Below are 56,114 nucleotides of genomic sequence, written 5' to 3'. Positions count from 1 at the left end.
GATAACTGACATTGAAATAATGTCATACTTTATTATTTTGATTGAAAACCAGGACTGTTCAAAACTTCAGAGATTAAAACTGCTCCAACTGCAGCCAATGGAAATATTGTCTTTGACTTCAATAGAAACTCAAGAGAATGTCTTGAGTTAATCTGTAAAAACTTTGAAACCATATTACTAGTTGCTGCCAATCATTAGCTTTGCTCTTTGTCCTCCAAATGAACAGTTAAATCTTTTCATGCACAGTACATTTCATTGTCATTTATTTATTTGCTGTCTAACTTCATAGTTTCTCTACAGATTTTTTGAGAGGAAGATGAAAAGCTGATCTGTTTCTAGAAACTATGATGGGGAAAAAAACAACCAAGCACAACAAACAAACAAGAAACAAGAAATAAGAAATCAAAGCCTACCTATGTCTTAGGGACATGGCAAGGGTTATCTCTCAGAGGGAGCTCAGAGGCAAGCCTACAAACACACAGCCTTGCTGCTGCTGTCTGACTTGCTCATCTGTCACATTGCAGTCACAGCTTTATCCACTGATACCCACTTTGTGAAAGACAAATCCACAATGACAAATAAAAATGACACATATACGCAGGATGATGCTGAAGGTGAACTGTGTGTGAACAGAACTTTGTTATTCAGCAGTAGTGGCACTTTACCGCAAGATGGATTAATGAGCCTGCCACTCTCATAAAGATCTTGCTTTCTTTTCAGCCTCTTCCTTTCCTTAGATCCAGACCCAGTCACACAACCCTACCCTGCCCTCCGTATTAGCTTTGGTACCCCTCAGTACATTCATGCTTTGAGTCAACTCCATATGCTGTCACAAATGCTTCACCTTTTTTCTAGTTTAATATCCTTCTTGATTCCAGTAAATTGAATCAGCTTGGTACAGGGTCAGAAAACACAAGCCGGTGCATGTGCGGGGAGGAGGTGTAAGGCAGAAGGAGAGCAGGGAGGCACAGAGCCTCTTCCTTTATGTGGAAATGAGCTGCTAGGCCATCTCAAGCTCAAACGTGTAACTTCACCTGTGGCAGCTTTGCTGTAGACACTTTAATTCTTTGTGGACTTGTCTTAACAGCCATCTGCAGCCTGACAGTAATTATACAGCCTGGCTCAGAGGACTGAGCAATAAAGTGGTATCTGGTGAATATGAACTCCAAGATAAAACTAGCTTGGCAACCAGATATTAAATGTGTTTAGAGGCCTCAAATGTAAAGTAGCATGTACTGAGGTGTTTCCGAAGTACTTAGTTATCCCTTAATAGCTGTGTATGTCTTTCTAGTTGTAGCGTCTTTGTCATCAAGAACTTTACCCTCACCTCCACACAGTCTACTTGCTCATTTAGGACCATGTCCTGCTTTCTACATACAATACAGAGAAACAAGTGTGGTAACACTATCAAAGACCCCATAGTCCATGGTCAATGGCTACTGCTTCTAACAGTAGTGTTTATGGAATGTATGGGAGCAGTGTGATAAGACAGCAGCTATCAAAGTTATTCCCTTACAGGACAGGGTTTCTCACAGGGAGAAAGCAGAGCTCATATTCTACCCATTCCTCATGACCTGCAGTTCTATCCAGGAATGCAAAGAAAAATGGGATATAAAATAATTTGACTACTTGAATCACTCAATGGAAAGCAAGCATTTCCTTTTTTTGACACAGTATTTGCAAGCTGGCGTTTTAGCTTCATGAATATTTGCTGAGCTAGCTAAAAGTATGTTTTACTTTTCAGATACATGGAACATGCTTGGGCTTATTAATAAATTTTATTTTCTTTTACATATAGTAATAAACAGGTTTCTGCTTGTGATTTTGAACAACTATTTCATGATTTAGTTAAAGCCTTTACCTTGGTGGAGTGCCACAAAATTGTACATCTCTTATGAAAAGGAAGATTAGAGCAGACTGGTGGAACTGGAGTCACGAGAAATTTGAAAAGAACAAAGCTTTCTCATCAAATGTTTCACATGACCAAAAATTGTACATATGCTTACACTAAAAGGGAGGTTATAAAGTACCATAATCCTGTATCAGAGCCCAAGAAAATAATGAGCATTTCAATTAATTATTTTGAGCATGGAGTCTTTAGGCTGTATCTGCTGTTCTGCCTTCCAGCTCTGCGCTATAGGACAGACAAGAAGAACCTGTGCCGAGTGAACCCTGCAGCCTCCTCTGCCTCTTTGCACCATGCATGGATCAGTGCAGGGCACAAATCCTGTCAGCAATGCTGCCTTGGCAGTGTTACTCTACGACCCTAGCTTTGGAAAGAATCAGGTGGCAGCAGCTAACCCATAGGCAAATCCCAAGAATCCTGGTGTCAGCACCACGAAGCAGGGGGAGCACTGTGGGTTTGGCAGGCAGACAGTCGCCTTTTAACACAACTGTGCAAAGTACAGCTCTTGTGATAAAATATTACAGTAGATTACAGGTAATATGGGCCAAGGGTTGCATTTCCTCTAGTCTTATCTTGGTGCCTGATGCAGTCTTTGGCAGAAGTGGGAATTTGGACAAAGATTAAAGAAATGCAACTGGGTTACCACATAGAGGCTGTATTACTGTTACTGGCAGTATTAGCAAGGGTTAGAAATGCAAGGCATATAATCATTTACAGGTATAGGAGAGAAACCAGGCAGTTCTTTTCTATAAACCTCGAACACCAGAACAATGGTGCCTTGGGGGATTTGGTAATGTGAATCACAGTTCAGGTTCCAACTCTTACCTCACCTGCTCAGCTTTAACCATTACTTCATACTTTAAGTAAAAACCTTCCTTAAGGCCCCCTAAAAAGCATATAAAAGAGCCTGAGCTGAAACAGGGAGCATAAACCACTGAAACAAGTACTTTGCACTAAGCAAAGTTACAAACTCAGACTCAATTGTATAGAGGTGCAGCACTGTTCTAAACACTTTTTGCCTAACTTTTACTATTTTATGTTCAAGGTCTTAGTATCAGCTGTTGAATGACCAGGAGAGTATGACTTGTCAACCCTCGCAAAGGAACCAGTCTGAGGAGGGGTGAGGATGCAGCACACACTTCATCCACTTGCTCCTCTGACTTTCTGCACAGGGAAATCAGCAAGTCACCAGCCCTCTCTGAGTTCCAGGTCCAAGGCCTTGCCAGGGACTATAGGACTTTGAGCAATAGGTCACTCAGTAGTTCTGACCTTTTACTGTTAGCTATGCAGATGCAAGCAGACAGGACAGAATAGAACAGGAGTCTGCCAAACCACTGCCCATTTCACTGCCTGGGAGTCTGCTGGAAAAGAGGCACAATGGCAGTGCAAAGAGTGGAGGGAAGAGGGCATCCCATAGGTTGCCTCTCCTCACAGGCAGGCTTGTCACGCTCCACTGTCGGTGTCCCTGGCAAGCTGTCACTACTTTTTCTTATGCAGTTATTTCATGGTATACCTCATGGGAAACTGAGGCTCTTACTTGAAGATAACTGGATTGAACCCTAGAGCTGCGGGTTTATAGTAGAAGTAAGCAATCATTTGAAGTCCATTCCAACCCAAACAATGCTATGATGCTATGATTCTATGATTCTAGGTACTTAACACACCATCGATCCCAACCAAAACAGCTTGACATCTCTGCTCTCAGCTTGTCTACCTGTACCATAGACCACTCTCCAGTTCCTCAGAGGTGCTAAAAAATAACAACAACATATTAAAAAGTGCTATAAATCTAACTACTAGGCCACCTTTTAAAACTGTATCAATTAGTCCACTTAGAGAAATTCCACAGGAGGCATTTGACTTGTCTTGGAAATGGAACCTCCAAAACATCTCTGGAAGAGGAACTCTGAGAGGTACTTATCTGGTTGAAACACCTGGGAACTAGGTGTAGTGATAATAGTTACCTACCTACCTACCTATAGCAAATGCTGAGTTTCTGTTTCAGTGTTCTTCTTTTTCAAAGTTTCTCTTTGCTGTTTTGACTTGGCACTCATCTGCCCTCGTTTCCCTTTAGAAAATCACCAAACAACAAATCTAATCAAATGGACAAGGAGAATGCATTTCCAATAATTTTCAAGATTTCAGTAGAGCTCTATACTCCATATAAATTAGATTATATGCCATATGAAGTAGATGAGATGAAAATATTTCACAATTAAAGATTTGGAGATAAACATACAACTGAGAATGGCAAAATTGATCTCTGGAGACTATTCAGTGTGGGGGTTAATTTCACCACTCCCAATACTTAATTTATCCTGTTTTTTCACTATATTCCTGGAAAAAGAGATGCCTTTTTTTTTTGGGGGGGTGGAGGAGGGTGTAATATTTTGTCTGCAAATATTAGTCTCCACTAGCTATCAAAATCCAGAGGAACTAAGGTATGGAAGTCAATCGAAGTTTGAGATTGTTTATCCATAGTTTTATATTGGCCATTGCTAAGTAGAGCTATTATATAAAAGCTTTTAAGTGTGCCATGTGAAGAATGGGTCAGTCTTTAAAGAAAATTATGTCCTGTCTACTAGAAAAATACCAAAGAGAATTTGCTGACTACCTTGGCAAATACCTCTTTCTAACTAAGTGCATTTCTTTAAGTCGTTGTCTGGGACTTAGTACTTTGGACAAAAATCAATAGAAGAAAACTTTTATGTAATCCTTTTGTGACCATCTCTGCTTCAAATTGACAAGAAGAGTAATTTTTTGAGACTCTGGACTTACTTCAGATTTTGGAAAGTTTTCACTAGTTTAAAAACTCTTATCAAATCCTACTCTGTTATCTCATTTTCTTTCTCCAGGTTAGGTTGTTTACTGCTGCTGTTTTATTTAAGGTTCAAACACCTATATGTAACCATTTAAAATCCAAGAGTATTATTCCCATGTGGTTCGTTGTTACATGCCAAAAGCCTACTGAATGAGCAACCTTGTCAATATTGACTACTCCCACTAGTAATCAACTGACCGTAAGTTACACCTCAGTAACAATAGAGAGACAGAGCTACACCTCTAGTAACAATACAGCAACAGAGCTGCAACACACAAAATGCTGCCAGGCAAAAAATACACAAAGCAGGGGAAAACTAGATCCTGTCTTAGGAAATTTGTAATATTTCCAGCTTTGCAGATGTAATACTGCTCCCAGGATGGGAGAAGCTTGTGGCTCTAGATTGCTGCCTGGCAGAGGAACATGCCTCCAAGTGGGGCCATGGCACCAGTCCACCTGCCTGGCCCACTCCAAGGCAGCAGCACAGCATGGTGCTACAGCCCCTCTGCCCCTTGGTGTCCTGGGGTATACGCTGCACAGCAGTTCACTGCGTCTGCTTTTATTTCCCATTCTAGAAAACACTTAAGGCTGAAAATGGGTATTAAGACAGAGGTAAGAGCTGCTACAAGCACAACTTACTTAAGAATTCTGGTTGGAGTTTATTTTTAGGTACTAAACTCTCTGTAAAAAAATATGCTACAGTTTGTGTATGGCAAGAAAGACGAGGCAGTTGCTAAAGAGCAAATTTTTATTTTGCCTACTTTTCAAATAACTTTTGAATGCTCCAACTTAATATTCAACTAATATTCATGGGCTGTTGTTAGGAGACATTTATAATGAAGTTAAGCCTTTTTGGTGTATCCTCTTTCAGTGCAAGAAAAGTGCACAGAATGATCTTCCTGCCAGCAGTAGAAAGCCATGTAACCAAGGAAGTCAGTTGCTTTTTTAAGCTGCACACCTGTCCTAATTCAGTCATTTGGAATGCTTAGCTGTCACCAAAGTCTTTAGAAGGACTTTGCACACAGACTCTATTTCAGGTTGTGCCTCTATTGTTTCTCCCATCTTATACTTTAAAACGAATTTTACTGCTTCTATTACTCATAACGAATGATGTGTTAAAGAAAACAACTGGCATGAAGAGAGGATGAGAAGGTAGTCAGTCCTCTGCTTTGTTATTGAGTACCTGACATTCTCTGATTTTATATTGCACAGTTGTTACCTACTAAGACAAAAATCAATGAGCTCACCCTGTGGAACAGAACATAAAGATAATTCTACAGTTAGACTCTCCAGCTTAAAAGATGCTGGAAGAAGATAAACTGGGAAATAATTTGGAAGTTCTTATTCTCTTTGGAAGTTGTATCTTGTGGGTATCACCAAAGAAGATCCTCTGTAGGAGAGAGCAATGAGGACACTGTGACAGATAAATTGGTAGGAGGGGGCATCTCCAAGAGAGCAGGTAGTGGCAGAAGAAAAGATGAACAGGATGCAAGACGTGCCAGTTACCACCACTACACTGCTTTGAGATCTAGCAGCTCAGCAGTTTGCACACAGAATAACTCATATGCTACAACCTCTGCTATTACCACCAGCAGCATTCCTGATGTGGTTAGATATGCCAGAGTTGATCAAGGCACTGTAATTGTGTGCTGTGCATAGCCTCAGTGAATGAATATGTGGGCTACTAAGAAACTAGAAATCGAATCTCTCAGCAAAAGGAATATGCTGGTATAGACCAAAGTGATGAAAAAACTGCAACGATTTTCACTTTTGACATGAACATGTGAAACTTTACAGACTGAAACGCACAGTTCATTCTCATTGAAGTAAGTAAATAACTTCAACCCTCAAAACCAATTGTATGAATGAGAAATCCCACAAACACCCCAAAATGCACCAGACTCATGACAGAACTCAACCCTACTACAGCCATCATCAAGAAGTTTTAAAGCAATACTGAGAAGTCACAACAGTGCCCTCAATACATGAATTGAGAAGTTAGCCTGGAGAGAAATCAACATTTTAACTTTGACTGGAATAAGTTTCTGTTAGTCATTTCCCTCACTGCAGAGCAATAACACCTTCACTTGAAGATCCTTCAGAAGATGCATCACTTCAATATTTTCAGAGTTGTGATTCCTGTCTCCCCCAAACCTGACTATTTAATTGAAGCCACTAGTCAGCAAGACTTTCTGCATCAAGAAATAATTACCTGAGCATCGATCTCTCTGGTGCCTCAGGAAACGCCTGGGCCTCCTCACTCAAAGGAAGCCATTATTGCATATGCTACTCACCGGAGTTAATCTTACTGGACACAGGTGCACATTGTAAATTATAGAACTGAAAGCATAAATTTCATTTAAGAAAAGAACAATGATTTTTTTTTTAACCAAGATACCATTCCAGAACCTTGAAAGTAGATTGTTCCATTTGAAGTCTTTTTATTCTATTCAAAGAATAACACAATATTCGGCAGTGTCAGCTCAGCAGTCACTGTGAACAACACTGCTTCAAAAATTTTCACAGATGATTCACGAAGAAATAACAACCTTTCCTTCTTCCCTGTAATAAGAGCTTCATCACAAGACATCTACCTTTTACTTATTATTTCATATGACAGCCAGTAAAAGAAAGGATTCTGTACAAGTGGCCTCACCCGTGAGTCTACATATCTTTCATCTCTCCCAGCAGATATCTTCTCAAAGTGCCAAACTACACTTATTTAGATCTAGTGGCAGCTATTTGAATAGCTTTGGTGATATACAAAAGATAAAGTGAGTTACCCTCTGTGGACGATGGCAGGAACATGTGAACCTTTAGAGCAGCTCTTACCTATTGCAGGTGCTATGTCATAAATTCTCCTCTCACCAACTTACTGTCTCAAACTTAAAAGTATATTGGCCTTTTCCCTCGACTATTCTAACCCTAAAGCATTTCCAGACGCCTATCAATCTTTGCATAAATTCTAGCAGCTGATGGCTTTCTAATGGTTTTCAAAGCAAGATGTGTAAGATTGCCTAAGATTTTGTAACTTCAGTACATTTTTATTTCTTAAAATTTTTTATTTCTTAAAATATTTTTGTTTCCTAGCACAAACATTTCTGGTGACATGCTGCATCCATACTGTTGTAAACAAATAGCTAAATCTCACCTGGAAACTTTTTTTCCATCTCAGTAAAAAATAAATAATGCTTCCTGTAGACAACTTGATGGAGAAAATTTCTGTTCCTTTTCATACTAGGCAAGGCTTCTCCATTAAGTTTCTGTTTTAAAAGAGCAAGAAGGAGAACAAAAATTAAAAGCTGGTATTTGGTTAAGTGGACATACAATTTAATCAGAGCAATTATTCTAATAATTTCAACTGAACACAAAGTTTTAAAAAAGAAAGAAAAAGGAAAGAAAAAAGAACACCAAAAAAGCCCAACAACTAACCAAAAAATCCACCCCAAAACAAAAACAAATAAACAAACCAAACCAACCAACCAAACACCTAAACCAATAGATTGAAAATGTACTACAATCACACTCCCTGGTTACACTTCCCAAGTAAACACTACTTTGTCTGCAATTAGTGGATACTGCTTCAGGAATGGGGAACAGTCTCTTCCTGCAACTGAAAAGCAGCTACTCAAGAGACAAGGAAATAATAAAGTGGCCTTATGGTAAAACAGATCTTGTTGAGCAGAGGGAGAGTTTTAAGAGGACTTTGGGCTGAGTCTATTCTTACAAAAGTTCCATGCTGCTAGTTTTAGGCAGAGGATGTTTTTCAGGAAGAGGTATTTCTTCTCCACAAAATGCTCTTCTAGCAAACTTTTTTTCTTTTTTTTTTTTTTTTTCCCAAGCTGAATCCAGATTTTCCTTTGGACTGTCCAGAGAAACTAGTCAAGTGTTGGGGCTGGGGTTATTGGTGTGGAGCTAAACTAACAACATTGTCCAAAGAACTGCCTACATTGTTAGAGATTTTTTTTTTCATATTATGTGTACAGGAGGTAATTGTACAATATACTAAGTGTACTGGAATTAATTGTACAACATTATGCATGTAGGCAGATACTATACAATGATGGTTTCTTGTCAAGTCATATTTTATGTGATGTGCAAGTGAACGTTTCTGCATGCAATGCTGTTAGCCTTAGAATGGCTTATACACCACCTTCCTGCCAGTCCCCTGTGAAGGAAAAGAGGCCATAGATAGCCTCACACTGCCAGAGCACATGCACTAGAACTGAGGGGAAAAATGCTTCAGCTGAAGACAGAAAGCACTTCATAAACAGAGCTGACTTATCACACTGTTATGCTAAAGTTTACAATGTAAGAAAAAAGAGTTTTTGATTTTATCAGTTTTACTGGTGGAAACGCAAAATATCTTGGATTTCTGTTATAAACAATGTACTATCTCTACAGTTGATAAAACCAAGCACATTGGACTGAAAATAGAGCACATAATGGCACTGAATAACACAAAAATCAGCTGAGCTTAAATGTGGAGGAAGACAACCCCTGCAAACGCACTCTTGAATTTCAGGTCAAAGAGTAGCATTAGTGGTCAGCTAATGCTGAGTACAGACTGCATGACAGCAGCCTGCGTTATAATAAACCTCATCTTAGTTTGGAAATTTTGTGCATCTTGCTGGAGATGTCTACAATTCATTACACACAGCAGCACACTTGAAGCAGCTGGGATCATACCAAAAATCCCATTCTTTCAAAAACATCTCTCAACAACACAGTGCTCTCAACTACAAGGCAAGTGAACTGCGAGCATGGATCCTAAGTAACTCAGACAGGTCTGCCCAGATTTGTAATCCAACAATGTTAAGTTTGCTCTGATATAACGTTTGGTCCAAAATCAGGCCCAACTGCCCCAAGAGAAGGAAAGGGGCTAACATAGCTGATAGGAAAACGTTTAGATGCTACTTAGCCATATTTGTAATTGCTGGAAGTCCTGAGGTGCTCCAGCTCTAACTGAAAGGTGTGGAAAACCTGAAGTTGGGTAGCAGCATGGTGGCAGCGATGTTGACTCTTGACCTTTCGGTGCAACCATCCTCAAATATGCAGGGCAGCGCACATAGTCTGTCTTCTAAGATCTGAAATAAAGTCCAGCTTCGCTCCTGCATGAGGGGTACACCTCATCAGACTTTTGTTGCTAAGTGTGAGATTTTTTGACCTTCTCATTTCTCACAAAGGAAAAAGGCTCTGGGATTTTTTTAACTAAAAGATTGTTTTCTTCTCTCTCAAACTAACCCAACAGGCCTTCTCCAGATCTACAACAGTACCAACAACAGCATTACTTTCAATTAGATTAGCCATTACAATTTCAGTCAAAACCATGAATTAAAAAAAAAAAAGTCATGAGCCTCTAAAATCAGTATAATAGAAATTAAATGTTTGTAATTTTAATTATAATGATCACTTCTTGTTTGGACAATGCTGCCTTTTCTGGACCAGGGGAATTACCAGGGCCGGACTTGGGACCGAAGAGGCCGTTTCTCCTCCGCCGCTTTGCCTCCTCCTGGCTGCTATACAGGGCCGTGTTTCGGCAAAGTAACGGGACAGCTGCGCTCGCTCACACACGCGCTGGCGGAGCCGCGGTCTCTCTGGCGTTGGCTTTTCCAGAGCCGCTTCTTACCCCGCCAGCTCTCGGGAGCGCTGAAGTGAAGCCGCCACTACCTCCCCCCTGCCGGCGGCCGACTAAGCTTACCCGCTTCCCGCCGAGGCCGAGGGCCGCCCCGCCGCTAGGCAGCGCCTCAGCCCGCTCGCGGTGGGAGCGGGGCGGAGCCGGCCAGCGGAAAGTGCTGAGTCACGGCCTGACGCGTTACCGACGTCAGTGGGGCACCGGGCTCGGCTCCGCTGCTGCCGCCACGGCACTGATCAGCAGAGCGGAATAAAGCAGGATAGAGCAGAGCGCACGGCACAGTACGGCACCCTGTGCCGCGCAGGCTCCGCGTTCCTCTTCTTCCCATCGCCGCTGCTTTCCTCTCCGTCGCGGGCCGGCATGGGGCTGCTGTCACAGGGCTCGCCGCTGAGCTGGGAGGAGACGCGACGGTACGCGGAGCACGTGCGGAAGCACGGCATCTTGCAGTTCCTCCACATCTACCGCGCCCTGCGCGACCGTCATAAGGACGTCCTCAAATGGGGTGATGAGGTGAGACCCTAGCGCTGAGCGGACCGACACGGCCTTCCGCGGCCTCCGCGGCCCGAGCGCAGGTGCCGCGGCGATGGCAGGTTGGGCGCCGCTCCGTTCTGGTGCAGCACGGGCCCAGCCCGCCGTGGTGCGTGGAGCGGCTAGGTCCGCTCCACCGCCGTTCATCGGCGAGAGGGGAAAGTTCAGGCTGCCCGGCAGGGCTTTGTTTGCCACAGACACGCTTTCACTCTCTCGCTGCCTCCGGTTGCGCAGCACGGTTTACCCGGTATTACCGTGTGATTTTCAAGCCCTAAAACAACTTTCAGTGCTTCCATCAGGCATCTGTAAATCCGCCTGAACAGCCTGTCCGGAGATGTGTTCCCTGGAGCGGTGATGCCTGGTATCCTTTCCCTTAGCGTGTTTATTTTCTCTGTAAGGGTGTCTGATCACAGCACGTGTATGTCAGAACCGCAAGGTAGTGGCAACTCAGCCTCAGAATCCGTTTTGGGGACGGAAATGAGGGAAGCAGGGACTGCATATCGGCGGGTGGGCTTAGCAGTGTCAGTCTTCTCACCATGCACCAGGTTCCACCATGGTCCTGGCTTGCCCCTGTGGAAAATGGACCCACCACATCGTGGTTCACCTCAGAGTCTTCCAGGCATCCACTGTAAGTTAGCCCACCTTCTGAACAAGGGTGAGGATGATCACTCAGGTCCTGACTTGAATTTTGTTACAGGTGCTTTATGCCTGAGGACTGTAACTTTATTTGCAGGTCTTACACATTGCCATGCAAACCCATACTGGTTTGTGTCCAGCCTGACAGCACTCAGTGAGGTGCAGAGGCTCCTTCCTGTATTGATCAGTAGGATTTTGCAGGGGTCCTAGCTTTCCGTGGAGACAGGGAGCAACTTCACATATGCTGCACTAGAAGCCATCCTTGATCATAGTGCTGGTGTGGTCCAGTGTTTGTTACTTGGAGGTGTCTGGTGTGTGACCGCAGGGAAGTTAGAAGACCAGTGTGGGAACTTGGTCATCACGTCTCTGTCTCATGCTCCTTTTGTTTCTGAAAGGCACTTGTGAGAAAACTTTTTCTGGGTGATGATAGTAGCTGTTTACAGATGCTCTTTGCCAGATGAAAATGCTGTTTCAGTTGCACCTTGAGAAACCTCATCTCTTAAAGTCATCTTTTAAGGAATTACTGTCATACTTCACCGTGATGAGCAAGGCAAGCAAGAGGAGTTGGGGGCTTGGCAACTAAAATCTGTCGAGTGAACAGAATGGTGCTGCCAGCATGTCTGATTTACACCACAGAGTTTTGCAGCCAAAATGATAGGCACTCAGGAAATGTAAATACATCTATGCCTGTCTGGTGTCTTTGTGTTCCTACATCTCTTGTATGAATGAAGTATTCTGACAGAAGGGCCTTGCAAACACTCTTAAGTTCAGAAATACAGACAAAGCAGTCTCCCTATTCCTCTGAGACTTAGCTTGAGGGGTTTATCATTAATCTTTAAGATGGGGTACTCATTTTTCAATGGGCATTACGTTTTAGTTATGCTTGCCTTGTCAAGGCAAGGGTTAGGGTTAGGGTGAGATTTCACAAGGCATCTAAGGTTGATCCGCTAGAGAGCTGATTCCCTTGCTCTAGGCTCGTATTTCTTCTGCCTTCCTTGTTACTGGCTGTGCAAATTCAGGATGTTAGCACACCAGAAAACTCTTCTCCCATTCAGTTTTTTAGGATGGTTCATTTTCTCAGCAGAGCTTCTGTTGTTCCCCTGCAAGATCAACAAGTTCTGCTTAATGTGAGGAAAGTAACAGAAACGTGTGGAGGGAAGGGGCAAGCAGAACCTGCCTCTGCAGCACCTGCAGCTACTCACTTGGGAAACTTAGCTGTATGGTGGGACTGCACCCCAGGAGCCTCATTCTTCCTTTGACATGGGGACTGTACTGAAGAAAGTATTTCATAGAATGAATTATGTTGGAAAAGACTGCTGAGATCATTGAGTCCAACCGTCAGCCTAAGACCACCATGGCCATTAAACCATGTCCCAAAGTGCCGTGTTCACAGGTTTCTTAGACACATCCAAGAGACACTGATTCTACCACCTCCCTGGGCAAGCTATTCTAATGCCTGACCACTATATCTGTAAAGAAAGTTTTCCTGATTTCCAATTTGAACGTCCCCTAGCACAGTTTCAGGCCTTTTCCTCTCATCCTATCACCTGATACTAGGGAGAAGAGACTCACTCCTACCTTATTGCAACTTCCTTTGGTAAGTGGTGGTGCGTTATGTTTAAGGAGAGTCACAGTCTTCTGTCATGCCCAGTGTGGCAAGAGACAGAATTTAAAAGCAGTATGATTACAACCACAATAGTGAAAGGAGGTAAAAGCTGGTTTTAAAATGCATGTGAACATTCAAAGGTCAGGTAACCTGGTTCATCATCTGCCTTTGATTTTAGCAAATGGTAATAAACTCAAGTATGGCAGCTTATTTTTATTCTACTGCATTATGCAATTTTACTTTTTTTTGGTCAACATAGCACAGCATTTAGGGGTGTGTTAATGTACCAGATACTTGTTGCCATTCTGCTCTTGTAGAGCAGAAAACATACCCACTTCCATAACTTATTTCATCTGTGCTGTAGGTAGACCAGTGGAAAAAAACAGTAAAACTGGGGGGGGGGTTAATTTTTTTTCTTTCAAATATCTAGTTATTAGAAAGAGGTGCCACATGTACATGTAGCTTAGATGAATCAACAAACTAATTGGACAATTTTCATGAAAAGATATTTGTGCACTTTGACCTTCATGTATAAAGTCATAGCCAGAGGGAATTTTATTGTTTTTAAAACCTCTAGAAGATACAAATCAAGAATGAGGATGACAACCCTTGCATGATGGTAGAGGTGAAATCAGAATAAATAAAATTACTTTTGAGTTTGAGAGACCGTGTTTGATGAAAGACTTTTTTTTAACTTCATTTTTGAGATATGGTTATGCGTTTTGTCTTTCACAGCAGGCACAAATACTTTAAAGATTATCCCCATCTAGCTGATACCACTGTGAAAAATAAATCTTTTGTTTGCTTCTGAGTATAGAACTATCTTTTGCTTTGGATCTGTTTTCAACGGGACTCCACTTTGCAGTGTTTACTGTAAGACTCAAGAGTGCTTCGGAGGTCCTTTGAGGTGCTTGTAACCACCTAGGGACCCCATTCCCTGCTCTCCCAGGGAATGAAACTGAGGGCAATTGCTGTATGCTTTCTGTTTCTTGTGTGCCAGACAAGAGTGGTTAGACTAAGTGCTAACAGATCAAGATGGTGGCATTTGTTTTGAAGGGAGCGAGATGACATCATAACTTGCATTGCAGGCTAGTGTTCCATAGTGCTTCCATCCTCCCCTGTGTAAAGAGCTGGAAAGATCAAAACACTGGTTCTGCTGCTTCTTGTGAAGTCATCTGTCTTCTTGTTTGAAAGGTTAGTAGAATCAAGGGGTTTCCCAAACAACTTGTCTCTTTTGAGAATGATGGTTGTTTACTCTGTCTTCCACAACTGTGAAATCTTTGCAATGGTAAAAAAAAAAAAAAACAAAAGGGGGTGGGGGTGGGCAGCTCCTACAAATGTGAGATTTTAAAAAAATCTTTGAACCTGCGTTCACAGGTAAAGGCCCTTGTGTCTTTGTCATCCTTTTGTCTTGTTTGAAGCTGACAGTTGGCCTCCCTGTTTATGTTTGGTTTCTCTGGACTGTGAAAAATACTGAACTCGATCTCATTATCCCTTATCAAACTGCTCCCTATTATCCTTGTCTTAATGCCTACAAAAGTTGGACAACAATTAGATTTGTTGGCAAGACCCAGTCATGCTAACTAGTATGATCACATGGTCTCCTTGTGTTCTCCTCTTCCTCTCCCATCCAGAAAGGTAAGCTTATCTTTGGGTTTAGAGAGTAGTGCTCATTAAGTTTATTTTGCAGCAGATGTAAGATCCTGGAAGTCTTCAGTACTGTGTGTTAAAACTGCAGTACAGTTAGCAGGTGCTATGTGAAGTAATTACTTTTTGCAGCTTGGCAGATGTTAGTGGTACCAAAAGAGTTTAAAGGGTTTTTGAGAGTAAGGCAAAGCCTATTCTGCTGCTTCCCAGCTTTTGTCCCAAAAAGCTCTTTTCTGTGTCAGTGCATTATCAGCTATCCTGTGCTGTTCAGTGCCTCAACTGCTGATTGCATTCCTCTAGCTGACGGATGTTGCTTAAATTTCACTTTGCAGATTAATGTGGACACTGGGATCAGACAAGTGGAATGGCTGGCCCTTGGCTAGGCTCACTGCCATGGCTTTGTGCTGAGTGTGCACATGAGTGTTCGAGTCACAGCACTTCACACATAGCTGCATGGATGTATGTATTCACTTGTGTGTGTAATGATTGTCTTCTGCAGTCTGCTTTGCTGCTAACTGAGACAGGTTGGTTGTTCTCCAGGCTGAACACCTATCTGGACTGGGAAAAAATAAGAGTTGGGGAAAAGGAAAATTGACAGAGAGAAAGAAACCCTAAAGAGTAATGAGGAGCAGCTACAGCATATGAAAATGTTGAGAAAGGCATGCTGAAGGGAGATCTACTTGGAAGGAGGGGTGTAGAAAGCATGGGCAAAATATGACAGTTTTACTCAGCTTTGCTGAGTGAATTTGGACATAATGACCCTTTTGTTATGTATCAGTCTTACTCTTGTCAGTATCAGGACATAGCACACAAAAAGCATCTTCAGCTTTTAGAAAGTTGTTTTCTTCATGGAAACTTGTGAATGAAACTTGGCCTTAATTTAAAGTAGGTTTGAAAATTAGTTGCATGAGGCAGTGTGAAAACTGTGCCACTGCACTGTTTGCTAGTTGAAGTTTTCCTGATGTGATTCTGGGAGCTTGGGTGTTTTTATGTTTTGGGTTTTTTTTCTGCCTGTAATGTATCTTGCTCTTCCTTAATGTTCTTTTGGTCTTTCTCCTATACTTTTGATTCATTCTCCTCCCTGCCCACTAGTTTTTTTAATTATACTTCATAAATAAGTTAAGTGATAACTAAAATGAACATTTGATGTTCAGTACTTTGTGTAAGAAGTGAAGCAGCCTTTCTCAGATGCTGCAAGAAGAGAGGCCAGAGGTTTTCTACCGGAAGGGTTACTGCTGATTAGAAGATGCATGACTCTTTAAAGCTTTCTCCTTTTTCCTAATGAAAGGCTGGGCTGTGAAAAGAGCTGCTTTTCATTTTGAACTTTTCTTCCCAATGACCTAGCTATTGCATTAATGTCTTGCTGCAGTTTACAGCCTGAATGTTTTGGGGTTTGTTTTTTTGTTGGGGTTTTGTTGTTGTTGTTTTCAGGGGAGTAGCAATGTGTAAATTATTATGATCAGTAATAGTATGTTAGTCTGCAGGTCTTCAGACTGGTGAAGTGACTGCTGCAACTTTAGGAAATGCATTTGGGCTCAGATGCACACAGTTCAAGACTCCTTTTTGTCTATCACTCATTTAAAACTAAGAACAAAGTCTAGAGTGGTTTTTTTAACAATGGTATATCAAGCTCATCAGATGACATTGTTGTTTTACTGATGGCCAAAATGAGGGTTACTGAGAGATGTGTGTGCATGGAAACATTCAGATAGACATAAGGATTGTGACTGATCAAAGCATCAGCAGATTTGGAGAGCATCATGGTGTACAGGATAGGTGGTGTTCTTTTTTCATTTTGCAAGAAGTCTGGCTAACCTAATGGAACAGAAAAGCAGCAGATGTCCTTTTAAGATAATTACTTTACAAAGCCTAGATGTCCTGTGGATCAAGATGCCATATGATACCTTTGAAGCCAAGACAGACACTTGGGAAACAAGAACAGATACTTGATTATGGTTTCTTTAAACTCCATTTGCTGCAAGATCTATGCGTCTCTGTCCAAAGCACTTAGATAATTGTCGAGTGACTCCCAAGGTTTCTTTAATGTTCATCAGAAACTTTGTAACTAGCATTTTATTGTGATTCTGTTTTATCTACAAAATATACAAAAATCAGTTCTTTTATTTTCTTGGTTGTAAATAATAGATTTTCTTTTTTTAAAAAAATTAGCAAAGTCATGATACAGACTTGTCATCAAATTTATGATGATCTCACTTTGTACAGATTGCTGCAATACACCAGAAATTGCTTTGTTTTAAATCTTTTTTTCTGGGAATCTTGTGTTTATAATAAAGCTAATATAGGCTGGAATTCTTAGAAAATGTGGTTTGGGGTTTTGTTTGTTTCTCTTGTTTCTTTTTTTTTTTTTTTCATTTGAGCTCATATCATTTTAAGACAATCACTTTGAGTCTCCCCCTCCCCCAGCAAAATTCCACAAACAGAATGCATTCTTGAATTTCTTTCATGCAGGAATTCCTCATGATGGCCTCCTGCCAAATGCCATATGTGGGATGCCTCTGAATGGAAGTTGTCTTAATCGATGCACTCACTCCCTTGCTATGGAGGGGGAAGCAGCACTCGTGAATGATTTGGTTATTTTTCACGTCTGCTTATTCAGCCTTTCTCACTGAGCTTAAGCTGGCTAAATAAAGGGGCAATGGCATTATTTGTTTACCAATATATTTAGTGCTTCCTTTAATATGTTTTATAGCTGCATCTGCTCTTGGTCATAGCAGTGTTTCTGTAACAGGGTCTGAAGGTATGTTGTTAATGCATCAACTCACCTGCTGGACAGCCTTGAGTGTCTACATGCAACTGCAGAAACAAGCACACTATAACTTTTAAATTTTGAATAAAATGGGTACCCTCAAAGAGTTGCCACATTTATTCTTTTCCTGGATGCTTTGATTGGCAGTTGGAACTACTTTTTCTGCCTGGCTTGAGGCTTTCCTTGACATGAAGGATTAAACTGAACTACGGCTAAACCATCTAGCTCTCAAAACATGCATGATGTGTTAACCTCACCTGATAACTGATTATTTTGCTTGAGCTCCCTCCCATTCAGTTCTTCCATGAGCAGGTGGTAAGATAGATGTAGGCTGTAGTACAGCACCACTGACCTACCTGTCAGCTTTGCCTCTGGATGTGTTGTGCATGTGACAGTGTGGGATTCTCTGGGGTTTGTAGTGAGCTGCTTTTTCAAAAGCTACTTTTTGGAAAAGCTGATTCATGGAAACCAGCTTGGAGGGGGATTTGTTTGTTTTGGGAATGTTTTGTTGCTTTTTTTTTTTTCCCTAAACAAGCTGCAATTTGTCATAAACGGTGACCAGCTCCCATTGATTTCCTCCTTTCCAATATCAGATCTTAATAAGAGGAGCTTCAATTTTCTGCTGTTTGTGTATTTCTAATAAATATTCTCTTCACAGTGAACTTCCTTCTGTGGATGTCAGCTGAATTTCTATGATCTTGTCATGGGATTGCCTGCTGTAATTCCTCTTTTGCTAGGACCTTCCTCTTGTTGTGCATGTGCCTTATAACAGTATGAGAAAGGGTGAGTCAGAAGGCTGAGTGCAGGAGAGTTTTTGTTGGTGGTGTTTGTTTTTTCATCTTTCTTTTTGATTCAAGAGGCAACTTAGAAGCTTGTATCATCTTGTTTCACAGTTGAATAAATGGTATTCTACTGTTCCATAAAAACATTTAGCCTATGTGGAATAGAAAATAGAGCTGTGCCAAAAATGCATTGTTATTTTCTGGTTTAGATCTAAAAAATCGTAAGTCAGTATGTTAAAGTTGTCTTTGCAGAAATCTGAAATTAACATTATAGTAGTCTTTTCTTCAATTGTATTAACCTCATGTACAGCAGTTAAAGAAGAGACACTTTGTTCTGTAATGTGCCACATCTTGTTCTTTAGAAGGATGCAAAGGGTTATAACCTCTAGATTTTAGTTTTCTGTAACCCAGCTTCCTGGTTTGTGAACTGTGCAGCACAAGACATCCTCTAGTCACATCCTATCACATGCAGAACAAGAAAATCTGCAGCCCTGTTGTTAGCAATTGGGAGAGGGAACAGGCAGAAGCACTTAACTTAGCTGAAACTGGCTGTGTTGACTGAGATTAGAACCCCAGTATCCTCATTGTTTTCTTTATTTATGCTCATCTGTAACATGGTGTAGAAGTTCCTCATTTCTTGCTTATTTTCAATGTGATAAAACATCAGTTTGAGGTTTAGAACATGGTTTCTGTGCATTGGTGTCATATAGAGCTGGAGATGGTACTTAATTGGATGGACCATTTCTAATCTGCTTGATCAAAATAAAGTATTTTATTAAATACATTTGAATCTTGGTTCTGCTGCTCATGGCAGGTTTTTGAAGTAACTTCCATGGTAGAGAACATCCATAGTAATCTCACGAGACTGGCAGTGCTCAGCCTCATCCCAGTACACGGTTTGGGAGCTTGCTGGCTAGAAGCGGGATAGCCAGCTTCCATAGCGCTGTCAGCCTTTCTTCCTCTGAACTTTGCTCCCTCAAGGCTTAGTCTCCTGTTTGTAGGCCAGTAAACCTTTCATTAAAGGTGTGTTACCAGCTGGTTATTACTGTGGCTCCATGTTTTATCACAGCAATGGTGAGAAGATAACTACATTTAAAAAAATTGAGTAATACGCTCCACATCATTAGAAGTGTGTGTACCTATGTACAAAATCTGCTTTTTCCATCTTGACTCTGAAAACTTGTGGCAGAGGTTCTTTAATGAACAGTCAGATTATTAAAACTTTTTGCTCTCCCATAGACTGTCATTTTAATCACACTTGGTATTTTAATGATGCATTAACTGACCAGCACTTGTATGGGAGAACTACTTAACTACTTTTTTTTTCCTCATAATGAAGCTTAATAAGTAATGAAAAGGGCTTTGTTTCTTTGCTTCTGGGAAGAAAGTTTACCTTGATTTTTATCTCCTACTGTATACATAAATACATGAGGCATACTTAATGAAAATTCTTACATTAAGTGTTATGGTGGCTTTTGGTAATAGTAAACAAAAACCATGAGACCTGACTTGGTGTTTATGAAAAAATGGGAATTTCTGTTAAAGCTCCAGAAGTGAGGGAAAGTGTGTATGAGGAGACTGCTAACAGTTGTTCCAGGTACATGTAGCAGTGGAAGGAGAAAGAAACCATCACTGCAATCACAGTTTTTTAAAATCACATAATGGTTTAGGTTGGAAGGGACCTTCGAAGATCATCTAGTGAAACCCCTAAGCTTGAACAAGACCATTTTCCAATAGATTAGATTGCTCATTCAGCCTGCCCTTGAACACTTCCAATGATTAGGCATCCACAGTGGTGGCAGATGATCGTGGTGAAAGGGGAATTCAGGGAGCTGTTTTTCACAGGGAGAGAGCATACAGACTTTTTATTGCTTTCCTCTCAAAAAAAGCTTCTTTTTAGATCTTTCTTCTTAAACTATTTTCCTCTGTTATATGAATCTTCTCAACACTTTCCTTCTGTGTTTGCCAAAGTCCAGATTATATACTTAACCTGTGTTTCCATATGCAGGAATGTGTTGTGGCAAATACTTGGACTATTGAAAGGATTTTAACATTTACTCTAGAGCAGAAGAGTTACTCGGCACTATTAGAAATGTTTTTTTCCTAGTGTACTTAGCATGATGGTGCTATATCAAATGTACAAGGAGAGGTTTTGATATTGGAAAGCAGACCATTGCTAAGCTGGTATTTGGGCAGTGATACTACATGCGTCAACTTCGGTTCTCCTTGTTCCTTAAAATTCTTCCCCAAGGGTCAGTTGATTGATATTTCTTAATCTGTAAGTAGTGTGCTTTGTGCAGAAACAGTATATGTAATTACGGTCAAATAAATGAGGCACTCAAATGCACTGATCTATACTCATGGAACGACCATCTTTCACTTTGCCACCAGGCAAGTCCAGCACAGCAGTTTGTCTTAAGCATGGAGAGTGGTTTAGCTCTTCCCCAGCTGATGGACTCTAAGGTCAGAGAATCACAGAATGTCATTTGTGGCTCTTTTTACAGAGGCAAGGTCCAAAAGTTGTCAACCCCCTGAAATTTCCTTGGTAGCTGACTGTGGCAAATAACTGTGGCAAGTGAGGTAATGCCATTCTGGATGCTGTCCTTCCAGCAAGCTAATGGTGCATACTCCTTCCCTACAAGATACAGCAAGGGAGTGGAGCTGATATGGAAATACTCTCTAGATGCAGTGTATCGCAAGTCAGTAGCTGATAGGAAGGAAGCCTGTAAAGAATAGTTTTTCTTTGTGTGGGCTCATGGAGATCTGTTATTCTCAGATTATCTGCTTTTTAAATGCATTTAAGTTTGAACTTTTTTTTGGCTTGCTCTGGGTGGGTGGATGGATTTGGAACTTTTGCTTTGCAGTTTTGCTGGCCAAACTCGTTCCTTTTCTGGTAAGGTGCTACATCAGACAGAGCTGCACTGTTCCATAAGTGTGTCTGCAGGGAGAAGCTGGGGGGTTGCCTCTTGTCCTCAACAGCCTTGCAGCATGCATTGACTGGAGGACAGACATGTGTAGGCTTTGCTGCAAGGTGAGAGCCCAGCTGGGTCCAAAGTGGCCACCTTCCTTACCCTGGCAGGGTACGCTTTCCTACCCAGCTCTTAACAAGGCTGCTTGTCAGCCATCTGCATCAGTAGTTGACCTGACACTTATTTTGCTGCTTGCTAGCAAGACTAGTTAAACCTGGGGAGAAAAGTCACCCTGGAGAGCTTGGCAAAATGGTGAGTTATGAATGTTGGGTGAAACCCTAGATATTTGGCTTTTGGGCTCTTGAAGCTCTGCCAGGCATGCTGGTGCTTGCAGTCTGGCTGCAATTCTCTGAACTTTATTGTGGATAGAAAACACGTAATAAGTCTACAAGTGACATGCTGAAATTAAATGTAAAAATGTATGAACTCTGATTTTGTTTCTCTCTTTCTAGCTGCAGGCTAAATGTTTTTATGAGCTTAAATTAAATTCTTTAAGGATGCCTATTCAGTCAGTCCTTCTGTTGACAAGATACTCTGTGGATTACTTGGAATTGTTGGCAGACATCTGATTTTTTTTTTTTTTTGTTCTCTTGTTAAAATTAATGGCAGATCTTTTGTGTGTTAAGGCAGCTTTGAAGATTTAGTCAATGTTTCTGGAGGCAAGAGTAGCAGTTGTTTCTAAAGCTAGATGCATAAATGCATTATATTCAGTGCTGCACTTGGATTATGAAGTGGTTTGATTTCTTTGATTTTTGCTGCCTTGTCTTAAAGTTTCTTTATGCTTTTGGCTTATTTTCTTTTGTGAAAATTGCAATGTGGTTTATGGAAAAATTCGGTGGCCACATTACCAGCTCATTGCAGTTACATTTGGAGAGGAATTTTTAAGATGCACTCATGTAATGGTGGACCAGTGTTTAGCTTTTGGGTCTCTGGAAAGCATCTGCAGTTCCTTTGCCCTCTCTTCTGCAACCTGTCCACACAGGTGGAATGGTGGGAGGCAAGACATGCACTAGGCTTAATGCACATTCATGCATCTGTCTGTATGACTTGGAGATCTGTGCTATTGTGTACTTTCTGTAGTTTGGGCTGGGTCTGAGTGATTTTTCCCGAGTGCTTTTCCAAAGTAGAAGGAGAGGATTCTGATCAAGATTAGATAAGCATGCAGCAGTCTTGTGGTATCATTTGCTGCATTTGTAGTCAGTGATGGTTTTTAAGCTTCTATATAGATAAAATTCATTCGGCATATTTTTACTTTTTCTTTCCATTTGATGCTTAACATTATGTACCAAGGTGTTTCTGTGAACAAACCCTTACCATTTAATTATTTTGGTTTTATTATTTACTAGGTGGAATATATGTTAGTAAAATTTGACCATGAGAATAAGAAAGTGCGCTTGGTGCTCTGCGGTGAAGAAGTTCTTCAAACACTGCAAGACAAGGGTGAGAAGGTAAACCCCAAGTGAGTAGCTGTTTCCTGGTTTGGGTTTTTTGGGGGGGTGGTTTGTTTTTTTGTTTGGTTGTTTTGTGTTGGCTGGTTGGTTGTTGTTTCGGGTTTTTTTTCCCTCCTGTTATGATACTCTGCAGTGTTTTGTAGACCTGGCTTAACTTTGAAGTCTGCATTTGGTAAAACTGTAAGCCACAGATACTGATATTTTTAGATAAAGCTGGGGTGCAGGAAGTGAAACATTTTGATCACATTTGCAGGCAGCCCATGCACCTTTTGTGTTAGTGGCATTAAAAAACAGAGGGTGTGACAGTAAGCTCTCGGAAGTTACAGCTTGGGTATTTGTTTTGTCTTGCTCTGGCTTTCTGTCTCTGTGTACACAGTACACACTTCCCCTACTCCATAAAGCCTAGGGGTGTGTGCACATGACCCTGTGTCCCTGTCTGCAGGAGCAAGTGAGGGCTGTATGGGGAGTCTGTAGGAGTGCTCTCCCATTTTTGGCAGAATTAGGAATGTTGGTGTAAGAATGGCAGGGCAGTTCTTCCCTGTCCTCTCCCATGGAGTAACTGGATTGTATCCCTGCTTCAGCTAGCCAGAGAAGTGTGAATTGCGTGGCTGGGAAATAATACCAGAACAGAAGTGCTTTGGCTGAAGAGAACCAAAAGTAGGTCACAGCTTACAGGAAGGTGGAGAAACTCTAGTGTCATGAGGAAAGGCTTTGTGCCCTGGCCTATCCACTTATTCCTAGGTACCTTAACTGTGTCTTGCAATAAGGCTTCTCTGTTGGTCTTTCTCAGTAGTGGGACTAATGAAAGCCTGCCAGGGGGGAATCCTTTGCTTTTAGGCTCAGAACTGCTACTGCCAGAACAGTAAGGAGGATGTGATTGTGCCTCTGGTAGAGTGTGCTCCATAGAGATGGCATGGCTTGAGTAGGGGATGGGAAGCTTACTTTTCAGGGGCAACTAGGTGCACTCAAACTGCATTTGGTTTCTTAATGTAATTGATTTGTGACTTGGTTGTGGAAGTACTTGAATATTCTGATTTTTCTAGTTGTGTTCTGATTTTCTAGCTCCAGTTAAACCTTCAAAGCTTGGGACAGATACTAAGGATGATTACAGTTTGACATAGGCAAATCCAACTTGCTCCAGTGTACAGCAACACCTGCTGCCAAACTGTGACTTAATTTCACTGCCTCCTGGCAGTGAGATACATTGTGTCACTCTACCAAATAATCAAACGTAGGAGTTTTTTTTTTTTTCTTGAAGTTGCATTCACTCCTGAAATTCTTGCAAATGATCCATCTCTCTAAGTTGTACAAGTGTTTCAACAAGGTTGTTCTTATATCATAGCCACCCGACACTCTGGCGACCAGAATATGGAAGCTATATGATTGAAGGGACACCTGGGCAGCCGTATGGGGGAACCATGTCTGAATTCAACACTGTGCAAGACAACATGAGGAAAAGAAGGCAAGAGGCTGCTTCTGTGCTCAAAGAAAATGAGGCTGTTTGCACTGTGACATCATTTCCAAGGTGAGACGACTGCCGAAGTATAACACTTTGGTGTTCTCCCTATATACTTTCTCTCCTTATTGCACATAGGTAAGCTGAGCAAATTATGATTTAGTTTAAGTACGCTGACTTAATGTTCTGGTCATATTTCCTAAAATTTTTATTGCAGTGAGACAAAAAAGCATATTTTGTATTTTTAGGTTCCTTCTAATCTGTGATGATTTTTGTATTAGGAGAGAATATGTCAATATTTGTAACAAAGTATTGTATGTAGAGTAGCTTGCTGTCTTGAACTGAGATGGCCAATCACATATAAAAGGTTTTTCTTTGTCTATTTCATAACCTTTGATCTTTATAAGTAGCAGTTTTATAAAACATGACTAACTTGATCTGGTTTCTAACACTGCTTTTTTCATTAAAGCACATGCAAGCTTATTTTGGTGGCTTGGAGCACAAAGTAGAATAGGAATGTGATTATTCTGGAAAAAATGAAGAGTTAAAACTTCTATAATACTGTACTTACTGAATCTGGAAAGGAGTGCACCTCTCCTGGGTTCTTAAGACCTTTACAAAAAGTAGATATCCTCCATTTTATTATTGTAAAGAGACTCTTGAATAAATTACATTCAAGACGCACTTTGTTATCCAGGAGAAAATTACTTCATGACCTTCCTTTCAAACTTGATTCTAAGTAGGATTTATTAACGTTCATTCTAACATCAAAATGAATGACTATAGTTGTGCTTATTAAAATAGTGAAAAAATTACTCTGCAGTGGGAGAGAAGTAGCTGGCCTTGCTGGATGACTTCTTGTATAGTACAGAATGCAATGGCCCTAAATTCTGAGAGCAAAAACAGTACAAATTGTGACTTAGGCATTTTGGTACCTGAACTTTGCTGCTTTGTGCCACATGAATGCTATCAAGAACACTCTCTTGGTAAAATATGCTTCCTATTTATGGGGGGAGCTATACTAGTTATTTTTTTAAGTACTTAGTTGAAGTTTAATGGTTAATTAGTTCTCAGCATATTTACAGAATTGGTGGGGGTGTTTTTTTATCCTGCAACATTACAAACAGATTATATCATTTAATGAACTTGATATACAAACAGTTTGGACCCAGTCATGCAAGGAATAGAGAGATGAGTTTTTCATCACTTTGTGAATGCAGGTAAATTAAGAGCAATATATCTGGCTTAACTAAAAGCCAGTAAACACTAAAATGTTATTTGTTTAGCACTGATGGATCATCCCAAACATAGGCTGTTTAGTTTCTGATTTACACCTTTTGCTATCTTGCCTTTCAAGTCAAGGTTTAGTGGAGTGATGTTAACATTATTTCTGAGGTTTTGTAGGTTTGGGAATTTTTGCTACATTCTCTCTATAGTAATGTATCATGGAATGTAGATATGTCTGTGCTCAGCTCTCTTTATACATGTGTGTATGATAAAAAAATCTGTGCATCTAAAAAGACAAAAAAAAAAGGTAAAGTTGTTAAAATTGAACGAACCTTAAAAAAATACTGTCTTAGCAACATAAACAATCTTTCTAGAAATGTTTCCAGGTAATTTGAATAGTTTGCTTGTAGTTGTTTCAGCTAACTCTTTTATATACGTTCACATACTAGAGCCTCTCAAGATAACACAGTATTATCCTTTCTGCTGTGTGGCATGGAGAAATTCATTTTCTGCAACTTCTGAAAACCTACTTAGTCTTGTTTCAGATAACTCTTAAACTTGCAATGGAGGTTCAAAAGGGGAGGGTTGTATTTGGATCTATTTGCCCATCTCTTGGGAGCATATTTGAGTAAATTATATCAATCAACATTAATCTGTACCTTCTAGAGAAACTGTTTAAGGCACAGAATGCAACAGTCAATGTCAGGTGCTGACACATTAAAATATAGATGTACTCTGCATAATACTGAATTTTCCTCCTCCAGCCACTGGAAAGTTCTGTGTTTGCTGTCCAATTATAGAACAGCAGCTTTTGAAAAACAGAAGTCTGTTGGTCTGTTTTAATAGCCATGGAAGCCAGTTTTTGGCAAGTGCTGACCATTAAACAGCAACTGTTTTAATATCTCTTTCTCCTACTTCCACATTCAAGTTTTTAAAAAAATCTTTTTGTTCTTTTTTTTTTCTACTGGAATCCTAATCTCCAATCGTCTGACCTTTTTAAAATCACAGCCTTTTTTCACTGCAGCTTGTATCCAATTGTTGTCTTACATAGGTTAGGGTGTCCTGGGTTTACACTGCCAGAGTATAAGCCAACACCTGTAGAAGGAGGAGCTTCAAAATCCCTCTTTTTTCCAGATGAAGCCATCAATAAACATCCTAGATTTAGGTAAGAGTACTTGGTGTGTGAATGAGAGGATGAATATTTTTCTGCACCTAAATATCATAGACATACCTGCAGCTTCTTTGCATTACTGAAATAGATAACTGTGTGGCTAGTTGCTGCATGTATCATGAGGACTTGGGCAGATGTGCTTGCAGTGACATGGATTATCTGTCAAAGTGACAGAGGTGTTAAGTTCAAGTAACTTCGTATAGTAGTTCGCTCCATCACGGGGCAAAAGGTGTTGATTATACTGCTGCAAAATTGTTTCTAGTTTGAAATCCCATGACTAACAACTTCCATCAGAGTTAGTCCAGCTCTTATTCAAGCGTGTCACTGCAGTATCTCAGTGTACTCAGTAACTTGCCCTAGATGCTGTGAAATGGAGCATGGTGTCTAACTATTTCTACAGTCTAAGAGGTGTTTCCTTTGTAAGATGAGACATAGTTTTTAAAATTAATTATTTTTAAGAGTGGCTTTCCATTTGCCTTTATATTGTTCAGGTCATTGGCCTTTAAATTCTACCTATTCTCAGCATAGTACTGTGAAGTTAATCAAAATATGACTGGCTTTACTGAAAAAAAAAAAAAATTCAGTATTGTGACTGTTATAGTCAGTCTTAGACTTGGAAATGTCCTGAAGGAAAATGTGCAAAATAAATAGAGCTGACTTTCTGAAACCCTGAGAATTACTTAAGTTCAAAAACATTTGCATAAAGAGAAGATTTCAAATGTTTCAGTAAACTTTTTGTTTGTTGCAGTACTCTGACCAGAAACATTCGGCACCGAAGAGGAGAGAAAGTTGTGATAAACGTACCAAGTGAGTCGATTCAATTGACTTTTGTTTTTTCAAAATAATTCTTCAATGCAAAGCTCTGGGTTACTGAGTATCTGCATTTTCCACACAGTATTTAAAGACAAGAACACACCATCACCGTTTATCGAAACATTTCCTAATGATGATGGAGAAGCAGCAAAGGCAGCAAAACCAGACTATATATACATGGATGCTATGGGTTTTGGAATGGGAAACTGTTGTCTTCAGGTAAAATGCATCTGTTTTCAAGATGTTATAAATGTTGTGTTCCCTGAATGCTTCCCTTTTTAAAGTTTGCCTTGTCTAATTTCTCTAGCTTAATTCAACTGGTGTCTTTTTAATGGCAACAGGGGGAATGAGACAATCTTACACCTAGTTTTTAAATCCAGATTTGCTTGCTCATGTTATGTTTATTTTCTGCTAATATTAAAATGCAATTGGATGCCTTGCTGAAAGGGATTCTTAAACTGGTCAAGCCCCATTTGATCAAGCACCTACTCCTAGAAACACAGCACTTTTTGAGGTGTGAAGTATCATCTTCTGCTGTAGTTGTCTTTCAGGCATGACTCAAGGATACTGTGTGAATGAAAACGTAGCTCTCTTGTAAGACTGTGTAGTGCTTTCTGGTTATTCATTTTGTGTTTTGTTTGGTTTTTTTTTTTTTTTTGTTTACCTTGTTCCCCACTCCTGGAACAGCAAAAGCAGGGAGTGACAGGAACCCACTGGAATATCTTTAAAAATAAGTAGCTTTCTTCTGCATAATTTTATTTTATTTACAAACAGCATGAACTCCTCTATAAAATTTTTCATTCCTAAACATTATCAGCTATCTGCTAAGAAGTCTTCTTACTACTTGTACCATGACCCTATAAAGTCCATGTGGGTAGCTGTCTTGTTACTGCATGCTGAGAGACATTCTTGGTTCTCTTTTCTCCCATTACCAGAAGCCTACTTTTTGTTCTCAGTCATTTGCCTGAATTACTGCTAACTTACAGTATCCTCCATTGAAATCCAGTATCTTGGGAGTGCTTTGATCCTTCCAATATCTGTTTGTTCTAGATGTTTCTTCATTATAGTGACCTGCTGCTAAGGACTGAGGCCTTGGGCAGTAGTGATGTATTTGACTGTCAATAAAATCTGTTCATTGCCACTGCTGTCTGGGAAGATGAGCTAGGAAGAGGCTGTTGTTAAGTCTCTAGGGGATTAAAAGAAATTCTCCAAGCTGCTGTTGTTCCACAGCAGTCCCTTTGAGACTGAGAAACTACAAAAGCTGAATAAATAAATTCTTGACAGCAGCTAAGTATGATTGTTTGGTTGGGTGGTGTTTGTTGGTTTTTTTTTTTTTTTTTCTGATGGCCACTTGAAGGATATACACAGAAAAAAGACTTGATTGCACACACTTTTTCTTGGGATGTATCCATGACTGTTGGCTGCAGATTTAAGAAGATAAAAGAAACACAAATCCCCTATTTCTCCCACCATTCTTCTCACACACCCTTAATGAAAAAATCCACTGCTGAGCCCAGAGCCTACTAGTGAATTCAGGAAGGTTTGGGGTTTTGTGGATTTTTAGTGTTTGGAGATTTTTTTTTTTTTTTTTTTTTTTAGTTAGATAATTTTGTCAAGGATTGCTTGGTGTTGGATTTGGCTTCAGTAGCAGCCTGAGAAAAACCTGCATGTTTTGTGGGACTCTGCAGTTGTAACTTGTGGAGGAGGAAAATCTGTATTCAGATGGCATTCTTCAGGACAGCAGGCAGCAATGCTGATTTAGAGCTTGAAGCCTGGTATGCAGTGGTACACTCCCGTTTAAGCTGTCCTCTGATCTATTAATAGGTAAACTGAAAAGAAGGAGAGAGTTAAAAGTCACAGTAGACTCATATTTATTTCTCACAGTTTTGCAGGATCAAACAAAGGTATCTTGAAACGTTCTTTCAACCAGGATTAGCTGTCACATAAAACAAATGTTACATCTACAGTAGTTTCTGACTGTTGTTCTAATTAAATAGGTTCCTGGCTTATTTCCTGAAGGTGCATTACTGACCCATGCGTATTGATGTTAACTCAGTTTTCTTTGGTTCTGGCAAGTGTTTGCATATTTTGCCTCAAGTGTTGTATTCTTAAATCTTTCAGTGAACGTTGAAATTGTGAAAAGAAGCTTGTGATATAAACACTGCTGATAGATGGGGCAAAAGTTTGTTCAAGAACTGGGTGGGAGGTGAACCCACATAAAAACCTCACCCAAAACCAAATGAGAAGAAAAAAAGCCCACCAAAAACAGCCTTAAAATTCTTGGTAGTTAAGTTGTTTTATTATATGATGGATTTTAAATCTAGGAAGGCTGTGCCTGCTCTATGATTATAGAAATTATGATGGCAATTGTACTTCTTCCAGGTAACATTCCAGGCTTGCAGCATTTCTGAAGCAAGGTATCTTTATGATCAGCTGGCCACAATCTGTCCCATCGTGGTAAGTAAGGGACGTCTATCACATCAGCTCTTCATTGTCCATAAGCTACTATAAGTTGAAAAAAAATTAAATCTAAACTGAAAAAAAAAAAAACACTTGAGCACTACTCACAGTTTTGGTTCTCTGGTGGAAGCAGGGAGACTTACTTAATGTTCAAATGACCATAGCACTGGTGTGTTTCTTCTCCTCTGTTGTCCTTCCAACATGCACAAGACTCTTGTTGAATAGTTCTAGAAATACACTTGGGGCAGTTTATCACAAAACCAAGGCAAACTCACTCCTTGAAACAATTTTAAAGTTTTTGACTCTGGTGTTATGGAGAATTTCAGCTTAAGTTATTTAAATCTGTCTCTTTTGTAAGCTTGTGGTTGTAAACAAGTGTTTATAACAGGTGCTACAAAAATGAAGTATTGGTCCGGTCTAGGTGATGAGCAGATCCTGCTCTGAGTTGAGGTATGTTCCACCTGTGTTGCCAAAGTGTTTAGCCAAACAAAAATAAACAAAACTATTGTCAGGAGTGGAGGGTTGGGTTAGAGATCAGTTAAATATACTGGATATCCAAAAGTCTGTGGGTCCTGATGGGTTGCACCAGCAAGTGCAGGGGGAGCTACCAGAAGTCATTGTTGGGCTGCTCTCCATCACCTTGGAAAGGTCCTGCAGAACAGGCAAGGTGCCTAAAGACTGGAGGAAAGCCAATGTCACTTCAGCCTTCATAAAAGGGCAAGAAGGAAACTACAGGCCAGTCAGCCTCACTTCCATCCCATGGGCTTCATCTCAAAGCATGTGGAAGAAACAGAGGTTGTCAGAAGTAGCCAACATGGATTCACCAAGGGGAAGTCCAGTCTGAATAATCTGACAGCCATCTACAAGGGCATGACTGGGTGGATAGATGAGGCAAGGACAGTGGACATGGGCTACCTTGACTTCAGCAAGGCTTTTGACACCATCTCCCACAGCATCCTCATAGGCAAACCTAGGAAGTGTGTGTTAGATGAAAGGATAGCATGTTGAATTGAAAACTGTCTGAAATGGTAAGAGTTCAGAGGGTTGTGGTCAGTGGCACAGACTCTAGTTGCAAGTCCACAAGAAGTGATGTTCCCCAGGTGGACTGGGTCCAGTCCTGGTCAGTATATTCATCAATGACCAGGATGGAAGGGATGAGTGTGTAACCTCAGCAAGTTTGCTGATGATACAAAACTTGGAGGGGTGGCTGACACACCAGAAAGCTGTGCTGCCATCCAGCATGACCTGGACGAGCTGGAGGGTTGAGTAGAGAGTAACCTTATGAAATTCTACAAGGGCAAATATGGGCTACTGCACCTAGATAGGAATAACCCCAGGTATCAGTACAGGTTAGGGGCTGACCTGCTGGAAAACGGCTTTGTGGAAAATAGCCTGGGAGTTTGGTGGACCACAGGATAACCATGAGCCAGCAGTGTGCCCTTGTGTCATCCTGAGGCGCATCAAGAAGAGTGCGGCAAGCAGGCTGAGGGAGGTTCTGCCCCTCTACTCTGCCCTGGTGAGGCCTCAGTTCAAAAAAGACAGGGAACTGCTTGAGAGAGTACTACAAAGGGCTACAAAGATGATGAGGGGAATAGAACATCTCATGAAGAAAGACTGTGAGGGACTTGGGGCTTTTTATCCTACAGAAGAGAAGACTGAGGGATTGATGCTAATAAATACTTAGAGTCAAGGGTGGGTATCAGGAGGATAGGGCCAGTCTTTTTTCAGTAGTGCCCAGTGACAGGACAAGAGATAACAAGCTCAAACTTGAACATAGGATGTTCCATCTACATATGAGGGGGAACTTCTTTACTTTGTGAGTGGTGGAGCACTGAAACAAGCTGCCCAGATAGGTGGAGCCTCAATCTCTGGAGTAATTCAAAACTTGCCTTGACACAGTTCTGTGCAGTCTGCTCTAGGGGAACCTGCTCCGGCAGTAGGGTTGGACTAGATGATCTCTAGAGGTCCTTTCCAACCCCCATCATTCTGTGATTCTATGAACATTTGGAATTGTATTTTGCCACAATTTGTGTTCCTTAAATGCTGATTTGTAGAGATAATAAATGTGGAAAGAGTCAGCTGCCATTTCAGTAGAACTAACCCTTCATCTAGGCGTTTTCTGGAGATAGTAATTGAGAAATTTTGTGGTTGGGTGGGCTTCAGCTGTATGGCAAAATGAAGTATCTACTTTGGTTACTTCTAGACCAGCAAGTTTCCTTTTCCAGTGGGGTTGCATTTTGCCTTTGATTCATTAGCTTGTCCTTTCTTTTCATATTGGGCTGTTTCATTTTAGATGGCGTTGAGTGCTGCATCTCCGTTCTACAGAGGCTACGTGTCTGATATTGACTGTCGCTGGGGAGTAATCTCCGCTTCTGTAGATGATCGAACACGAGAGGAGAGAGGGCTAGAGGTAAGTAATGTTAGGTGTTAGTTCTCTGAGTTCTTTCAAGCAAAAGTTAAATCTCCTTTAGCATCAGATTCTGCTTATGCTCATCAGAATCCCTAAAAAAGGAATATGGCAGTCTTTGTGTTAAATGTAAGGGAGATGGAGTAAACATTTGCTTTAGTTATGTACTTTGCATTATCAGAAATATATGTTTAGTTAGGCATGGAATCCCATTAGAGCTCTACTCACTTCTCCATAGCTTGCTGGAAAGGTCCCCTGCTATGCTGAAACTTCCAGTCAGTGCTTGAGCCCAAAAGCAAAGAGCGTTTAGAATTAAATAGCAGGCACTGTTGAGTAATCCAGTAGTATAAACTAGACCTATGTGAAAAGAGCCACTTCTCAGAACCTGAACTTAAGGATTTTCTCTAAGCAAGAATTGCCATTCAAGGTGCTTCCAAAATTACAGAGAAGAGAAAAAATTAAACTACCTGAATTTTTTTTTTTTTTAAACTACCAATTTTAAGAGCATTTCTGACAATGTTTCCATAGTGAAACTATTGGTATGTGTTGTGATAGGTAGAATAATGCTTCCGGGTACTTGGAGTAATAGTATATTACATCAGGATAATACATCCACTTCTGGAGAGTTGTAGTCAATGTGATGGCTTTTTTTTTTTGCTTTTTTTTTTTTTTGCTCAGATACATACATCTACTAACAAAATAGTTATAGTTCCTGGATCACTTTTTATTAAACCTATTTAAAACTCATGCTTTAAATCATTATAATTGAGGCTGTAGGGTTTTTAAACAGGATAATAATTCTCACATAAGTGTCATTAGTGAGCAAAACTTAGGTAACGTTGTTAACAAGCTGTTAAATTATTGTATTCTTAAATTATATAGCCACTGAAGAACAACCATTATAGAATCAGTAAATCCAGATATGATTCCATAGACAGTTATCTATCTGAATGTGGTGAGAAATACAATGACATTGATTTGACAATAGACAAAGATATCTACGAGCACCTGATAAAGGAAGGTAAGTGTTTGCTTCATTATGAGCAGGTTAAGAACTATGCTTGCAGTGTGTGGGGATATTTTACCCTTTCTGTTCTTGTTTGTTTCAATCATTGTGCATCCCTCAGTGACAGCTACTCAGGAAGTAACTTCATAGTGTGGTTTTGAGTTGTATTGGAGTTTTGTTGTGTTGTTTTTTTTTTTTTTTAAGTATTCATTTGTAACAGAAACTGACCCTAACTCCATCTTGAGAAGCTCAGTGATTGACGCATTAATGTTTTATCTTTGTGGAGAGAGCGCTGCTTTAGGAAAGATGGCACAGAGGGGCATCAGAAAACAGGAAGAATGGCAGCCACACCAGTATTCAGCTGCCATTTCCAAAAAACTTGTTCTTTTTTCTTTTTTTTCTCCTCTTTAATGATTTGCTTCCTTCCTGAAGTCATTGTTTAAACTTGAACAGGATGTGGTGGGTTGAGGTAGCATTGCAGAGTTGGATATTTTCAGTTTTGTAAAACAAATTATGTATTAGAGCCCGCTTTGCTATGTGAATTGTTTGAATTTTCATTTTGTAGGTATTGACCACCTTTTGGCACAGCATATTGCACACTTGTTCATTCGAGACCCATTGACTTTGTTTGAGGAGAAAATACATCTAGATGATGCAAACGAATCCGACCATTTTGAGGTGGTGTCTGATTTGAAGAAATATAATAAATACATGCATAAAATTACTTTATAGTACTGATTAATTGAAGAATGGTATATTATCTAAGATTTTTTTTTCCCTGGCTTTTTCGCTTGAACCTAGTTCTTTAGCATATGACTTTGCAGTCATAAATACATTTATTACTTTGTTTTATCATTTATTTAGGAAAAAGTGGTGGCTTCTGCTTTAAGCTCAATAAAGTATATCCATAGCAACAGTCTGAGGTCTTCATAAGTGTTATGGAAATATTTTTATGGCTTCCTACAAACAGTTTTGCTTGACACTTACATGTAAATGTATCTGTTACACAGCTTTAGAAATAATCACTGTATTAATGGTAATATCAGATATTTTTAGTTTGGGATGCATCAGCCCCTCATAAAAAGTCAGCTGAATCTCAGGCCTTTAGTATCTTACACATAATCATCAAACAAAATAACATAAGAGAGCGTAACTTATTTGCTCCAGATGAGTAGTTACACTTCATGTTTTATGACGTCATGTCATGCCACATAGTTTGTAAGCACTTTTATAACTTGAGCTCTTCAGGGAAAATATTAAGACTCTAGTTATCTACTTACTTTTCTTTGATTATATTACAAAATGATGCATATCTGGATTGTAACAGATTATTTCCTATGCTTTGCAGAATATTCAGTCTACAAACTGGCAAACAATGAGGTTTAAGCCACCTCCTCCAAATTCGGATATTGGATGGAGAGTGGAATTCAGACCTATGGAGGTAAGGAAGGTGCCAGTATGCACAAAAGCACATTTAAGTGGAAAAGTACCAGGCGTTCTGCCATCCAGTATCAGACTCTTATTACTTATGCTGTGTTTTCTCCCATCTGAATTGCTAGATGCAAGTGAAGTGGACAGCAGTGTTTAATCAGACATGAACTGTGGGAATGTAACTGACAGGAGAATCCACTGCAGCATAGCAAAGCATGCTAATGGGTTTGGAGTGATGGGGAAAGGAATTAGGCTTGTAATAAAACAACAGTAAACAAAGCCCCACTTAGTTTCTAGGAACTGTATTTATCCAGTACTTTTCCTGGTACTGAACAATTCCACTGTCATTGTTGTGATTTTCACAGGTACTTTTATACCTGTCTATTTCTGAGCTCTCTGAATTCAATCCCTTTTAAAGTGGAAGCATAAAAGCTGTTATACACTTGTAATTACACAGAAAACCTGGAGGTGCAGTTTGTTAGGTAGCCTTCTGAAACACCAGTGTGTTTTGGCATGGGATTCAAAAGTTGAATTGGTTTAAGGGTGTGTATGCTTTGTGCCTTTGAAGTCACCCCTGATGACTCTAGCCCTCGTGCATCACCATCTCTGTTAGCAGAGTATGTGTGAATGCAAGTACCAACATGAACATTCATGTCAAACATTCAAACGCCACTGGATGTTTATATACTTCCATGAGTGTGTTCCCACTAAAGTAATTTCATCTCTTATCCTTTCATGTCTAGGTCCAGTTAACAGACTTTGAAAACTCTGCATATGTTGTGTTTGTGGTATTACTAACCAGAGTGATTCTGTCATATAAACTGGATTTTCTCATTCCTTTGTCCAAGGTAGGTGTGAAAGATCAGGTCTGTTGGAACTAAATGCAGCATGCTTGCATCAAGTCTGGTATTTATCCTCTGCAAGTTAGGAACTAATATTTGTGCATTTAAAGAACAGTTATTTTTAACTTTCAGTCTTTTTTGTGTGTTTGTGCACCAGTACTTGGAATTAGTTTCAACTCTACAGTATTAAACAAATATGTTACTGCTGTCTCATAGAATTTAAGCTTATAGACAAATACTGTGGGAATTTCTGCGGTGCCTAACAGTGTCTGACTACTCCAGAAATGTTGAGACTGTTTTGAGATTGGGAAAGGGCAGCCTTCCACCATTCTGTATATGGAGAAAATAACCAGTGGAAGTTAAAATAAAAACTTTAGATATTTATTTTAACTTAGCTGTTGCCTATGTCTCCTGTTTTATTCTGTTTGGTTTGTATCTGATGGAGAGGGAAGGGAGGAGTTCAGCATGCTTTTTAGCCTTACAGCCTGTTTGAGTGATAACAAACACTGCTGATTCTGGTCACAACTGTGACTTGTTTACACAGCCATGCAAAATAGCTTTTCCTTAATCTTGTCCTCACAGTTGTGGAACTGTTTTGATTGAAACTGTCCTTGCACATCTTTCTTGGGTTCAAGTGTCTCAGAAAATGCCTTTTTAAATGGATAGTCCTGCAAAGTTCCAGGTAACTTTGAAAAAGGTCTTGAAGTGCGGAAGGCTTTTGGCAGACTGTGTACTAGAAAATGCTGCCAGTGCTCGCTATCACATGGCAGTATTATCCTGTGGCTTTTCTTAGTGTTTTGAATTAAAATGGAGGAAAACACTGAAGCTGTAAATTAACTGTAATCATACCATACACTTTTTTATGATTTCTGAAAGGATAAATTCTCTTTCTCATGACAGGGAGTTCAAGCTTCATAAAATAATGCAGCAATTTAGCACTTAGTGTATAATTACATGGTTATTTTGGATGTATGAAAAGCATAAAATTTTTAGCTAATGAATACTACTTAAAACCAAAAAAGAGATCAGGTGCTTAAAGAGTTGGGGGACTTAGGAGGGAGTGTAATATTGCATGAGCTTGCCAAGCAGTTTGGCAGGTAATGCACCAGAGAATTGCACAACCATTGGTAAGCCTGCCTCTTTCAAGTAAAATAATAGGGGTTTATGGGGCTAATCTCACACTAATCTTTGCTGTCGCATTGAGTGTGGCTGTACTCCCATCAGCTAGGACTGGAGTTCTTTCAAACATTCAAAACAGCCTGTTGTGTAAATAGGTTTCATAATATAGAAAGTATGAAAACAGAGTTTTGAAAGCAGCTTTAAAAGGTAAGAAGTGAAGTTTTCTGCATTGCCCTTATTTAAAAGTTGCACAAAGAATTCAGCAAATCATACCCCTTCTTCTGAAGACAATACAGTAAAGCTAATGTCTAAAGGCTGTGTGATGTGAACTCTCTGAGAATATACGGATGAAAGAGCTTGGGACAAAATCTTCTGGAGAGAGAGAAAACAGAGCAATGCTTATATAAGTCATCTGCAGAGTATATGAGCAGTGCTTTGTAGTGTGTAGGCTTTTTGAGGAGGCTGTAATTGAGAACTTACTAGCAGTCTGAGTTTATCCAACAGATATTTGGGTATGGAATAGACAGGATTCCCATTAAAAGTTACTGGAATTCTGCTTCTGAAAGTTTCATACAGTGGTAACTTTTCTAAAGGCTTCAATGAGTTTGTTAATAAAAGCAGCAAACTATAGCTAGGGAAATGGCAATATTTATCTTCTGTACTCGTTGAAATTGTATCTGAATAAGCAAAGAAGTCTGCCATATGGGATGAACCTGTTAGTCACAGCTGTTTCCATCCAAACTTAAAAGATTAACGTAGCCTCTTCTCACGCAATACCATTACCTCTTCACTTGGAGACCTACTTTCGCAGACTGTCATCTCTTTGTGGTTTTGCCTGGGACTCCTGAAGAATGACATAATACTAGCGGATATCTCAATTAATGAGACCAAAATGTGAAGATATGAGAGAATCTTAATTTTCTTAAATTTCACAAATCTCTGAAATACTTCTCTTTCTAGGTGGATGAAAACATGAAGGTGGCCCAGAAAAGAGATGCTGTCCGACAGGGAATGTTTTACTTCAGAAAAGATATTTGTAAAGGTATCAAAACAAGCAACCTGATTAACACTGTTGTGGATGCTTAGTGTGTCTCTTGCCTTCTAACTATTTCTTCCTTTCCATTTATCACCTTTGAAGGTGGAAATGCTGTTGTGGATGGATGTGGCGCTGCACAGAATGGTACAGGCACTGACATGGAGGAATACACCTTAATGAGCATTGATACAATTATCAATGGGAAGGTGATAGCCTCTTCAACATGAAATGCATAACTTTCCCCTCCATTCCACCCTCGCAGAAACCAGATCAGGCATGTTTTATGCTGATTCTGTTCTCTTATACAGGAAGGAGTCTTTCCTGGTTTGATCCCAATTTTGAATTCCTATCTTGAAAACATGGAAGTGGATGTGGACACAAGGTGCACCATCCTAAACTACCTGAAGCTAATAAAAAAGAGAGCATCTGGTATGTTTGACACTCCTGACATTGATTTTCCTGGCAATTTTGTACTTAGTAATAGGGCTATTCTCTTGTTTTCAGTTGGCTAAAACTGGTTAAGTGTTGAATCATAGAAGCAAAGGGCTACAGTATGTGTTCTCTGGCTTAAATCTGGTTCTGTCTAAATCTAATTATAAATGTTTCATGATCCATTTTAGAAACTAAATTACAAATCATTGATACAGTTACACTAACTTCTAAGCTCTAACTGTATCTCAATTCAGCATCACTTAGTGCTCCATTTGCTAGTGTTTTGCCCATGTGTAGTAGTTTGCACATATATCACATATACTAATCCCTTTGCCTGTCACTTGAGTGTTGTGAGATTATGTGAGGCAGGGTCTGATAGCCTTGTGTTGTTTGTTTGATTCCAAAGCATTCCTAAGTCTAAAGTCTGGTATGCTAGAGCATGGGACCTAGTATTTAGCCCATCTGTAAGGAGCAAAACTACTTCAAAGGAGGATAAACCAGGTGTTTTCCCTGCCTTCCCCATGGTACAGTGTTTTTGGAGAAAGGTGGTGCAACTGTGCTTCTTTAAATGCAGCAGTATAGCAACTAAAAGATGGGGGCTAAACTTGAATTCAGAACTGAGCATGTAGCACAGTCTGAAGCAGCTTTATACCATGTATGCCTGCCCTACTGTAAATTTAGCTAGACAGTTAATTCTAATCTCAAACCATCTTTTTTTTTTCTTCCGCTTTCCCAATTTTAAAGTGAACTCTTGCATTCCTTTTTAATTCTTGAAAATGGCTGTAGAATCTTCTAGGTAAAGACATTTTTAAAGCTGAAGCAAAAATCAGGTCTTTCACCTAGTAATTCAGTACTTTAGCAGTAATGGGTAACAAGTTTTGATTGAACACAGCTTTCACTGTAAACCTTCTTTCCCAAGGCTGGTTGTTAGTAGGAGGCTTCTATCTGTGAGAAAACATAGACAGGGCTTTGGTGCTTGACTTAATTGAGGGAGAGAAGAGAAACTGGCAGGAAGAAAATTTCTGAGGCATATCAGCACTCAAAATTGCAATGCTTTCAAAATATTCTATTGTTATCAGGAGGGGAAAAGGAAGGAAAAAGAATTACACATGCACAAAAAACGCCCTGATGAAAAAAATCAAGGAGTGTGTAAGTCTTATGGAGGCTTTTTTTGCAAGAGCAAATGATCTAGGGTCAACCCACTGTGGCAGGTGTTCACTTTCCAAAGAACAACTTTGCTTCCTGGTGTGGAGTTGCAGGCATTGCATTAGTTGGCTTATGTATTTACACAGACTTGAAAGGTGTGAGAGTGAGGTAGATAATCTGAGGTTTATATCGTAGATCTGATGAAATAATTTTTAAATAATGTTTCTTAAGACCAGAATTCACAATATTATTGAGCCATGATGTTTCTCAGTTGTGAGCTTTGGATTATTGCAATTTTCTCAATCTCAGATGTTCCTGAACTGTAGCCTGTTTTGCTCACAAGAGTGACCATTTTTCGGATTTCTCAAATGGTGAACACAGCACTCATGAGAGTTAACCACTAGCACCTTAGCTGCTGTGGCTTTAGCTTTGCCCTTGCATAGTTCATCTGTGCTTGAGTCGCATCTTCTCTTGCAGCACATCTAGATGTGACCCTCCTGGTCTCCATCTAGCTGGCATGTGACTTCACCGCTCAGTAAGGCTACAGATTTGCCAGACAGGCAGAAGCTGCTGACCACTGCCAAATATTAATGAAAGCAGTATTAAGACAGCAGCATCAAGTTATCCTTGTCCTGGCATGCATTTCTGGTTCCTGGCTGTCTGCAGTGTAGGCACTTTCTCAGCCAAAAGTGGTGCAGTAACCATGGTACTTGATGACCATTCACAAACATGATTTCCATGATCATTGCCTTACCCTTCATGAAGCAGTTCCACAGATTTTTCCCCACGAAGTTATACAATAAGAAATGCCACAGTTTTATTCTGTGCTCTTAGAAAAACATAATTCCTGTAGTTACTTATTTCATGATATGCCTTCTAGTTCCTGCACTGTAGGACAGGGCTTCTCTGCTCCTCATCAATGAATGATGCATTATTTTGCAAACTTCTTAAGTATATTGTTGTTTCCAAACCTGTGATTCCCTTTGTCTTGCCCCTCCTCACACCTTTTGTCAGTCTGTGGTTCCTTTTCCCGATGCGTTCTTCCAGAGACCCATGCAGTGTGGCATTGACAGTGAAGGTGCTGCAGGCTGACACTGGTACAAAGGACGGGGAGTGACTAGGCTGCCTGACCACTAGGTGTCTGTGATGCTGTGAGCTGGGTTGTTTTGCAGTGTCCTGACAACCTGCAGCAGCTTTTAATCAAAAAATGTCTCTCTTTATGCCCTGCTCATCTCTTGGCCCAGCTGATATTATTGCAGGCTCCCTGCTTCTCATTGATTTGAGAAAGTTTGTGAGTTTTTTAGTGCCCTCAACAAATAATGCTACTTGGGTGGGGATTTTTCTGCCCTCTTCTTAAATAGAAGGATAAACTCTGGCCTCATGTCTTTAAAACGTGACTTGGGGTTTTAGATGGACATAATAATAACCTTTTTTTATTGTGATTTTTTTAATATTTTCCTGTACTTTCACAGTTTTTCTAATTTATGTTCACGTATGTCTGTTCAAAACCACTGACAGGCTAGCTTTATAAATAGTCTTGAATGCTTTTTACTCTTTATCTGTGTGTTCCTCCTTGCTTTCCCTAACTTGATTCTTCTTTCTTTTTAAAATATTATTAAACCAAAGGTTTCAGTAGTCAACAGTCTTTGTTTCCTTACAAGGAAGCTGGAGTTGCACTAGTACAGAAAGTTTCTTGGCTCTGAGCATCCTATCAACTCATGCTGGTCAAGGTTTACTTGAATATGCTGCATTCAGAAACAAGATTCGGTAGCCTAAATGCTGGTGTCATTTGACCCTTTATAGAAGTGTCAGGGATCCTTAGGCACCTGCTGACTGCCCCATGGTCAGCTTTGGCCTGCACAGTGAAGTGGAGGCAGCATGTACAAGTCAGGAACTGGCTATTTTTTGTTAGGGGAAGTCAAGCTAGACAGAGCAAAGCTAGCACTTGAGTTGGATACAAAAGTATTTTTATATACATAGTTGTTGTAGAGGTGTATTGGTTGATCTCAGCCAGATTCTGTTAAATAGCATGTTGAGGACCTTTGTTAGTAACATCTGTTCCAGTAGCTGCTTCTGTCTCCACTATCACATGACAACACCTGGAAGTTTGAAGGTCATGCCAGACAAGTGGATTTTAGACTCAGTGATACGTCAGCCTACTTAGCCTGCAGTTCAGCCATACTTAATGAAAAACCCCAACACATAGGAATGTGTTTCTCATGAAAGCATGGACTGTTCATTATTTGTTGGATAATGCAAAGAACTTTAAGTGTCGTACTGCTGAATTTGATGTATAATTGTGACCTTTGACTTTCCTCTTGCCCACAGGAGAACTAATGACAGTGGCTCGCTGGATGAGGGAATTTATTGCACAGCATCCAGACTACAAGCAAGATAGTGTGATCACTGATGAGATGAATTACAGCCTCATTTGGAAGTGCAACCAAATTGCACAAGGCCATGCAGAGTGCCCTGAACTATTGGGGGTAGGATTTAATAAGAAACAAAGTGGAAATAAAACTGGCTCTTTGTAATCAATGAATGTTTCTTAAATAATAGAACATGTAAGCCTTTTAGTGAAACACTAGCAAAGATACTGTGAATCTGGTACAGTTTCATGGTGTGAAGACCAAAACAGGGATACTGCACTAAAAAGTGGGCCAATCTGCCTAAATACTCATTTAAGGCATCGTAAAATGGGAATATTCTTATTGTCAAGGTTTATACAATGTATATGTAAATAGTAAAATATTTTTATGATTAACATCAATGTATTTTAATAACATTGTATCTAAAGTTATTGTGAATTAGCTTGTAACTTTTTTATGCTTATTCTAGAAAGAAAAAAATGAACAGCCTTGTAAATTTAATGGTACTTGTACATTATATGCATTCCAGTTACTGAATGTTTACTCTAATTTTTTAACCTGGAATGTGCTAAGTAATCTACCTTATTGTGTAAGAAAAAACAAAACAAACCACAAACAAAAAAACAGCAAGTCTGCTGGGTGTACCTGAATCACAGATAATTTTTCTTTCCCTTTGGGTTTTGAAAGTATATAAGAACAGACAAATGCACGTGCATCTTACTTGTTAATCTTTATAGCAGTTTCTCAGTTGCCAGAAGACCTGCATCCATCCGCTTGGAGGAGCAGGTCTGTCCTATTCAGATAACCTGCCTGTCTCCTGGTAACTGTACCTAGGAAAGGTCTGCCATATTCATATGTAAGCTGCATTTCCTGGAAAAAAAATTACTAAGATGCATCTTCTCTTAGATACATCATTACTTTTTCCCCTCTGAAGTAAATTTTGTATGCTGTCATAGTTCAGAAATTTGTCAAATGATTTAACAAAAAAGCAGTAATGAGGAAGAGGTGAAAAGAGGAGGAAATGAGACCTAAACATAAAGCTCTCTTTACAAAGGAACCAGAGAGAGCTGATCTGGACTGCAGCATTCCTTAACCACTGTTTCTTCTATGTTGCTGCTGTTCCCAGTCAACGACTGCAGAACAAAACCTATTGATTCTTCCTATAGGTTAAGTTCCTCATTTGTCATTCATTATTATAAGTATTTTTGTCCGCATGTTTATTTCCTATAAGGTACTTTTATATAGATAGCTGAGGTACCTACAGATGTAGGTATGGACAACTTACCCCCTTCTAGCAAACAGCTACAAAGAAATTGTGGGATGCACTAATCCTTCAGATTGGGAACCAGTGCTGGGAGTGACTGTAAAGTATTTAAAATTTAGCCATTGCAACTGTAAATAAAGCAAACTTAAGGGGCCTTTTTGATTTAGCTTCTTAACTGATTTCTAGAAGTGAGGTGTGTTATGGGTAGATAATGTAAAGCTCAATGGAAGTATATATAAATACCTGAGGTGTAATGATTTTTTTAAAAAAAAAAAAAAAAAGAACTAATGGAGAAACTGCAATGAAGAGGTGCACTAAGAAGTGTTTATGTACTGACATTAGACTTTGTTCTGTGTTCACAGGTGTGCTTTAGAGAATAAAAAGAATGCTTTTTTTCTGCGGTGGTGAATTTGTTTTAATCAAGATGTAGGCATATGCTAATCTAGTTTCTGTAATAAGGAAATAAAAATAAAATTTGCAGTATGTGTTGGTCACTTGCATGACTTCAACCCACATTTTCAGATTCAAACTAAGGAAGAGCTGTATACCTTGCAAGTACAGCTCATCTTACCTACACTCACTTTGCTAAAAGCCAGAATGCTTTCCTCCATTCTGCATGTTTTCTCTTTTAAACTGACATTAAATCACTCTTCTGGAGTAGTAGAAAGGTACTATCCTCTGTGCCTAATGCTGTGGCTAGAAGTTTCCCTCCTGGTTCCAGAAAGGACAGAGAAGATCAAATCCAAAGCTGCTGTTTGTTTGAGGTGTCTGTGGTTGCAGTATCTAAGCAGCTTCCATTCCCCAGATGAAGAGTTAAGGTATGTGCTCCAGCCTGTTCCTGATGATGTCACATAGTGAAGGCTGTCATAGAGGGCAAACAGGAGCTGCCGCCAGCAAGAGAAAGCTTTGCCACTAGTTTTGAATATACCTTAGTGGTGGCTGTGTGGTACTTGCACCTACTCTGAGGTGAGCTCTGTGCATTCCATCTCAGGGAAGAGGATTCACTCTGTGATGGAGAAGTAAATGCAAGTTTCTACACCTTGCTTAGCTGTAGGTCTGAGGTATGCTCTCCTCCCACAGCTTTGCCTGTTGCTCAAACTAAAAAGTCAGCTGCAGTGCAGCTAATGGTGCTACCCAGGCAGGAGTGTCCTCTGGGTGAGCTTATTCTCAGACAGAAGCAGACCTGGTTTCTGGCAGGATTTTGATAAAGTTGACAGACATGGTATTTATTCTGATGTATTGGTCACCTATAATGGAAATTATTTCCTGGAAATGTCCCTGATTTATTTTATTTACACTCTCCAAGATCAGCTAGGGGTGTGCAGAGGCTATAAAGTGGGTAGCCCTAAAGGTGAACCTTCCAGAGCTGCAGGCACTAGTGCTGAGCCATGCTTGACTTCTAGGTGTTTCTGGGTCCTCCTCACTGATATGCCACTGTCCTGAAGAGAAAAGAACATGGTCTTGACTAGCACCATGGTTTGCTGGAGCTTGCCAAGCAGGTTACAAACATTGGCAGCAGCAAAGTGGCTGAGGAGACTTCCTGCTGTTTGCCTGCTTGCCCTGACATCCTCACTGCAAGGGCCTAGAGATGGGAGGAAGAGCATCCTATGTCACTCTAAACCATGCAATGTCTTTCTGGAAGAATAGTATAGCTGTCCATAATGCTGGCTATGAATTGAACAACTGGGTGAAATCCTGTGGTTTATGTTTAGTCAGTCTGTCAATTTAGTCCTTGAATTTAGTAACCTACCTCAGAGATATTCCGAAAACTACCCATTACATCATCTGAAAGGACGATTAGTGCTGGCAGTGAGAAGGTAAGTATGACCCTAGTGAAGCAAGGTAAGGGTAATAGCTAGAGCCATATTGTGCTCAAAAATTGCAATTGGAAGTGTTGGTGCATGATGGCTTCTCATCGCTGACTTCCAAGACTTTGTGTTCTGGCTGAAAAAATGCTAGGTTATAAAATACTTAAGCAACAACAGTTCTTACTTAAGTTCCTGCTTAAATGCCAGTGCATCAAAGGAAAGCAGTTTTTTTATGAGGATAAGGGTGCAAATTTTGATGAAGGCATCTTAAAGAGCTCCTTGGCATCTGACTACAGCCAGATTGTGTGGACCAAAAGCCTCATTAGGCATGTTGCTCTTGCAGGTCATGTTCAGAAAAGACTGGGGGCAGCAGGAAAGAGTATAAAGTAGTGAAGTCCTCAAAGCCATCAGGTCCCTGAAGCATACCACTTTCTCCTCACTCTTTGATTTGTCCTGGGGAAGTAGTTGTGCCAAAATGACCTCAAACTCTCTCAATGTATTTTAGTTAGGTTAATTCTTTCCCATTGACCATTTTGGTGGGTTTGGCTGTATGCCTTCCCATGTATTCCCATCTGTGCATGCACAAGCAGTGCTGGACAACTAATGCCTGCCAGCCATGGGCATTCAGAGGCCAAGAACTTGCAGTATTTTTCTTGGCTGTGTAAGGAATTGGGGCTACTTGCCCGGAGACCATCACACAGCTACCTAATGAAAAACAGGGAAGTCTTCAGAAAAGAAAGCTTTCTGCCTATGGTAAGCAAGGCTTGGCATCACCCACACTTCGTAGACTTCACTCTACCCTGCAGCATTCCTGTGTGTTACTCATCCTTCTGGCATCAGCTAGAGCAATCTGATTTTAAACAGCGATAGGACAGAGGATTGCCAAGGATATTACCAGAGGGATGCCAAGCCGACAGCCAGCTCTCCAGAGCGCCCCCCGCCTCCACCATTATTTTGGTGAGCAGGAGATTGGCTGTGTAGTACTTTGCCTCAGACATAAACTAGACTACCAAGCACAAGACGCTTCTGCCTGTAATTTCTTACCCTGGCTGAGTGAAGCAGAGCAGTGCGGTATCAACTCTGATGTGATCCCTGAGCTATGACACTGTTAGCATCACCAGCAAAGTGAAAAAATCCCAGCAGAGAGTAGAAAACCAGACAGGATCTTGCTGGGGTGTGCTCCTGGCACAGAGAGGAATGAGGCCGGTAAAAGCTCATTGCTAAAACCAGCGCGAGCCCTAGGTGTCCTCCTAAGCCAAGAGGCAAGTGAGCTGGAAATAGAAACCACTGTTCTCTGGGGAATAAAAAGAAAAAGGAGACAGAGCCAAAGTGGTATTTCAAGTACGAATCCTCTGTGGATTTTGGCCCAAGTTTCTGCTCTTGGGGTTAGCCCGAGCCTGCACAACCTCTTCATCCATGCAGATGTGCTGTGTAAGTGTCCTACGAGCAGGGTAAAGCCCGTGTGTGTGTGTTTTAAAAGGGTATGCCATAGCACAGGCTGGAAAATAGTCTAGCCCACCCTTTTCAGACATGCAGTTCTTCTGCACAATTGCACTGCTAAGAGCAAAACTGGCCCTGAATTAGAACATGTAATATCCCAACTGCTTCTTGAACAGCCACGTGAAGTGGAGAGGAGAATTCTCCTTTCAAGTGCAATTAGATCTTGCTTTAAAAATAATCACTTAGAGACAACAAACTTCACTCACTTCTGAAAACTGCCTGGGCCCCCTCAGAGAATGGCACAAAATAGCATAGTTCAGATTTTTGTCTTTTCCCCTTTACTTACAGTTCATGCTTACAGGCACAATTTGCACTGCTTCTGCTGGGAGAGTGATGGGGCCACTTCCAGAGGTGCGTGTGAAAAGCAGAGCTCCAGTGGGAGTGTCCACCTGTTCCTGGAAACTCATTCTAACTTCCCAGCCATCCCAGTGCATGTCATATCATTAGTATCTCCCATTCCCACTCAGACAAAAGGGTTTGAAGATGTGGATTGGCTACAAGGAGAGAGGGAAGTCCTACAGCCTGCTTCAGCTCCCCCTGCTGTGCCTCAGCTTCCAGCAATGCAATGGGGTGATGACCTGACAACAAGTGACAAACCTAGCATTAGGACAAGATGGTTTTTCTCATCCTACCTTGGAAGAGCAAAATCCACACACACATTAAAAAAAAAAAAAAAGGAAACTCAAGATTCAAATTGTACAACAAGAATATCCAGGGAAAAGCTCTCACCTGCTGTGTTTCTCACTGGCTGCCTTCTGTGCTCCTATGTTTGTGCAAAGCTCTATAACGGTTTTCAGGATACATGAGAGCAAGTTGTTCTCTAGGAGAGAGAAATGTTTTCTCCACAACCAAGCTGCCGAGAGGGGACGATCTGCCAGGTGCATCACCAGTTAGGCCATCAGGTTTCTGTTTCCAGCTCTGCTTCCGTCCAGAAAGGGAGGTTTTATCCTCCTTTTGTCCTAATGGAACAGAGTTTTTAAAACTTTGGTGCCAAAAACGTTTGTTATTTCAGTGACATGCTAGATTACTGCAGAGTTAGATCCTCCTGTTGTCATATGGCAACCAGAGGCACAATTCTGTTGTAGAAGAGCTGCAGGATGATGTGGTGTGGTGAGCCTGATGCTCTAACTGCAATTAAAGTGAAAAGCATTATGCCTGATTTTATCAAATTGCTCTCTCTTTGCAACATTTTCTTGGCTGTGCCCAGAATTTGAAAGAGATACCATAGTGACAGCCTTGTACACTCATTCCCTATCTTTAATTCTTAACAAATACAGAGCATGTATAAACTTGGTCTGCACTATCTGTGTCCTTGTAAATAACTTTCACTGGTGGAGCCCAATGGCAGTAAGGACTCAAAATCAGCCAGATTTGTGTTTATCCGATACCTACCATGAAAAGACTTTGGTAGGCTATGTCCTGGAACACCACAGGTGGAATGTGCCTCCCAGGGGACACTACAGACAGGGTTGAAATCACTAAATACTAGTACTGTGTCTCCATGACATACTTCCAGATGAAGATCTGGAATGGGCCCATTTGAGCCCATTGGAATGGGCTGCCCGGGGAGGTGGTGGAGTCACCACCGCTGGAGACGTTCAAGAGGAGACTGGATGAGGCACTTAGTGCCGCGGTCTAGTTGATTGCTTAGGGCTGGGTGATCGGTTGGACTCAATGATCTTGGAGGTCTCTTCCAAGCTAGCTGATTCTATGATTCTAACATCAGCTGCTATGACAGGCCGTACAACAGGAGCTGGATATTTAGCAGCTACTTTCAAAAGCTCTTTTGATGGGGTAAGAAACACTGACATAACACCATGTTCCTGGGTTTGTGACCTGATGATTTCTGTGGGAATAGAAATGGGGGAAAAGATGTGAATTCACATGTTTACAGAAAATCCCAGCTGCTCTGTCCTAGTGCTCCCACGAGCTCTGCTTGCTCCAAGAAGCAAAGGTAAACCTGACTGACAAAAACTGCAAAGATAGCTTTCAGGGGGAAAAGGCTAGTTTCATCATTACTTCTCTTTCAGAAACCAGCCCCCCATCTTTCTTTTTTTCCCCAGGTAGGACATCTCCATGGTTGAGTCTCCTGTCCAGTGATTCTTTTGCTTCTGTGTAAGTTCTTGCTCCTGATTCTGCCCTGCCTGCCTCAGAGAAGAGCAGCTTCCTGCCCCTCTGCAGTTGCACGCCAGCAGCCCTGCAAGCTAAGGATGCAAAAGGGGAAGCCATGCCTGTTTCCCACTGCCCAAGTGGTGGAAGAGACAGAAAGATCTGTGGAGGCAGACACAGGCATAAGGCACCCAACAACCCCTCCTTAAATGCCTCTTTACTTGCTGTTACGAAGGAAGACCATGCAAGGCTTAGACAATCTGGATGTGGGGATTGAGTGAGCAGGTTACAAGTTTCTGTGTGACTATTTTATCTGTGGTTAACAGAAAAATAAAAGGAAGAAGGAAAAGAGAGCGATGCTGAAGAGCTCCATTCTGTCCAATCTCAGCTTCTCTGGCAGCTAATCTCAAAGAAATGAGCTGACATTTCAGTGTGGGCAGACAGCAGTGGGCCTGGCATAGAGTGAGCTGTAAATTGTCTGCATGGAGACAGGCAAATGAAATTCTGCTTTTATCCAGAGACAGGAGAAGAGACATCAGCAATGGAGACCTGAAGGCCATGTAGGAGAGGTGAGAATATAAGGAGAATCTACCAAAGGCAACCTGATAAAGCAAGGATATAGTCAGGAGGTAACTCTAGGGTGGACAGGACAGGAGAAAGCCAGGGACAATCAGATAGTGGGGAGAGGTTAGCAGTGTCTGTGAAGCCTGATGGCCCAGGGGAGATAAGGCTGGTGTATAATTTGAGATGGAAGGCCTTTTCGTTTGCAAAATTTTATCTGTGAAAGCAAATTTTAAAAGAAAAAAAACAAATTAAGCTTTTCAGGTTTTGAGCCACTCCTTTCAACATAGACATCCTCAAATGATTGCCAAGGAATGCTTTCAATACTCTTACCTCATTAGTTTTGGCACGCAGCAAGGCAGGCAGGAACTCTCCTGTGTCTGGTTACTGTGAAACCGGTTTTGGATATACAGCTGGCAATTCTTCTCCAGAAATCCTAGCAATTGCTTCTTCCTGGGAAAAGTTAGGGGTTCCCTTCTCCTTCTGCATCTTTCTGTGTGGCAAACAGAAAGTAAAAAGGAATGAAGGATTTCTGGGGTAAAACAGTACCTCTGCAGGGAGAGGGGGCTGCGGGGCTCAGTCAATACACCAGAACTTGGTGCTGAGTAGAGAGGGCTTCCTGCAGGTGAGTCTGGAAAGCAGCTACATCCAACACGACCACTGCAGCATTGTGAGGATGGCTCTGTCCTGCAGCCATGGGATGGCAGATGAAGCTTTATGTTGCCTATGGCAGTAATCCTAATATGAAAGTAGGCTTTTGCAGACTTACAGCAATATTTTTAACTAGATCAGGAGTGATAAAAGTCCACTTACATCAACATTTTTTTCCAAGATGGGTTGGGACATCAGACCCTTGCTCATTTTTTTGTCTTCTACAAGGGTTTGAGCTCCAGACTCCTCTCATATTTGACCTCTAAGTTTCTTGGATATCTCAGCACACACATCTCCAGACAGAGGGAAGCATGAAGAGACTTCTCTAGGTCCAATCACTGCCAAATTAGCAAAACCCAAACCTCAGAGGACTTACTTTGGAAGGTAAGTAACAGGCAATCCACAATCCACAAACTGCAATAGTAGCCACTTTCTTTTTTTCAAGAATGGCTTAGCAGAACAATACATTGTCTCAAAGTTTATATGGGACTCCTGTGGTTAGGGCATTTCTCAGAAAGTGGAAAATCAAAAGCCTTGCTACAGAGGGTTCAAATGCACATCATCTCTATACAGAATACCTAAACCAATTCTTTAACACAATTTTTAGCAGTCTCTGGAAAGGATGGAAATTCTTCATCTTCTTTAGTGGGCTTTGCTGCCACATAGAACAAAACAGAAGATACTTGTAAACCTCTGCATAAATCTGCAATGTGCTGACATCTTCATTACTGTTCAGTGTTCTTCCTGCCTAATCTCAAAAAACAGAGTGAGAGATGGACAGAGCCAAAGGGGATTTTCAGAAAAACAAAAGTCCTTTCACAATAACAGAGACAAAGTAAGTTAGAACTTGTTCTCTTAGACATAAGGGGAAGTGAGGGAGTGTAACATACAGAAGTACATAAAATTAAATCATCCCAGGACATTGTGGAACTGACCACTGCAAGATGTTATGGACACCAAACTTCGGAAGGGTTCAGCAGCTGATCGACCAAATGAATGGAAGAGATGTAGCTCTGGTAGTTAGATAGTGGCATCATCATCACTGTCATAATATTATTGTTATCTGGTTTAATATTCAGCATCCTGGTTCCTGTGGTCTGGGTGCCATCTCTGTCTGAGGAAGTCACCAAACCACAGGCTACTGAAACATGGGGAATACATCAGGGAAGGACCACTTTGTACCATCTGTTTCTCATGTTCTTTCCGTTAGCATCCACATCTGTCAGGGAGAAAACATTGTGTTCTGACTGAGTTAATTCTTACATAATTCAATGTTAATTAAGGAGAGGCCACAGGAGAAAAAAGGACTGCAGCCTAGCAAGCGGGTGTTAAGTTAGGAGTCTTGGGTTGGGGAGCTGGATCAGCATTCAAGCAGTTGCTAGCAGAGTATAGAAAAAGAGAATATAGACCACTCAGATCTCTCCCCTGCATGTAAACTCTCAGTCACCAGGTCTGCACATGCCCTTCTCTATTGGGAGCCTAGGCCATTCTTGGTGGCCCCTCCAGTGCGGTGGTTGTTAGTGGCTGAGCAAGCAACTGAGTTAGTCTCCCTCTTTCTGGGTGAGCCCTCCAATCATGATAGCATTGAACGGAAGACAACTAGGCCAGCTGCAGCCATGTTGCTACATTCCTTGACAGAAGGGTGAAGCCTGCCCATCCCTCTTATCAGACATGCAGAACAGGTTGGTTGTTTTGTCTCCTGAGAGGACTCAGAGCTCTCATGACACTATCTCTTTAACAACCTTGACTAAGCTGAATGTAAGGAAAACCTGAGCATTTCCTCTTAACTTCACCATACAGCGACATTTTCAAATGTTTTGCTCCATGTCGCTGCTCTAGGTGAACTCATTCACATCCTTCCCCCTAACTACTCAAGTAATGCATTAATCTACCTCTAGTTGCTCTTTCTCATGCCCCAACTGCCTTCCCAATCATGTCTTATAATAGGTACAGACTTACACCTTGGGGAACACTGCTTTAACAGCCTACTAACATTAACAGCCTACTTTGATGAAAGTATTGATTGCTTTGAACCACGGAGATACCTAACCTTAACCATGAGGTGGAAAAAGAATTTAGGGTTCATACACAGTCCTATGAAAGCAAACAGTATTGGATGGCCATATATGCACACATAACATATGGTTAGCTTATTCTCTGCATGGTTTTAGCTTAAGCTGACCCCACTCTGCAGGCGAGGACCAAGAGTTATGCAGGAAGGCAGGATGCAGCCACGCTGCTCAGAGGAAGAGAAGGTTGAGCTATATGGACTTGTGTTGTGCTGCCCTCAAGGTGAGTTAGCCCCTTTGGACTGTTTCATTTACATGCATACCTCCCACTGTGTTCTGTTGGTGAGAACAGGCTGTATCTATAAATTAGGTATAATGACATCTAACTTCCATGTACCCAAAGCTTTTATTGGTTTTGAAACCAGAAACTTTACAGAACTAGAGGAATAACATGCTTTTGTGGTTGCATCCAGCAGCACTTGATGGCACATGAAGTACCATATAGGACCCAAGGAGCCCTTCACAGATGAGGAGGCTGGTCAAGTACTGCAGCTACAGGCACTTGCAAAGCATCAGAAATTTATGATTCAACCTTGTGAAATCAAGCTGCAGTTCAGTCTCATATAACAAATGTGAGGTTTTTACACAGACTGTCTTCAGGTCCAACTTTTTGTAAAACATCTGAAAAGCTACATCCATACTTCGTGTCTGAAATAACAAAAAGATGTTCCTGCTGGTTGATGAGAAACTCAACAGGAGGCAGCAATGTGTGCTTGCAGTCCAGAAAGTCAACCAAATCCTAGGCTGAATCAAAAGCAGCATTGCCTCTATTCTCATGAGACCCCATGTGCAGTACCGTGTCCAGCTCTGTAGCCCTCCAACACAAGAAGGACATGGAACTGGTAGAGTGCATCCAGAGGAGGGCTATGAAGGTGATCAGAGGGCTGGAGTACCTCTCCTATGAAGACAGCCTGAGAGATTTGGGATTGTTCAGCCTAAAGAAAAGAAGCCTCTAGGAAGACCTTCTAATAGCCTTCCAGTATTTGAACTAGGCCTCGACAAAGGGATGTAGTGACAGGTCAAGGTGTAATGGCTTCAAACTGGAAGAAGGTACATTCAGAATAGACATTAGGAAGAAAATCTTCACCATGAGGGCGATGATGTTACTTTTTGAGAGTAGGCAGCCAGAACACTGCTGAGTGTGATGGAGCATCATAGGTTTGCTCTGAATGTCTCAGGTTAAAAGGTTTAAAGGTTTAAAAGTTTAAGGTTAAGTTTTAAGGTTAATCTTAAGGTCAAGTTAAAAGGTTTTAAGGCTTTAAGGTCTCAGATTAAAAAGTTTTAAGGTTTAAAGTTTAAATTTAAGAGGTTTTAAGATTCCAAGTAAAAGATTTGTTGGGGCCTAAATATTGCCTCAGAAAGTTTGAGTAGGATGTGTCAGGTCCTGATGCTCAGAAGGTGGATATTGTGGGTATCCCTCCTCCCTGTATCCCCACTCTTCTGTTTCTTGATGTAGTCATGACCTTTGCAACAGCTGCAAGGCTATGAGCAGTTCATACCTTTTACTTCTGGTACCAACCTACAGCCATAGGTAAGGCTAGAGCTGGCAGCAGATCATCCTTCCTTTGAAGGTCTGAGATGGAGTGTGGTGAAAAGGAGGAACAGAGAGAGAGGGAGGAGCACAGAAGGAATGAAAAAAAAAAAAAAACAGAAGACGGAATTTTAGTAGGAATTCTCATACTTCCTCCAATTTGTACAAACAGACCTTATTATGCCCATAACTGTTTGCAAGGCCTTTACCTGTGTCAGAGGACAGACAGGTAGTCCCACCAATAATTTGGGTTTAGCTGATTTGGAACAGAGTACGTGTATCTCCTTACATGCCTACATTGTGATGAGTGATGCCCTTATATGCTCCCTCCTGCTGATGTTTGCTTTCAGCTTCCAGCTTGGTGACCTTTTCCTAGACCATTTGCTGTACTTTGAGAACTTCTGATCTTCTAAGCACAAATGCATGTCCCCTCTTCCTTCACACATTTCTGGTGCAAGACAAGTTTCCATTGCTGATGACGCTGTGGTTTGCTCCTCGACTTCTACCAGTCATATGACATCTGTCTAAAAAATATTGCACCTCAAAGCAGAGATGTGCTGCCTGTGAGGACTGTGCAGTGCCATGTAAACCACTGCCTGATGGTAACGGATGCCCAGAGCATTTTATATCAAGAGGAATTAAGCAGCCAAATTTTGGTTCTCTCACCTACATTACTATAGAAGTGGAGTTACTGCACTGAGGTTACCTCAGCATTGCACCAACAGCAGAAAGTCATCCAGCAGGAGGGTTTTGCAACTGCAATGAGTAAACAGATTATCTTTTGTTGTTCTTATCGACTTATCCAGCCACTGGTGATGTTATATAACCTACAACTGCATTCTGGGTTTATTTAAATGTATAAAGGCAACATCCTTAAAGTCCTTTGCAAATACACTAAATATATCTTGAGAAAAAAATTGTTTAATGTTTTTATAGGAGGAAGGCAGACCAGGAGTATAGCATGCTTGCTTGCTCCCAGTCCTTTCCACTACAGCAGATATTAGCAGCAAATAGGTGGGGAAAGCTGTTTCTGGGAACATTTTCCCCTTTTAAATGTTGCATTTGTACTGTGCATTTGACAGGAAAAGGAAAAGTAAAGCAAAAGTCACAAAAAGGTTAATTTTGATAAAAACTTCATCCTTTACAAAATCCAGAGGGTATGGTAGGTGACTTTGCTTCACTTAGACCTTGTCTTTACTTGTTCTTTTGCAGGAGGTGTAAGAGAATGGCATATAATTTTAATTTACTGCAACAGAACACAGTGGTTATTGCACACTGATGTATGTACTTACATACATCTTTCTGGCAAGCTAAAAAAGCCTGCCGTGAATCCCCATTGTAAAGCCTTCTCCCACTGCTGGAGAACACAAAAGCATATTAGGTTGCAAAGTGGTTTAAGTGGTTTATCTTAAATTTGTTGTTTCATAGCAACACCAAAGTAATTTCTTACTGCAAGCTAAATTTCTTGTGGATTCAAGTAAAAAATCAAGCAAGGAGTGTGCAGATACTGGAGCTTGTTCTTGTGCTTTCAGTAAAGCCCTTCACGGATCGCAAAAATACTTTTGTAGCTGTTGTGGTATGTTTGGCTTCTGCAGTTGCTGCCTGGAAAGAAATACTTTTGCTAGCATATCCTTGGTGGTACTGTAAAAACATCTCAAGATCAGCTTAGGAACATTTCAATGTTAGCAATACCTTCTGCTTGTCTAGCAGGCTTATTTAGTGACCTCAGAGCAAGCACTGGACTTGACAGTTGGGAAGGGAAAGGAGAAAACAGAAGTTTTGGGACAAGTGTGAGGGCCTGGCTGTTTACCATGACTGAGGAATGGCTTGCTGACAAAGACAGGAAGCGCTCATGCCATTTTCGCCCAGCCAGGCTTTAAAATTGTTTCTCCCTGCTATTGATGCCACCATTCCCGAATGTGCATTGAAAACAAAGGGTAATTGTACTTATGGGTTTAGAAACATAGTTTGCCTTATATACAGCAGGAGTGTTTTTTTTTTCTTTCTTCATTTTCTCCTTGGCCTAATGGCCACTTATAGGCAAACCCCAATTGTTTTCCCTTGTGTTTTCAGAGCTGTTTTGTCTTTTTTTTAAAACAGTTGTTCCTCTCTAACTGGATGGCAGCAAAAGTAAATCAGCTTCCTCATGTTTAGAAACAAAGGAACAATGAAACGTTCAGCCAAGCTTGCCTCAAGAGATTTTTTTTTTTTAATATACAATTTGCAACAGGATAACTGCCCAAGAGCTCAGAGGATTTGAGAGGAGGAGCTACAAGCAGCAACTGTGATTCTCCTGGGAGATTAGGGGCCAGATCCTTCTCTCACTTAAGTTTCTGGAAGTCATGCAACTGCTTGAGAAGATCTAAGAGAAGAATTTGATCCATTCCCTTGCAGTGGTATGCTAAGGGTAAATTATTGTAATTAATGAGTTACTGTTTGTCAACAGAAGCACAGTAACTGGGCATGTGACAGCCAACTCCAGATTTCTCAGCAGTGTAAGCAAAATTCAAGTTTCTAGCCAGTCTCCTTATGGTCCTGGGAAGAGGTGGAGGAGCAAAGTGTGACCAGGGTGGGTCACGTGCCAGGATTTTGGGAGAAAGGGAAGTCCATAGCTCCCCGGCTTGCTTCGATTGGCAGCCATCTGCCCTGCTTGTAGCATTGTGGAGTCCTGCCTTGTTTCCTCAGCCTGTGGCAGTTGGGAGAGAAAAGTTGTTATTTAAATCCCTGCAGCTAACAGATTTTATGCCATCATTCTGTGAGCTGACAACAAACAGTTAGGTAATGGAGGCCAACTGTCACCTGGGAAGCTGTCAAGGCACTTATGTTCAACTGCCTGCACATGCAGTTCCTTAAATACTAAGTGGCATATATACACAGGACTCTATTCTGACTGGAGGCACAGAAGCCCTGATAAGGCTGAGGCCATATTTTGGACCTTGAGAGCAATGTCCAGTTGTA

General features: G+C 40.8%; 1 protein-coding gene across 4 annotated transcripts; it reads left to right on the top strand.

Moving 5' to 3' along the window:
* The first annotated feature begins 10,578 nt into the window (after positions 1-10,578).
* On the top strand, positions 10,579-43,398 carry GCLC (glutamate-cysteine ligase catalytic subunit). Of its 4 annotated transcripts, XM_054383519.1 has the most exons (17): positions 10,579-10,872; positions 22,644-22,756; positions 24,091-24,273; positions 26,483-26,596; positions 27,351-27,409; positions 27,498-27,634; positions 29,798-29,872; positions 32,169-32,285; positions 33,165-33,303; positions 33,854-33,966; positions 34,637-34,729; positions 35,463-35,567; positions 37,641-37,722; positions 37,819-37,922; positions 38,025-38,145; positions 41,623-41,780; positions 43,290-43,398. In XM_054383519.1, the coding sequence occupies exons 1-17, from the start codon at positions 10,723-10,725 to the stop codon at positions 43,305-43,307; spliced, it is 1,881 nt and encodes a 626-aa protein (XP_054239494.1). In that variant the 5' UTR covers positions 10,579-10,722; the 3' UTR covers positions 43,308-43,398. The 4 variants fall into 4 exon arrangements, with proteins under 4 accessions (XP_054239494.1, XP_054239493.1, XP_054239495.1 ...); XM_054383518.1 differs by having other exon boundaries at positions 41,623-43,330; XM_054383520.1 differs by lacking the exon at positions 26,483-26,596 and having other exon boundaries at positions 41,623-43,330.
* Positions 43,399-56,114: the final 12,716 nt, after the last annotated feature.

The sequence above is a fragment of the Indicator indicator genome, chromosome 9, assembly GCF_027791375.1.
Source record: "Indicator indicator isolate 239-I01 chromosome 9, UM_Iind_1.1, whole genome shotgun sequence".
Taxonomy (NCBI): domain Eukaryota; kingdom Metazoa; phylum Chordata; class Aves; order Piciformes; family Indicatoridae; genus Indicator; species Indicator indicator.
This window is presented reverse-complemented; position numbering and strand designations above follow the sequence as displayed.

Coding starts and splice junctions, on each gene's coding strand:
- GCLC (XM_054383518.1), top strand. CDS start 10,723: ATGGGGCTGCTGTCACAGGGCTCGCCGCTGAGCTGGGAGGAGACGCGA. Junction 27,635..29,797: donor TGGGAAACTGTTGTCTTCAG/GTAAAATGCATC, acceptor TACTTCTTCCAG/GTAACATTCCAGGCTTGCAG. Junction 37,923..38,024: donor ATACAATTATCAATGGGAAG/GTGATAGCCTCT, acceptor TCTCTTATACAG/GAAGGAGTCTTTCCTGGTTT.